We start from the raw sequence: 72,089 nt of genomic DNA, 5'->3' as shown, positions 1-72,089 counted from the left end.
TTGGCACTAAATATTTTTCAGACGACGGCACTAATTATGAAGTTGGGGCTACAAATCAGAGCTGCAGAGTTGTAGCGAAAATGACAGACTCTGGCTCCAACTCCTTTATCTAAAACATAGTTCGACTCCGATTTCAACTCGGAGTTTAAAAACCGTCGGACTCGGACTCTCAGCATCGAAATCAGTCAGGATCCGAGTCCGACTCCGCAGCCCTGCTACAAACTAGAGTTGCGGAGTCGGAAGTAAAATGACCGACTCCGAGAATTTATGAGCATTCGACTCCGACTTTTTTCTTCAAAATCAGTTCGACTCTGACTCCGCAGCCCTGCTGACTCCGCAGCCCTGCTACAAATTAGGGTTGCAGAGTCAGATGAAAAATGACCGACTCTAACTTCGAGAATTTTAGATCCTTTGACTCCAACTCCTTTACCCATAAACGCAGTCCGACTCTTGCAGTTTAAAAGGACTTAGACTCCTGATGCCGACTCTTTTACGCCAAAATCAGTCCAACTTCAACTCCGCAAGCCTGCTAGGTTTGCGAAGTCGGAAGAAAAATGACCGACTCTAAAACGGGGAATTTTAGAGCCTTCGACTCCGACTCATTTACCCCAAAATTAGTCGGACTCCGATTTCGTCTCAGAGTTTCAAAACCTACGACCTCCGACTAGTTTACTTAAAAATCAGTCCGACTCCGACTCTGCAGCCCTGCCACAAATTAGGGTTGTGGAGTCGGAAGAAACTAGCCGACTCCGACCCAGGGAATTTTAGAGCCTTCGACTCCGACTCCGACTCCTTTATCCCTAAAGCAGTCCGAGTCAGATTTTGACGGAATTTCAAAAACTTTGAACTTTGACTCCAACTCTTGAACTTCAAAATCAGTTCGGCTCCAACTCCCCAGCACTGCAATAAATTTGGGTTGCGGAGTCGGAAGAAAAAGAACCGACTCCAACTCACAGGGAATTTTAGAGCCTTTGACTCCTACTCCGACTTTTTTTTACCCCAAAAGCAGTCAGACTCCGATTTTGACTCGGAGTTTCAAAACCTTCGAACTCCGACTCTGACCATTTTGCTTCAAAATCAGTCCTACTCCAACTCCGGCTCTGCAACCTTGCAACAATTTAGGGTTGCAAAGTCGGGAGAAAAAAAGCAGACTCCGACTCCAGGAATTTTAGAGCCTAAGACTCTGATTCCGAACTCACAAGACTAGCAATCAGTAATTATACACCAAGCTTACAAAAGTAGGACATAACATACAGTACAAATCTTTTAATAAGGATTGATTTCAGATGAATTAGATTTTGAATTGTTTTAGCACATAATGTAAATATTTATTTGATTTGTTGATATTATTATTTTGAATTTCAACTCTTAAACATTGATTGTTTACCAGAAGGTTTTTAGAATGAAGGTCTTTCTTCATGTTTTAACTATCTACGTAAATAACTATTCGACAGTTATTAACATTACTAATTTATGTATAAGTTTTGCACACATTTCTGGTAGATCGAGACAATTTGTGAAAATTAAAAGCATCCCTTTTTTTTGGTAAAGTCTGCCCATCTCTGTTCAATTCAAATGAATATGTATTCTGAAAAAGTATCGTCTGCTTTCGAAAAACAATATTATTAAAACAGAAGATTAAAGCCAAGCCAAGTAAGAAGAAAACAAAGTAGAATAATTCAACCGCCCTATTTTTTAATTTATCGTCTGCGTAAATTTATTTTTATGATATTTTGGAAACAATTAAGAGTTGTTATTTTTTCTGAGAATATTAGATCGACCAAGTGTGTTGTGAGTAAGCGAAAGTTTTCAGCCTGAATTAGTGTGATAAGTTTTTATGTTGTGCATCGGTGTAGTTAAATTGAGCGCGTGTGTGTGTGCTTTTTGAAAAATAGTATTGAAACTTTCTCTATGATTGTTATTAGAAGATTAACAGAGTTTTGAGCAATGTTGAAAGATCAGTTCTAAAAGGTATCGTTACTGATTATTGTTACTAGCAAAGGCAACGCTGCTAACCTTTTGCCAGTTTTAAATAAATAACGGATACCAGGCCTGTCATTCCAACTCCCCCTCCCCACTTCTTCCCGGATTTTAAAATATGATGTAACTGCATTTTTCATGTATTTTGATTTTTATTCCTTGTAATGACGGTCATGTACAAATATATGTTTAAAGAGTTCGCTCTTTGACTGAAAATTTATGGATTCTTGTGTCTTGTAATCAATGTTTTGAAATTATTTCATACGCAGACACACTAGTATATAAATTAAAGCATAAAAGTAACAAATATTTATTTTCAAATCTAAAACTTGTTCTAAACGCATCTGCTGTTCACAGGAGCTTGGCGAGAAGCTACTCGCCAACAAAGCAAACGTACACAAATTACTCGAGAGTCGTTAAAATAATTACTAGTTAAGTAAAAAGTGTTTTATGGAACTAAAATGTTATTTGCACTCATGATATACAATGTTTTATTATATTAAAGGTAAAATCAGTACAAAAATTTAAAAATTATAGGCAACTGTGGGAAATGTACTCGTTGCATGCACATATATGTTATATTTTTCTTTATTTAGAAGTAAAAAGCATTTGTACATACCTAAGAAAAGTTACTGGAATTCCTGGTATGGCTTTTTCTTCACAGTTTAAAATGCTACAATACTGCTTTATTGCTATAAATCTAATTTTTCCCTTCTATAGTTAAATGTTTTTTTCATTCCTGGCTTCAGCTAATGAAAACTTCTTCAGCGGTTACGGTCAACTAGAAATTGCTCCCCAGGTCACATGGTATGGTTGCCGTTTCGCGATAGTAGGGTTGCACTCTCTCCATCTATTCCTTCTCAATGGTTTAGCCTCTTTAAAAATTTGAGAGCTCCGACATTTCACGCGCTTGAATAAAATCCAAGACTTCCAGAACTTCCGTTTAACTACCATATACAAGCAGATCATATACATTTGCTATTTATAAAAAAATAGATACCTAGTTTTATTCTTTATTACTAACGAAGCGCATTCAAAAATGTCAATTTTATTCACATGTGTTTCCATTATTTTGATACTTAATTTGAAGCCGTTGATTATGTTGATTTAGTTGATTGGGCAAACTGTGTTGTAACAGAGCCACCTCTTACAATGCATCTAAAAGACCAACAATTAAAAGAAATGTGCAAAGAACAGCCTACAGAGTTCACTTTCGAGAAATTTCCCTGTCACACGCAAGCTGTGGAAAGTTGTGTGAAACTAATAACCGATGCTGCAATAAAAGTTCGTGGTGAAACTGCACGAGATGGATACATTCGCGCCAAACTTCAAGCTAGGTAAGAACTTCCATCATTTGATAACAAGGGACAATATTTTTCCAAAAAATAATATTCATTATGCATGAGGTATTATGAATCAAATTTGAAGATTTCTTTTTCAAAATTTTATTATCTCTATATGTAATTCTAGAAAATGTATGATACTATTACGTGATAATAATTACTATGATTAGTACTGCTATTTAATTAATTAGTCTATGATTTAATTTTGAAAAATAATTTTCACATTGGTTTTTAAAGAAATTAAATATTTTTTCATTTTTCTTCAATTTTTGATGTCGGAAAGGAGCGGTTAAATGCTCATTAAAATCAATGAAACACTTTATGGGCTCGAACTGGCTCATTATATAACATTTTCGGTGCATTCCAGCAATATATATGGAATATAGTTTTTTAAAACAAATTTCGACAAAAATTCATTTTTCTCCTTTTTTCCGGTTTTTAAGTGTCAAATAGCGTCGGCTAGATATTTTTTAATATCCAAGAAAATTTTTGTGAGTGCTAACTAGCTCACTACGCAATTTTACGGCCCACCCTACGTGAATAATAGGGTGAGCCGAAGCTTAGTTTAGGGTTTAGCTTAGTTATCTAGTCGCATTTCTATTTTCAGTTCCTGCTTTAATCAAGATTTGTACATTCGTGAAAAACAGTAGGCGATCTTAGGGTACTACTTAAAAACGTAGTGTGTGTAGGAATGGACTGGTATATGAGTATAGTTGTTGTATGTATATTTGTACATTAGGGTGGGCCGAAAAAAGCCGAAATATTTTTTTTTTTTTTTTTTGAAATAAAGTTTCAGATAGCGCGCAAAAGTTGCGCAGTGAGCTAGTTAGCACTCACAAAAAATTTCTTGGATGTTAAAAAATATCTAGCCGGCCCTATTTGACACTAAAAAACCGAAAAAAGAGTGAAAAATGAATTTTTGTCAAACCATTTTTTTAAAATAAATTCCAAATATTTTGCTGGAATGCACCAAAAATGTTATATAATGAGCCGGTTTGAGCCCATAAAGTGTTTCATTGATTTTAATGAGCATTTAACCGCTCCTTTCCGACATCAAAAATTGAAGAAAAATGAAAAAATATTTAATTTCTTTAAAAACCAATGTGAAAATTATTTTTCAAAATTAAATCATAGACTAATTACTTAAATAGCACTACTAATCATAGTAATTATTATCACGCAATAGTATCATACATTTTCTAGAATTACATATAGAGATAATAAAATTTTGAAAAAGAAATCTTCAAATATGATTCATAATACTTCATGCATAATGAATATTATTTTTTGGAATAATATTGTCCCTTGTTATCAAATGATGGAAGTTCTTACCTAGCTTGAAGTTTGGCACGAATGTATCCATCTCGTGCAGTTTCACCACGAACTTTTATTGCAGCATCGGTTATTAGTTTCACACAACTTTCCACAGCTTGCGTGTGACAGGGAAATTTCTCGAAAGTGAACTCTGTAGGCTGTTCTTTACACATTTCTTTTAATTGTTGGTCTTTTAGATGCATTGTAAGAGGTGGCTCTGTTACAACACAGTTTGCCCAATCAACTAAATCAACATAATCAACGGCTTCAAAATTGAGTTTAGGACGCTTAAAAAATCGTACACCATCCGAGCTCTTCGTCTTCTTATTTCTAGAGTTCAGAATGCACCTAACAGCTAATTCCCCAATGTATTTTCTTGAGTCAAACAACGTTGTCAACAGTAGCTGTTCAGGATGAGCGAAATATGCATTTTTTGAGAGAACTTTGAAAATTATCTCCTTAACGTTGTCTGGAAACTGCCTAGCAAGGGAAATCATTTTCTAAAAATGTTAGGCAACATACTGGCAGTTCGGTTTCATTTTTATTTCAAACAAAATTGGAGCATAAACTAACATTACATACTTTACAAGCTTTGTAAGGTTTCCTGATGAGTTGGAGTGCCTATATACAAGCGTAACAAACGGTTTGCAGTTGTCAGCCATTGCGCATGACTGAGTTTGCATGAGCTACTCTCAGCCACGCTAGAAGGGCAACTACCATCTTTTACGGCAAGACAGATTCGATACAAATATTGTTGTTCAGTACTTAAATTTTTTATATCTTCCATTTTCAAAACCAGAAGATTGCAGTCAATTTTATCAAATTTGACCACCGGATTTTTTTCACAATCTCTAAAAAGCTGTCCGATAGCTCCAGATTATGAATGTGGCCCCTTTGTGCAACCGTCCAATTCCAGAATAAGATGCCTCATTGGCAACTCATTAGTATGCAGCAGACATATGTTCCACTGTAAAGGTCTTTTGAGATATGTCTCAAGTAAACGAATTACTCCACCTTTCCATCCCGTATTCCGTCACATCCAATAACCGATAAGTTAAGCAAGCTCGTATTATACTTTTTTGCAAAGCCTATAATACCTTGCGAAATTTCTTTTGCACTTTCACCAACTGTTAGTGATAAATGACCGATGTACTTGCTACCTGGTTCTTCTATCAGTGCTACAAGTGCTTTAAATGCTAATTTTTGATGGCCAGATGTCTTTTGAAGGGTGTCATCTTTGCGGTCGTCAAAATACAAACTCTTTATAGCTGTCCCTTTAACTGCTCTTAAATCCCTTTGTCTTAGCTCGCTCCTTTTTTTATTGACTTCCCTCCTTACTTTGTTTTTATCGACTATTTATTTTTGTTTTGTTTAGGAGAAACTAAGTCGAAATTAGCGAGAACTGCTGTAACAATTTTAGCCACTGCTCTATTTGAAGCGCCAGTTAGATCTACTGCTAAAGCTGTATGAGGCATAGAAAGTCTCATTTGACTTGTCGTTGTTGATGGTGCGTCAGTTCGCTTACGTTTTCTTGAAAGCGGATACTTGAATTTAAAATCGTCATCTGTATTTTCTTTGCTTTCTCCTGATTCAAGCTCTGTTTCAGGTTCATTCAATGTAATATGACTTTCCTTAACCCTCAATCCACTTGTGTTGGGTACTGTTATGTCTTTCTCATCCAAAGCAACATTTGTTTCAATCTTCTGTCATCTTTTTTCTCTTTTTCGTAGTTTCTGAGTTGTTACCTTATCCACTTTTCCAATAGCCATTCTTCTTACTGTGCTTTGATTAATTAGAAATTGTTTTTCTCTATCAGGGACTTTTGCTTTTTTTCTGCAATTACATGAATATAAACCTGCGCATTTGCAGGCACAAATATCAAACAAAGTCGTAGCCTAGATTGATTGTAAAAGTTGCGTCTTTATATTCTTAGCATTTTTAGTTGCGCTATTACATTCAGAATAATAAGATAAAATCATGGTAATCACTCTCCTTATCGAAACAACGGGAAGGGAAGAACGCTTTGAAATATCAATAACTTTTTTTGCAACTACAACGGCCACACTTACAGAAGATGGTTGCTTACTTCTTTCTCCCTTTATTTGCAGTCTAGTGATTTGATAACATCTGATAATGTCCTCACATGTTGGAAGAAATATAGCATCGAAAGGACACAAATCTTTTCCATGTCCAAATAGAAGACTACTTGTGCTTGCTTGCATTACTTTCTTTTTCGCACGTTTCTCCATAACAGTCGTGTTGTATACCAAAACAAAGATAGTAATGCAATGACATTCGAAATTTCTCTTTAACACGTTCTGCAGTGAACAATCGAATACAGATTTTTTTTTAATAATCAAGGGCTCTATTTGTCAAACAGATATAAAATAGTTATAAAATAATCTTAGGAATAATAGAAGCAGTTGAGCGCCGTTTATTATCCAGGAGAAACAATTGGAACCGAAGATTTAAAAATTAGCATCTTATGTAACTATTTTTAATTTGAGTGTGTGCATATTTTAAAATTGGCGTACAAATGTCGCATAAAATTGATTGAATTTTCACTGTTTTTTCTAAGTAACGTATTGCGTAACATTTCAGTATTTACTGATTTCGCAATTATTTATTTTATTATTATTCTTTTTTTCATTTCTCCCATGTTTTGGTCTTAAAGGAGGGTAGCTAAATATTCTACGAAATGAATAAAAGTCTTTGAGGATTTCAACTAATTCACTGACAGATACTTCTAATGTTTGCTGAAACTTGCTTCAAACTTTTATTTTTTAACCCCCCCCCCCTTTTTTTTTTTTTTTTTTTTGAAAAAAATGCATTTTTGCCCTTTGTTTTCAGTTTTTCAAGGTCCAATACCGCCGGCGAAATATTAAACAAATTTAGCGAAATTTTTTATGGGTAATAACGGGCCCATATAGCAACTTTTCCGCACTATCCAAAAACAGATTTCCAAAAAAAGTTTTTTCAGCCCACCCTACGTGTATATGTCAAATTCAGCTCCTTGCTACATCCTGGACCAAAAAATTTAAAAATCATGGTTCTCATGTTTCTGAAACATATTAAAAAAATTTGTGACTCACATGTTTCATATCTTGCTATTTATATGATTCCGAATGCAGTATTTTAGAAATTACTTTGTTATTGCTTGCTTTTAGCTTACTTCTTCTGCATATTGTCGATCTGCTAAGCACGGAAAAAAATAAACTTCCTCTATTCCTTTTCGGGGTCTGCTTCAATTACAACTGAAGCAAAGTTGTTGTCATGAGAAATCTATAGTTCATTTTTTCTTTTAAATTTAAAATAGCTGTTTCTTAGGAAGTTAGAACAAGACAGTAAAAAATTAAAAATCAAGTACTAAAATATCAGAGACTGGAAAGTACAAAGGAAGTGCGTTAAATAATTTTAATTGTTCTAGAGTCCTTGAAAATAATTAGATAAGTCATTGAAAATCCTAAGCAAAGTGGGCTCTGATTATATTTCTTATCAAGTGCATAACTTACGAATTGTTCAAATGGGCAGTATGTAACTCTCTTGCTAAGTATTTTCTAAAACTGTACACCATTTCTATTAAAACATTTATTGCTATTGATCATTTTATATTTAACTCCTTGTTGTATTTGTCGATGAGTTGGAGGAGTGATTAAAAATTAATTGTACCGAAAACCAATGTTGAGCAAGTAACAATGCATTGTCTTTTTTCTTCCCGCACTCTTTCTCTCTGTCAACTGCTGTCATTGATTTGTCGAACAAAAAACTATTTTTACTGTGTGTTATCTTAATTTGTGAAAGAGTATATAGCTTTAAAAAAAGTTTTGTTTGCCTATTTCTGTCCTGATAGTTTTGTAGTTCCAACTAGATCTCATAACGCTTTCAAAATGCGGAATTTTATATCTATTTTTCAAAATTTCTTTCGGGCCCCGGGATATTCTATTCCCCAATTAAAGGGGAAGTCCTGGGTCACTCTCTTGTACCATTCCTCCTCTTAAGGTCAATCCAAAAAGGACCTCTATCAGGGGAAACACATTAAACCACAATAAAGAAAAATATTGCTGTATGTATCAGAGGAAGGAGACTAACACAGTAAAGGGGGGGGGGGGGAGAAATAAAAATTGCCTCTTACACCACCGAGAGAAATGTTGTTTAAACTACAAAAGGGGCCCATACCTAAAATAGCTTAGGGCCCCGTTAAGTCTAAATCCGGCCCTGGTCATGCTGGCCCATCATCTGATGTGATGGCAAGGGGCGCAACTGGACGCATGTCTAGCTCATCTCTTGTTCGCATCAACGGCACTTTAAACGATGGCATTATTGCAGGGTTATGGACCATCGATCTACATGTTTTTTGAGCCTTATAACGCACTACATTTCAGCAGAAAAGTGAAAGGCCGCATATTGCTGGTATTGTGCAGACATTCTTAAATACAATTAGTGTATGGATGCTGCATTGAGCATCACGTTCTCCAGATATCTTAACTATTGAGAACGTCCGCTGAATAGTCGACTCTTTACTGTGGAATCTAAATGAAGCTGCGTGGATACTGTCCGTTCTCGAAAGCGAAGACTACCACTCAGGACAGATTCCATTTCAAAAAGGGGCGATAGGTTGAGGATAAGCACTCACCGCTCGCACTTGCTGCCTTTGAACACGTTATTTTGCACCTTTTACTTCCGGGTTCCCCTCGCTATTTTGATAAAATCACAGCAGACTTAACACATGCGCAAATTGGCGCTAAGTCTCGGCTTAGGAAAACGAACAATAGCTGTACCTGTTGCTGTCACTCAATCTCTGTTTGTCTCAATAGCGCATGCGTATAGGTGCTGTTTTTGCTGCCAAAGGCGATTGTTTTGGGTACTAATTGTGACAGCACCTATGCATCCGAATTTCTTAATTGTTCCATCCCTTGTAATTTCTAGTGTAATATGTACATTTGTACAATCAATATCATTTTGTTACATGCATTTCTTCTTGGCGTATCATTTTCAATGACCAATATATCTCACAACTGCCGCAATGAATGCCATTAACAGATACTGTCTTTAATGTATCTAAGAAAAACTGTACTTAATATATATGCATTCGTTGCATTTAATATGAAAGCAATTACTGTATTTAATATCCCTAACAATTTTTATCAGCATTAAACTACGACTTTTATCACATACAACTTACTTCTTGTATTTTAATAATAAATCAATGTTTTCCTTCAATTTTCTTTTTTGCATAAGAGAAAGAAATTCATACAATATGATCTTGTTTTCTTAATAAATCTTTCCACACTTCGTTTGACATTTGAAACTGATAGCAAGAAACGTAATTAGATTTCTTTCTTTTTGCAAAATCAAGCGAAGTTATGGTAGATAAAACCATTTCTCACGGTGCATTAAACTAAAATGATTCATAAAATACTTAGAGTAAATATTTAATAAAGGAAAACACCGAGACTATTATCTTTGCTTATCTTGCTCTTAGAAGTATATTGTGTTTGGATGATATATTTTTAATATTTTGCTTTAGGTAATCTAATAAAACGGATTTTTATTAAAAGTTTTTGCCGTGGTTGAACTTGTTACTTTATAGAAAATGAAATACTTTAAATAAATGAAGAATGTTTAAGGCAAAACTGTCCCACTAAACAAATTTTCTGGAATATAAAAGGATTAAGGCACTAGAATATTTTCTTTAAAATGGTTTTAGTTTTTTTTTTTTTTTTTTTTCAGTTCTTTAGGGGCAATTGTTTTTAAAACAGTCGAAACTTAGTACTAGAATATGGCTAGTTGAATGAGAAAACTTAAATAAAAATGTGGATAATAGTGATGATAAAATATTTATCTGAACACAAGCTGTTTAACATATAAAATATGACAGAGGATAGTAAAATAATAAAACTTGACATGAAAGAAGGTGTATATATTTATGTAAGAAAAGTGCGGATTGCAGTCGGAAAAATAAATTAATCAAAACAGCTAAAAAGACACAAAGAGAGCTGCAATCAGGAAATGCGTCGCACACAAACAAAATTAATGTTTCAGCAAGAAATTGGAATCGCAAAAAATTTAATTGCAACAAATTATATAGGTGATAGGTTTCACCAAATGATTAGTGCATTGACAAATACCTTGATGGTAATGAAATTTTGAACTAATATCATGGGGCAGAGTTGTCCCACGTTTTTCTCGGCAAAATACACTTTAAGAAATTGCTGCTTCCAACGGATATGAAAATAAATTTTCCAAATACTATGTCAATACGCTATCTACTATACCATATATCGTCTATAGTGTATTGTCATTTTATCTACTATGTTTCTGAAAGGAAAACTGTGGCTACGAATCTAATCGTGTGCAGAATTGAGAAAAAAATTGAATGCTTAAAATAAAGGTGTTTTTCAAAATATATTAGCAATTCTAGGTTACCAAATTTGATAAATAATAAGCACTAAATTTGTTTGTAGTATAAGAATGTGCTTCTCAAAGGGTTTTTTTTTTTTTTTTAACAGTGTTAATTATTTTTTTTACTTCCAATTTTCCTCATAAATTTTTCCCTAATATTAACAGAAAAAAGAAAGTCTTTCGAGTTTTAAATGCTACTTTACTACTTCTTGCAAGAGGATCCTCAGCAAAAAATATTTTTAACGTAACTAGAAGCATCGCATATTGCAAGAAAATACAAAGCTTTTCTTCTTGGTTTCCAAAATGAAGGGGAAAAGGGGGCTCATGTGAACACGGTGCACATGTGAACATGATATGTTTTACTAAGATTGCTTCAAGCAAAAAATCTGGAAAAATTCTCAATTAAGGATAGTATGAGTTGTACCTCTTGGACAAACATTTAGAGCTATGAGCAACTTTATGTTTCTGTGGTGGTAACTTCTTTGTTTTCGCAGGTGTGGAAAAAAAATTATCACTGTCTTCTGCAAGTGATAACTTTATAAAACTAACTGCTAATCTAAATCTAACTATTACGAACCAGTGTATGAACATTCAAGTAAATTTATGACAATGTTTAAATTTTTTATTAAATTAAAAATTCTTCATTTTTGCGGATTACCTCTAAAGTAGACGATGGGGCACTTATGAACACAGCATTTAGGGGCACAAATAAACAGTTCCCATAGCCGCTCTCTTCAGTATTATTATTAGTTTAGGATATTGTAAGTGTTGAAAAATGTGTAAATATTTATTATTATTATTTTCCAGTAATGAGTTTGTAAATTTACTGTCAATTGTTATTAATATTAATAAACATGAATAAATAAATATTTGATATTTTTATTTTTAAATTTTTTTGTTACCAAAGATTTGATCCATAACCTAGTGTCATATGATGCTTACAGGAAATAAAAAGGCACAAAATATTTTCATTTAATTAAAAACTGAAGTTCAAACTCATTTTGAAATACATTATCAAACAATGTATGAAGCTTAAAAGCAAAATATATATACAGTAATCTTTACATAAAAAAATTCTTTGTATTATGTAGTCATATAAGTTTTTGTCTAGTCTACTCAGTGATCAGAACAGGCTACAAGACTTCATAATTTGACAGTGCGCAGTTATATATTCGGGAAAAATATTTTCTTAGTGAAACAATAACTGTGCAATAGAAACTGACGCAGTATAGATTAAAAGCCCTTCAACGTAGTTGCTATTTAGGTATATGTTTCATATTGAAGAATTTTCCTTTAAAATATGATGCTTCTTATGCATTTCTTACCCGTGTTCATATGTGCCTCAGGCCTGTTCACATGTGCCCTCCTCTAGGGGCAAATGTGAACAACTGCAGACGTTTTTTAAAATACGATAAAGTAAAGAAATATTTTTTTAATAAATCCCAGAAAATCCATGGCATAAAGAAAAGTGTATTCAATCATGGGGACACTTTTGCGTTGATAAATTGATGATATTTTTTGAAAAATAAGGAAATGAAAAAAATTATTCACATGTGCCCCTTTCTCCCCTACTTATATTAGCAATAACAGCACGTACATTGTCCTGATTTTTATTCATTGTCTTTAGATTCGATTATTAGTTTTTAAGAGACTGTTAAACATATTTCTTACAATTGTGTGCATGTAAATACCCATAGTTATGTTTTAAATGTCGAAATACTGCAAATAACTGTTTTTAACGGAAATTAAGAAATTATGCACAAGTTTTTTTTTTTTTTTTTTTTTTTTTTTTTATAATCAATTAACATTTTTATAAACTAGGTTTCCAATTTAGAAAATGAAATTATGTGTGAAAGATACAAGAGATTATTTACTAGTTAATTTACACGATAAGATATAGTGATTACACTAAATAAGATATCATATTTAAAAGAAAAATTCCGCGTTAATAATATTTGATAAGCATTACCCATTAAAATATATTTTAAAAGTAGTGAATCAATCTGTGTTACGTTAGTGTTACGCATTTCTTATAGGAACAAAAATATTAACAGGTACATTTTTATCATACTCTTTTTAGTACACGTATTAGCATTCGTAATTGTCATGTGCTTTGTTTAAATTGAATAACTAAATTTTACAAGCCACGTGAACCATCTGTTAAATTAGACACTAATATTACACATTTACTCGGCACACTGTCTGTCACAGCATTCTAATTAGGTCAGAATGAATACGCCACTTTATGAATGAGAATGAAGTAGCTTTGAACTGTTTCCGGATACATGATAGCATCGGATTCAATAAAGGCGATTGATGTTCAGAGCATTTACCAATCCGTTTTAATAATGTTTTCAGTTAGGTTGTATTATAAGCAGTTGGTTAATATGAGTGCTAATGTTGAATGGACGTAAATGTAATCACATTTCCTCTTAGCAACACCCATACCATAAGTCTTACCAACGTACCATTTACAGTATAAAGCATTGCATTGTTTATCTAACAACATGCATGAGTTTAAAATACATGACCAATCTGTAAATTATTTATGTTTCAATTCATTCACCAATTTTGACCAACTTTTAATCAGATAAGAAACAAAAATTAATAAATAAAAAATGTCTGAAAATAATTATCCCACCAACATTATTCAATTTTGTTTCAGTAACTACTAACACCAGCCGATGATATAAATTATTGTTTTCAATAATTTCACGTTTTGAACCCCATTATTTCCAGCAATCACATAAATATACACGGTTAGCATAAAATAAAAATCCAGGTTTTTAAAGTTTATATTTCTTAAACTATTACACTTACAGTGCTGGTAAAAAAAAATTGCATCACCCTCGCATTTTCACAACAATGGGAATATGTGAGAAGTTTTGGTCGATCAATTAACGATGAATGTATGTGAAATTCTGAAAAACTTGTGAAATAAACATTTAGCAGCAGAAATCCGATAACTGTTTACGTAGATCGGGGCTGTTTCCGGGCCAAGGCAAACTGCTGACCCCATGCTCATTTTTTCATTTTTGAACCTGCGTGTGAGTTTAGCGAAAAAAAATTACTTAATCCCATGTCAATTTAAGTCTAATGGCGGGATAAAGGTTTTTAAATTGTTACTTACCAGTTTTGCCCTATTGCACGGAACAGAATCATCCCGGAAAATGACATTTGGAACTGAAGTATAGTGATCCCGGGGAGTAGGAAGCAATTTCTCCTCCAAAATGCCAATACACACTAAGCGTTTACTGTTCCTTGCACAAAATGAAGCCCACCAACTCCTTGATCAGAAACAAACCCCCAAATCATCAGGGATACGGGATGCTTGACTGTGTGTTGAATGCAGTTGGGATGATATTCCTCTCCTTTGCGGCATGGGTGATGCATTTTTTTTACTACCACTGTAGCACAGTAAAGCATACATAAAAATAAAGATATACATTTCAAATATATTTTTACTAACAAATGTAAGATGTGTGAGCCTTTCGTAACGCCACACACACCTCAATTTTAGTTCGTTCCATACATTTTGGAGTGTTTCGCTGTCATTTTTTTCATTATGCTACACATATGCGATCTTTCAGTTCTTGCTATGTTGAAGGCCAGCGTTTCTTAAATTGTGTTCCGCGGAACTCCAGGGTTCCACGAAGCTTTCTCAGGGGTTCCATGAGACTTGTATGTTTGAATTCCACATAATTCAAATTTGTCTCTTAAAAAATCGATAAAAACGCTTTCCCAAAATTAAAAATAAATTTACTTTTACTTTCGTATACTCATCTGAGCTTTATCACCCATCAGGGTTAGCCACTATAGGAATAATTTTATCTATCACCTGAAAATGTGCATTAAAGATTCAACTTCGAAATTCTTCCATCAAGATCAGTCATAAGGCACCTCTTTCTCACTTTTACGTCAATTTCGAAAAAAATCTGGAAGAAGCTACTGACCCCCTAATATCACCAAAGATAGTTTAAAGGTGACTTCAATGTTGAAAAACTTATGGAAGGGCACCCCAAATTCCCTTTCCCGTATTATTACCAAATATTGCCTAAATTTATGGTTTTTGATGTACATTTCAAATTAAATTCTAGCCACTCTCCCAGTATCTATGGCAGCAGTTGAAAGCACAATTTTAACATTTAACGAGTGAGGACCCATTTAAGTCAATATAACATACAGTGATATCAAAGTCTTTGATTTTTAAATAACTTTAAAAAGTGTTGTAAAATAAGAGACATTATAATTTTTAAGTTTGAAAAAGCTTTTCTTTATAAATTTAAGTGAATTATTAACGCTATTGTAGGTAAAACACATCATTACTTATTTTCTTAACTAAGAAAATATTTTAATCATAAAACTCATGAATGAATTCTGAAGTTATTTATCCCGTTTAAAAATACTCAGAATCACAAATAGGCATAGGCGGCTCATACGAGGGGGCAAGGGGGGCAATTGCCACCTCACTTTCAACAGTAAAGGGACTTATCCCCTCCAGTTTTATAAGTTTAAAACTAAGGATTGAATGAAAAATGATAGTGATGACCTATTCACGTGTTTAAGGAAAGAACTAACTTAATAAGAGTGTTTGTTTTATGCTTTTTTCACGTTATTATTCCGTAAAAATTAAAATGGAATTTTGATTTTGTAGGAGGGAATCTTCTGCGGCCATTCGGTCCTGCTTTTTGAGTCTGTTTCTCGACTATTTGGAAGAAAGTCAATTCCTTAAAATTGACGTAAAAATTCAATTGTCCAATTTTTGAAGAAAAATTTAGCTTTAAGAGTGTGTCGCCCACCAAACCTGTCCCCCTGCACCTCCTTTGACCCCCACTTTTTTTGTGCACCAGCCTCTTATTCGTATAAGAGTATTTTAGTGTTTTATAATAATAAATAACAATTAGCAGTTAGCAATTATTATCATGTTCTATAATGAAATCTATTTAATTATCAATTTAACAACAAAAGTGAATGTGACAGTCTCTTTGAGATAAGAACCTGAGCTCTCTTTCAACAAGAACCTTGGCTACGCCACTGCAAACTATTGACAAAAAACTGAGGGTTCCACGAAAAAAATGAGCATTTAAAAGGATTCCACGGATCAAAGAAATTAAGAAACGCTGTTGTAGGCAATGGTGGTGTATAAACAGTCTTTGACAAAAGCCAATAAAAAAAATCAAGTGGGGTTAGTTCTGGGGATCTGGCTGGCTTACGCATAAAGGGTAAATCATCATCACCAGCACGGCCAATCCAGCGTTGCGGAACATACTCGTTTTAGTAATCACGTACATTCAAAAAATTTGGAGTGTTTATCTTTTTTTATGTATAATTTATAGCGGTAAGTGTAAAAATTTATGAACTATAAATTTTTTAAACCGGGGTACTCTTTTATGCTAATCCTGTATATCATGCGTCAAGCTACATACAATCCATGTTCTTTTGCGAAAATAATTTAGGCGTATAGAACCAATACTAACTTTAAAAAATTGCGTAACCGTACTCCGTAAATACGGCGGCAGCATTCTGCATTTTGTGTAACCTTATTCCGGTGGCTAGCTTCCTCCACAGCAATGGGGTAACTTAACCGATAAAACTGGTGTTAATGGTATAAGCGATGCGTAACGTTACACCAGTTTTATGTGTTAAGTTACTTCATTGTTATAGAGACAGAAAAATGTCACCGTTTTTAAGGAGTAAGGTTACACACATTTTTTACAGTACTTGTTCAACCTATAAATGTTCAAATGTAACTTTTTTAAATTAATATCACACTTTTGAGCGATGATATCATGCTGCTAAGCATTTTCAACTCCAGTCGGTCGAAGATCTTCCTTGTTCGATATTGGTGACTGGTACACGTTAAATCGGTCGTGATCAGGGGCGGACTGACCCGCCGGCCCATAGGCCTGCAGGCAGATGCGCCGTTCCGACTGTGTGCCCGCGAACACCGTCTGTGCCTTCTTTTTTTTTTTTTTTTTCACTCTCAAACCTGTGCGACCTTTTTTCCCCGTTTTTTTTCGCATTCGTTTTTTCCCTTCTTTTCCTCTCCCCCCCCCCCCTTATTTTGCGTCCTTGAACCTTAGCGTCTTTGTTTGTTTTTTTTTTTTCTTAAACCCTTAAACTTGAGTTCCTTCGGTTTTTCGTTTGCGCCGTCAAGCGTGAGCGCCTTGTTTTTATGCCCCCTGTGCGCTTTGATATTTAAAAAAAAATTGCGCCCTCAACTTTGTGCGTCTTCGTGGGTGTTTTTATCCGCCCTCACACCTGTGCGTTTTTTTTTTTTTTTTTTTTTTTGCGCCCTTTGGGAGTCAAGGTTGGCTCTCTCTTGGGGGATCTTGGAGGACCCAGTCTACCCCATCATAATTACAAAGTTCTACTAGTTCACGTTCTGAAAATGCTGGAATAGGGGTCACTTAATACCTGATATAGGATTTATAAAGTAGAGCCCATTAAACCCGTAAAACCACTGGTAGTTGTTGGTATGGGAGATCCTTGAGTGTAGTGTGATGAAGTGCAAATTGAAATAGAATGCGTCCAGCTCAATTCGGGCAAAGACCAATGCACCTGCTTTCTTTGAAAAACCACTTAATCTAGTAATGTATTTAGTCTCGCCTTTAAGATTTTAAAAATACACTACTGGCCATCAGTATTGTAACGTATTGCAAGTTGTAATGTAACATACAGCAAATTGGAAGATCTTGAAACAAGCTCGGAAAAAATGCTAGAATTCTTCAAACTTGCAATACCTTTGTACTGTAGAGCTGGTTTTAATACTAAACGCCTTATCTTGTAAGTTGTATTTTTTTGCACAACCCTTTAAAAAAAAAAAAAAAAAAAGATAAGTCAACTTACTCAGCCATTACTAGGATGACAAATAAGGGGTTCATTTACACCTCGTCACATCTGTTTTTGAAATAATACAATAGTTTTAAAAAACGACATGCTTGTGAGAAGAAATACCAGATTTTAAAACCCAAATAGAGTGCCCAATACTCGACAGCAGAAATGAATGCCTAAATTAGCCTTAATACTAAAGTATTTATATATGCATATTTGATGTGCTAAAAGAAAGTCACCAACCTACTAGCATTACAAATAATATATTTTGTTTGCAACCTATTCTTGGATAACTAAACAAGGAGGTGAGCATTTTTAATAGTGTTTAATATTCTTAACACAGTACTAAATATTTCAATATGATTCTCATCCAGAATGACTTATTCTGCCATTTTAATTATTGTTTTTAACGAATTAGCTAAGATCTTCTCAGTAGTTATACATAAGATATTATCGTATTATTAGTAACCTTTCAACGAAACGAACTACTACATTGAAACTGAGCGCTTGAGAACGGTTTATTACCCTACCTTCTGGCGATTAAAGACAGCTTTGGTTCTCTTGGTAGCCCATAGTTCTAGAAAAATGTTTTGTAATTTAAAAAAATCACCTTTTACTTAAATTAAAGTGTTTGGGTAATGGATGTGGTTATATGTGTTTCATTACTGTTCTTTGCGTTATCAACATATTTGTTTTTATTAGTGAAATTGCTTTTACTTTGAACGCCATACTTCCAACCCAGTTTTTGTATGTGAGACGTCATTTTTGCTTAATATTTTCTTTTAATCTACAAGGAAAGAGCCTACATACAAATGACAAGAATTTTAAACCAATTTTCAGTTTAAATATTCATTAAAAAAAACTAATTTCCACAATTTTCACAAATTAGACATAGTGGATATTATCATTTCTGTCTGCGAAAGCCTAACTCTAAAACTTAAAGAAGCTATTTGAATCTACATTATTACATTAAAAAAAGGTTTTTTTTTTTTTTAAAGTATTTCTTAGAATACTGAATATTGTAGATAGCAGAGAAATGAACAGGGCAAAAAACCAAGAATCCAGACTAGATACTCAGAACTAGTTAAAAAGCTTCATTTTCCCACACAGAATACATTTTAACAAAGAAATTCAACACTAAGAAAACATAGCTTGAAATAATTGAAATTATAATCGAAAAGATAAACTAGACATTTTCTGCGAACGATATTGGAATTTGAAACATAATAATAGCATGTCCCCTTTTTCATTAAACTTTTAAAATATACGATTCTATCAACTTATTTTAAGTTACATGTATTTTTGAAAACTTATTGAAATATTTATCTTCGCAACGGATATTTTACTTTGTTATGCAAAATCAAATTCAATTTGAGCCGCTTGACTCAGCTTGACACAAAAAATAAAGTTTTTCCAACTTTTTTCGCCTAGAGCTAGTTTTGTTTGACTTATTCAGGCCACCGCAACATCCGGATATCCCCTAGGATTTACTTTTTCAGACACAGATCAAAAAACATCTCTAGTAGTTTTCAAAGAAACACAATGTGGTTAAATAGGGCTAAAGGAGAAAAGAAAATAAAACAATTCGGTCACCTTTCTTACCTTTTTTTAAAGGTAAGAATGGTTCAGTTTTACCAGAACTCTATCATCTAAAAAATCAGTATAGAACAATGGCTATTTCTTATTTATTTTATTTTTGACGTTTGCATAAATGCATACAATTTTCTTTTACTTATTCTTCTTTACGATACTGCCAGGGGCAGGTAACTATAAATATGATTTTACGAGATGTTTGAAAAAACGCGAGTTAGATTCAATACCAACAATGGGGAAATGTTGGAACGATACTTTTTTTTTCGAGCTTTTTTTTTCAGCGGAAAAAAATAAGCAAGTTTGTACATGTACAGTAACTCTAACGTACAATAGATGACAAAGATGCAAAAAAAAAAAAAAAAAAGAAAGAAAAAGAAAAATGAAAAAAAATGCAGTTACTGCTCTTTGTCTGCTCACGGTAGCATATAATAATGACCTGATAAGAAAAAAAAAACAGTTATTTTTAAAAAACTTGATTTAGTTATTTCCTTGCTGTACTATATTGGTCGAAAAAGAACTACAGAAAATATATGATATGCAATGAAATACATTAAAATATATGATGAAACCTATGATTTCTTGTTAAAATGATAAAAACTAATCAATTACTTGAACTCTTTATCATTTTCTGAATTTATCTTATTAAGTTACCACTACTGTTAAAGGTTTGGTAACATGGTAGTTGCTTAAAAACACTTAAGTTTCCTGAAAAAATTGGCTGACCTTCAACATTAGTTAAATTAATGACACTTTAATGTACGGTGAACAGATTTTTGGAAAATATCCAGAAACGAGATTGTGCCAGAGAAAAAATGTCGAAATAATTTCTCTTGTATTTCAGCTGAAAGAAAGTGAAAAATAACATCTTAATTTCATTTGTTATTATTAGATTTGGCTGCTTCACTTATGTTTGCTTTTTCGGATGATCATGAAGTACATATAATGATCTATAACACTACCTGATGCATAGTATCACATTTTTTCTCAGTTTGAGAAAGTGATTACGTGGTTTAACTCCTAGCTAAGAACAAAAATAAGAAGTAAAACTACAGAGTATAGATTCGACATCTGTGTCAATGCTTTCGAAACACACCAGATTTTTTCCCATCGATACATAAGAGTAGGTGTTTTTGTTACATCAATGATTTATGCTCGATATTTTCACGTTGCCACTCTTTTATTTAGCCCTTAACAGGGAAGGTGCGATCTCACAGACCGCTCAAAAGTTCATCTAATCACCCCTATTTTATTTTCAGCCCGATTGAATGGTTTTTCCCAATAGCTTTTTATTTTGTGACCTGGAACACCTCCCTTGCTTATCAGGATGTTTCGGCAAGTGCACTTGGTTCAAATTTCATTGTATTCTTTAGAAGCGGTCTGTGAGACCGCTCCTCCCCTTCAGTGTTACTATTTTCGGCAGTAGTAGACATGGGTCTTAACGTTACAACCACGGATATAGGTTCATTTATCTTATCCGCGTTATGCGGAAGAAATGCAAAATATTCTAGATGAGGTTGAGAATTGTTTGAAATGTTTACAAAAGTCACGCAATCATTTTCTAAGGACAATAAAGGCTGAATTATTCCCGGAAATACGACGTGAAATACCAATAGGCTGTCAAAATTTCCCCGTAATGTCATATAATCAATTTTCTGGTATTAAAATGTTCTGTATATATTAAACAACTAAAATAAAATCATTAATTGATAATAGATTTATTTTTATTACGAATAATAAATTATTTACTGCAGCATATGATTTATCTCGAAAAATCTTTAGGCATTTGTTAAATTGCCTCGGAAAGGGGTATATTTCTGTTCAAAATTTAAAAACATTTTTCCCCGTGCTAACAAAAGTGCAAAGAATATTTTAAAAAATTTGCAGGAATGTATCTTAATTACACAATTTTTAAAAAAAATGGAAGTAGAGCGGTCTCTGAGATCTGACGTCCCCTGTTACGTCCTACTTTTTCACCTCCCCTGTTACGGGTTAAAAAATATATACATATATGATAAAAGGTACAGCATTAATTAGGCATTGCAACCCCTATTCCATTGAAATAATTTCTGTTTTTGGTTATGCAAATAAATAGATTTCATTGACAAAAAGTAGAAACTAATCTAAAACGTCTTAAGTAATAAATATATATTTTAGAATTATAAAGTTAAAGGGCCATTCCACGGAAAACGGTCATTTGTCCCGCACGTGACGCCTAATATTAATGAACATATTAATGAACAATGTTTTTCTGCTTTGCAAATTACAAACTTATGACTGATTTTTTTTAACCAAAACATTTCTTCATAACAATTTAAAATTATTACTTTTTAATGAAATATATGAATCGACAAGGGCAGGGAAAATGGTTGACATTTTCGTGGAATGGCCCTAAATGGTAGTGACTCGAAACTTTTAATCGTTGCAGCTGCAGCACAAGTAGGGCTCTAGAGCTAAGAAACTACACAAATGTTTTTTAAAAAAATATTGGTTAAAAATATTTATTAGATTTTTTCGAAATTTTATGCATTGCTCATTTGTTTTAAAAAACGCCAGGTAAAATCTTATGCACATTTATGATACTTATTTTCCTTTTTTTTTCTTCTTCGTACAAAACGAACTTTTAAAAAAGCAAATTTGAAAGTAATTTTTTTACAAAAGCGATTTTAATTAAAATATTTAAAAAAAACCTATGATCGATTAAATATGAAATAAATACATACAGAACTGGTAGTGTTTTTGCAACTAATAATTATGACTGCTTACTCAAATTACAAACTCCATAACTGGAAAATAGCAAAAATAGATGAAGTTTAATTGCCTTAATTTTCTTAGCAACTGGAGGTAGTTCAAGTAGTAATTGGAACTAAAATATTATAGTCCTTTATTTTACTTGTCTAAAATGGTACCAGGGGCAATTCCACGGGTAACTGACTGACATTTTTGAAACAAAACACCTATTTTGTAATATTCAACCCAAATATACATTGTAAAAAAAATCTTTTTCAGTAAAATATTGTATTTTTTCGGCTGAATTCAATAGTATAATTAAATTCTGAAAATACATTCTAGACGATTAAAAAGAAAATGTTAAAAGCATTGTAACTGACTGACGTACTTGTTTTTAAAATGTCAGTCAGTTTCCATATTTTTAATAAATATTCAAAAATCATTCAAAATGTATTTCGGGAATTCAATTATACCTTTAAATTCAGCTTAAAAAATACAATTTTCCAGGGCAATAGATCATTTGCACAGCATATATTTTGCGTTGAAAGTTACCAAATACGTCAATCATTATCCGTGGAATTAATTGCCCACATATTTAAAACACTTACATCCGATATAAACTTATAACCGCCTACTTTTTGAAGTTATTTAAAAATAAGCAGTGACTACATAATATTATAGCAAACAATAATGACATTCAACATCGGGAAAACGTAAGTTTTTAAAAAACTAGATTTCAAAATAGTAGGTAAAGTATTTTAATCCCTCTTCTAAAAATTGTTTAGAATGTTTTACATCCGATTGTCTTTCACTGAAATTCTGAAATGGTGTTAATGAATTTATCTTAAGAAAAAATCTATAAATGCAAAAATACATTTAATTAGGCAACGACTTGCAATACTATTAATATACTTGCTGCTTGCGATACATCTTTCCGCCTTCTAAGGTGACTTGGCGGCTACAGAGTGTCGCATTCTAAAGACGTCATATCTGTGAAGAGGTTATGGGTTTGACGCTAAATTGTGAAGTAATTACCAAGTTGGGATCATTTTTAGCAACATATATTCGGCGCCAAGTTTGGCTACTTATAGGTAATTACTTGGACTTTATATAGGTACTTTAAGACCTTATAGGCAATTACTTGATGATGGTCCCGTAACACACAACAGTCAATAAATAGTGACTTTTAGTCGGACATATATACAAAATTATGGTTATATTTCAAAGGCGTAGATTACAAAAAAAATGCGTATATATTTATGTTTCTATAAGAGGTGCGATTTCTACCTCGAAGAGAATAAGTGTACTAATTAATAACTTGTTGAGAAACAGTCACGTAGGACAAAAGAAGTTATAAGATATCTAGTAATATTTCCTGTTGTTTAGAAAAAAATAAGTGAGTATTAACTCAGAAATAAATCGAAAAGTATTTGCAATTAAATGTTTTTAATAGTATTTTATTGGATTAATGCATCCTAAACGCTTTCCAAAAAGCCAACTATCAAGCGAACTACAGTGTGAATAACTTTTGCCGAATTTCTTTTCATCTATAAACTCATTTCTTTTGCATTGAAAAGGGCAATTTTTGTAACACCGAAACACGTATCTGCAGAATTGACGTTGTTTTTCCCTATTTTACTACAGCGCGATTTTTTTTAAACCGAAAGCAAACAGGAATGCTAGTAAGTATTTGAATGCAATTAAAGAATCTTTATAGTAAGGTGTTACACGTCTCAGAAGATGGATCTGCAGTTCAATAAGAAGACGAATAGTTGCAAACTATGTATCTTTGATCCTGCGATTCGGATAGCTTGCGTAGAATGAAACTATCACTTTACAATGTTATCGTTCTACCTCTCGTGACAAATAAGAACAATAAAGTCTTATTTCACTCAATATAATGTAAGCCATATAGTATTTTAGTTTATTTGTTCAAGCAAAACTCTGAGCAGGGCGCCTCGAGCTTATTTTTTTTAAAATTATGTTAAATATCTCAATTTACAGAATAAAAGGTCGAATTTAACCGAATGATAAAATAAGAGCATGCACACATTCTTTACCTACAATACACCTACCTACAATAAACTACCTCTAAAGGGAAGGAACATTAGGCATTATTTAAAAACAATTTGAAAATTTTGAAAAATAAAAAAAAAACAATGTTGCAACACGTCTCTAAATTTAAAGAATCGCCAGCAAAATTTGCCAAATAAGGAAGTTTTTTGGGTGGTTACAATGACCTCTCGTGACCTTCTTTTTGGACGCCGCTAACTTTGAGTTTCCTCTCTTCAATACTTGAACTGTCCTTGAGTGTCACCCTATATTTTTTTTCAATACTTTTATTTCAGTAACGCTCTACCCATAGTAAATTTCAAAAAATCTTCCGTTCACTTCCTGTCCAACAGCGGTCACTATTTAAAGAAATAACATAAATTTCAAGCGAGATTTTTCTTAAGACACCGATATTTATTATAATTAAAGTAACAAAGATAATTTCGAAAAAAAATAATATTGAAAGACTTGGATATGTTGTTTAAAAAAACGTTTTCCTCTCGAATAAAGCCACCTTAAACCTTTTTATGCAATATTTTAAATAACAGTATCACTCCCCTTTTTTCTTTCATGTATCGCAGTAACTTCAGCTAGAAATATCCACTTCCTGTTAGTATTTTATCATAAATCCTTAAAAAGTTTCCTTTCTTAAGGACAGAAGGGGAAAGATAAGACCCAAAACTTTTTTTTTTTTTTTTGAGTAGCATAACTCTTTTAACAAAGAGTAATACTTAATACCTCTTTTTTGCTCAGTTTTCCTGCCATCAGTCCGTTGAGTTTATGCTCTTATTTCCTTTGTTCAAGATTTTCAAATGTAACCCAAAATACTTGAAAAAATAATTTATCTCGTTATAACTCGACTCGTACAATAAACTACAATTTGCGTAGGACCGTTTATAATGTTATAAATTGTTATAGATGGTACACGTAGCGATGGCAATAGAAATAGAATAAGACATAGTTGTTAAACCAGGTATAGTGAGTTATGTCGTCCTTTTAGAGTTGTTGAAAACAATTTATGAGATAAGGTACCGAACCGTTACTTGGGAATTCTAAAAGTTATGTTACTACCAAAAAAAAACCGTTTAAAAGAACTGTTAAAGTCATGTTAGTGAAGTATCTATCCTCCGAGTTCAGTTTTTAACAAAAATAATTTTCCTTTCGGTTGATTGGTTATTTTTTTACTATCGAAAAACTATTTAAATGATTTTGAAAGACAATCAGCATAAATCATTGAAAGTTTAAATGTGTAACAACAATACTTGCAAAAGTGAAAATCTCAAAATTAATACATAAAGCAAACTATATTAAAGTGAAGAACAATATACGCAAAGAAGCAGAGAAGTTTAAAAAATTCGAATTTACGTGGTTCGAGGGTGAGTGACAGAAGTTTCATTGCTCATTAGACGATATTATTAGTGAAATAATATCTGAAAAAAATGTTCGACTGAAAATTGATAACATGAAAACTGTATACAAACCAGCAATTCGAAACATGCACTATCATTTCTTAGCGATATTTAGTTATTTCATTGGAGCCGGAAGCAAACTTTAGTGTTAAGTTGGAGATCTTAGTCCCTATTTTTAGTAGGTTACAACGTTCATTAAATCAAAAAATATATAGCTCAAAAGTTGAAATATTAAGGACAGTTACTCTCTGAAGAAGCTTAATAAGGGTTTAGTTTTGAATGTACTCTTCACATAACCTAATGGTAACTTAGTAACGAAATAATAGTTCGCTTAGCGCATATATATATATATATATATATATATATATATATATATATATATATATATATATATATATATATATATATATATATATATATATATATATATATATATATATATATATATATATACACATAGCTGGTGAATTCTATGCTTAGTATATAGCATGAGAAATAGTTAGATATATAACTCAGCAAATGGATTAAAAATAATGTAAGCTTGAAGATCTTTAAAAGAATTACATATTTCATTTTAGTTAAAAGAAAAAAATGGTGATGTCTTTGCTGAATAAAATTTTTCATTTTTTTCAATAATTATCATTACATAATTTGAGTGTATTGTCTCTAAAATTAGTCCATATGTAGGCAAATAGCAATCAGTATGTTATTTTACAAAAAGAAAAAAAAATGATATTTGCTTTCAAAATATAACGTAACCTACTTCTATTAGAGTTGTTTCAACGTATGATCTTTTTATAGTAGGTGCCCCTCTACTCCCTCTGCTATTAACCATATTAAAGTACTACAAGGTTTTAAATATTTGACTCTGTGTCACGTAGTGTTAAATTAATATTTTTGCTCTTGTCGAAGGGATTCACTTGAAATATGAAGTAGCTTCACCCACTTAGTTTTAATGAAGAAGTAGCAGTAGTACATTTTTTTACTTAGAAAAGACAAATTGGACATGGTCTATTAATAACTATTAGTGATGTACACTTTAATTGGCTAAATGTACTAAACTTCAAATCCAAGTGTAGGGAAAAACATATGAAAAGCGAAGAACTTTATGCATACAACAGAGACAATTTTTATGGTACGAACAGTTGTTGCGCTTTCCATGTTTGTTTAATTCCCACACATAAGCTGGCAGCATATGCATGCATGTAGTTATACGTGATAGCAGGAAGAGCACGTCGCTCCAACGTAGGTTATAGATTCTTGAAGAAGTTTGCAGACTATTTCTTAGTTAGTGCAAAAAAGAAATAAAAGTTGAATGAAAAAAAATATTTAAATTTTATCAACAGAAGATTTGCACCATATTATCTTGTATACAACTTACAGGCAGCATGTAGGGGAATGTGGGGCATAATGATATAGCGGTGCAAAGTGAAATGGTCAAATATTTACTCTGCTTTTACGCCAACTATCAAGTAATATTTTAAATATGTAGTAATGCATGCAGTCTCTTCCAGTCAAGAAAAAATACCTCTGAAAACCAAAGAATGTAATAACATAAGCAAATTTCAAATATTGATGCTCATATTGTAATATTTTGTCCTGAATAAAAAATTATTTTTTTATTATTATATTACAAACTTCTTGTTATTAACATTTTAAATATTAATTGACACCTACTAATATTCAGTTCAGTATTTTTTTGATTAATGTATGTCTTATTTGTATTTTAAATTCCTTGTACAGTTAGTCAAGTGCATGCGGTGCAAAATGGATGGCGCAAAGTAAAATAGTTCATTTCATTTACTTATTCAGTGTTTTATCAAATCACTTGCGTATTCATTTAATAATTATTTCATTTTCAATCTTTCATTAATAATTTTCTTATTTATTCATTCATTCACTTATTTTCTTATTCATTCACAATTTTATGAACTGATTTATTTTCTCATTTATTACCTTAATCACATTTATTTATTTATTTGTGTATTGTTCAAGTTCCTTTTCATTTATTTATTCATTCTCTTATTGACTCATTTATTTAATCAAAAATATCTTTAATAACAGAATAGAAAATTTTGCATTAGAAAAAATTTTATTTTTCACTTTGCCCCATGAAAAAAAGAAGTGCAAAATTTCCACCCTTTTTTGGAGGTACGAATTTACTGCCAAAAATTAAAAAATATGTTTCAATGCAAGTTTTATTTTTAAAAAAATATTGTTCTTTCTTACTATACTGTAATTTTCAGGACAAACTTCCAACTTGTTCGTTTTGAAAAAAGTAAGTTATCTTAACCATTTCACTTTGCCCCACATTCCCCTACTTGTAGTTTTTAAGGGGTCACAGTATCTACAAGACTTTTTTTTTTAATTTAGGGAAATTTAGTTTTTCTTTAAAATTATAACATGCACATTTACTTCGAAATCAATAATTTACTTTCAAAATTTAAAAAAAAAGGTCAACTCTTTTTAAAAATTCAAAAAATTTAGGAAAATTTCAATTTTTTAAAATCTTTAGAGGGTTTTTTTTTGTTTTTGTTTTTATACTTTTTTTTAAAACAGTTTTTTGCTAATCGATAACAATGACCATCCCTATAAACCTGTGCATTTATTTGCTCATATATTTATTAGAAAACTTTCTGTGATTAATTATGTAAAACATCGTATTTGTTTTTAATTGTTTTAATAGGTATAATATGTTATAAACATTTGAGCTTTTTATAAAATGCTTATCTAATGGACAGTTTTGTTAAATATATTATCCTGACTGCAAAATGTGTTACTTTCAAGCTGTATCTTTTTTGAAAAAAAATCCTAAGGGATTCTAATGACATGAAATCGCAAAAAAAAAACGATCATCGAGAAAAAGTAATTTAAAGTTTTTCTTTTGCATAAGAGCACGTAGCGAGCATGACCTAAAACCACTCATAACTTTTTAAATATTTGAGCTGAAGCAATGAAACTTTTTCCCTGTGTTTGAAATAATTTTTAGTATTGAAATAAGCAATAATTTTTTTTTGATCGTTTGATAATTTTCGATTTACTGCAACCCCTTAAGTTTAGCATCGTACTTTTATGCATTTCTCGCTGCCGATTAAAATCTTACAATAATTCAAATGTCGTTTTATCTTATGAACTGTTTTCGGGATTTTTTAATCTGCGTAGCAGACTGCTGTAAAGAGGTTTGCTGCTGTTAAGCCAGACTCGAACAAGCATTTTAAGGCAACAGTTAATGATTTTTAATCTGTTATTCTGCCAACAAGTTCAAGGAAAATAATTAATCATTCACGCAAATGTGAGCAACTGATACAAATTCGAGTGTATTAATTTGTGTAATACAAAAAAATTAATACAAAATAGAGTGAAAGAAAAAAAAGCGATAGACTCGCCTTGTTTGTCGACTGTAAAATCCACAGTAACTAAGCACGGGAGTATATTACTTAGGCTTCTTAAAACAATTCCAGATTCAATGCAATTGTTTATTTTACTTTGAAAATGGCTGTAAAAATGGACAATGCGAAATATCGATGACGTTAGTACATCAAAAAAAAATCAGATTTACTCTGTACTCTTACTTTATTTTTATGTAAAATAGCTAATTTAACTGGTAATTTGTATTGTGTTGCTGTAAGTGCAATCCTAAATTACGTTTTAACTCCTCATGATTTGAAGTTGGGACATGTAAGCTCTTTCTCTAAAGCAAAATTATTAACCCAATATAAATTAGTTATCGACAATCAATCATAACTTTATTACTTACAATTGAATGAAGAATTAATAAAGCAAATGATACAATGACGGTAATTATGAAAATTGACTTTTAAAAAAATCCGATGTCTCGGACATTATTTGTACGAATTTCGCAGGAATGACCCTTGTATGAACACCGTTTATGATCATTCTTGCTGTGAATTTTCCAATATTCATTATAAACATTTTGCTAGTATTTTTCTTTTTTTTTGAATAAAACTCTTTTAGGTAATTTTTAGATTTTAAAGCCAAAAGTATTTTTATTTTGTATTGAAATTTTATAGATTTTTTTTTTCAAATTTATTTCTTACTCATTGTCTTTCTCTTTATATTATCTGTAAACCGTTCCAAGTCAAACACTTTGTTTCCAGAATATTCCGTTTATTTCGATTCTGTATCACGTTCGCGGAAATTTTTACTTCCTAAAAATATTTTTCTTAGAAAATCAGTAGCTCAATTTTCTTGATTGACAATATTTTCATCCTATTCAACATCTGCAAGAAGTGTATTAAAAAGGCTCAATTTTTCCAATGTGGAACGGACATTCTAATTCATTAGCGAAAACTCGGTGCAAAGTGAAAAGCAACGAAGTAACTGTTATAAAGAAGCGAATCAGTTATTCTGTAATACTAACGGGAAAACGAACTGGGTATTTCTGTGAGATAGCTACTAACTAAACATATAGTAGTGGATATGGAGAGCAAATACCTCAAGAACTTCTAAACTTGGAACCAAAAGAGGAGGGGGGCTCATAATCAGCAATTGGTAAGAGAAGTATTGATTGGTGGGGAATTTTCAAAAATAATAATTTGCGTAGCTTAGGTCATAAAAGGATTGCCGCACGTCCTCCCTGATTAAGAAAAAAAGGAGTAAGAATATTTGAAGAGGTGCTATGCAAAATCAAACAGGTACAGTTAAAAAAAAACTATCAGGAAAACACGAAAAACTATTATTTATTTAATGTTCGACTTTGCACGAACAAAAAGTTGTTAATATAGTTCAGTTGGTACTTTCTGTTAATATTTTACAGCATGATTTAATAGAACTATGTTAATTATTTAATTATTTAACGTTAAATATTGGATGTGTTCCTGTTTGATTAAGCTAGGTGGATATGTGTTTTTTTTTACATGTTTGTTAATATATTTCAGTTTGCACCTATAGTTAACATTTTACATCGTGTTTTAAAAGAAATATGCTAAGTTTAACTCAAAGATTAAAGGCAAAGCTAAGTATTTTGTAGTAAGTTACCGCCCTAAGCCAAGGCTAAGGCAGAAAAACATAAAATACAATTGAGTTGAACCGCACCATTGCTGCGGTCACTCGTCTGGTGTGCTAATTCAATATTTAGCTACCAGTTGGTTTGGCTCTCTTGGCTCCTTAAAGAGGTTTTCCGCATCCAGCTCAGTTACTTCCTTTTTCGGGCTCTGCTAAAAAGCACGAAACTGCAGTTCTTGGATTGAACAACTGAGCTGGCGGTGTATTTTAGGTATTTCTGCCTTAGGGGCCCTGGCTTAGGGCGGTAACTTACTGCAAAATATGCTAATTATTTAATTGTTTAACATTAAATATTGGATATGTTCTTTTTTTTTTCTCTTGAACTAGGTGGATATGGCTTTTTTTTTTTTTTTTTTTTTTTGTATGAACTACGTTGGGATATGTTCTCTTTTGCCAGGACAATTTGTTTTCTGATTTTTTTTTAAATGAAACCACTCAAAAAATTTAACAAAATAATGTTCAGTCTGGTAGTTTCAATTTCAAATCTAATCTCTTGCAATAGCTACAGTACAAATAATATCACTTGCTTGTGATTTAAAGCCGCAAAATAATGTACGAAACATAGACTTCTTTACATGCAATGTTACATCAACAGAGTTGTTGTATAACTTGCAAAGTTTTGTAATATTAAAATCAGAATGCAAATAAATTGTCTTCGACTTTTTGCGATTATAATAAATTTCTCGTCTTTTTAGCTTTTTTTAAAAACTTCCAAACAAAATATATCACCTTCAGATTTTCTACTAATTCAATCACCACCACTATCCTCTTTTGGACTTTGATTGAAATCGACTTTTTTTTGCTATATTACTTAAATTTGTTGGTTTCTATTGAGTAATGTGCTTAAAAAACTTTTTTCACACTGGAATTACTTTTCCGTTACTGTTGAAAATGCTATAGTTAACATTGAACCCACGCGTGCATTGCGGGAGTCACATGACCACGTTACAACGTCCCATTGGCTGAAATGGATTCGTTCGTGTTTGCTTGGGACACAGGTTTGGATATGTTCTTTTATACGCAGAACGTCAATTTTCAAAGCTCTAAAATAAAAGAATATGATTTTTCGGGGTGAAACAAACTACACTACCGTATAGAAATATGGATGAGAAATACAAATCAGTCACCACTTCAATTTTATATTTTTGTGGATGTGTTGACTTCTGCATGGCACCTTCTCATTCAACGGCTCAATTAAGTCGAACTACCTAACAGGTAACCAAATATCAAGGTACCTTTTTGGTTTCGCTCATTTGGTATGATTTCCCGTCTTACTGGTTTTTCCAAACCACAACCAAAGAAAAATTAATTTTACTGATTGAATTAAGGAGCATGTTCAAGTTATCATGTTAAAAAATTTCAAAACAGAAACATTTTCAGTAATGCAAATAACTAGAATATTTAATCATATTACTTAAGGGAGTTATCCAAGTTCAAACAGCACCCCCCCCCCTCCACTTCCTTTTTTTTTTGAAAACTAAAAACAACAGTTTTTAAGTATTTTCTTTGACTTGTCGGATTGTAAAATGTTATCTGTTATGCAGACAAAGAAGAAAATCAGCAATCTAAGGAGTCTACACTTCAAATGTTTCATTGACTTGACAGAATAATAACTGAGAATAGAAAATCTGAAAAGCCCTTCATCAATTTCGCCTTAGGGAAAAAATATTTTACGCACTTAAGCATTTTAATTTTTCCCTTTGTTCTTTTGGAACCCCAATTCAAAATTCCTTATAATTAGTTTTTCATTTTGTAATGCTTAATACATAGAAACAATTTCCCTAGAGAAAGCAGTTCACTTAAGCAGCTCCTAACTCTCATAAATTTCTAAGCGTAAACTACATTTCAGAAGCATTTCCTTGTCATCCTTAAGACTTACATATTTCTAAGCTTTTTCTTTGAGTTTTGATTTTTCTAAAATTGTCCTAAATGTCAAAAATAGCTTGAAAAATTGCCTTAAGAGTTTTTATAGATAGCTTAAATACTTTTATTACCATAAATACTTTTTTTTAAAAACATTTTTCCTTGTAAAGGAATATTTAGTTCAAAAAGAACTTAAAGCATTTTATGTAGTACTTGTTAAAAGTAAAAGTAAATTTCTTCTCAAACATGAAATATTATTTATATAAATACAGCACCAGATCATATGTGCTACATAATTATCCGTTGTCCGGAAGGTTAAATAGGACACCAGAGTCTCTTTATACTTAGGCTTTAAGAACAATAAAAACATTTTTATACTAGTAAACAACAATGCAAAATAAGGATTCAAAACTTACTGAGAATGAGATCAGGTAATCTTGACGTTATTTTGTATGTGCACTGTTCTCTAGTGATAACATACTGCTAGTTGATAAAGCTTTATCAGGAGTTAGGTTTTGGGCTGACAATGAAATCAGGATTAAGGGAATGCTTGTAGTACTACATGAAAAACTGGGGGATAGCTTTACTGGTCTAATGGCTTTATTTGGCGCATCCATCTTATTAATACCACAGTTTTCTATTTTCGCCACCCTTATTTTTGCTTTTACATATTTATGACAAATATACAAGTAGTAACTAGAAACGTAAACATTTCTTTTAACAAAAACACACCAACTGCACTTAAACCTAAAATAATTTATGGTTTAGAGTGTTTTAGTTGGTAAAGATACGGGAAAGGTACACCCAAACCTGTTTTTGCGCTGTAGAAAGGGACTGCTTAAAAAAATCGCACAAAAAAAATGCCCAAAACTTCACTTGAATTGCTTCTTAAAATAAAATACAAATAAGCCAAGTCATGATAATTTTGCCGCATTGTAAGAAAAAGTTTCTCGAATAATGAAATTTTTGAGAGGTCACAGTGACATTCCACCGGCATGCGCCTGTCCTCAAAATAATTTCGTCATTTGAGTCCCAATATGATTGAAAATTTCATATACCGCACAAAAAACAATAAATAAAATAAAATTATTTTGAACTTTGACATCTTGAATTCAAATTATGTTTTTCGCAATCACGAGTGTGTGTGTGTGTATGTAGGCGTGTGTGCATGTGGGGGGGGGGTATGTTTGTTTGTGTGGGGGGTATGTGTATGTGTGTAGGCATGTTTGTTTGTGTGTGTGTATGTGTGGGTAGTGGTGTGTATGTGTGTGTAGGTGTCTGTATGTATGCGTGTGTGTATGTGTTTGTGTGTGTAGGTGTATGTGTGTGTATGTGTGTGTAGGTGTCTGTATGTATGCGTGTGTGTATGTGTTTGTGTGTGTAGGTGTATGTGTGTGTATTTGTAAGTGTAAGTAAGTAAGTGACGCAACCTGGAGACGGTTTTCGCTATGGGAACAGCATTGTGAGGCGGCCGGTCGACGGTGGTGGTGCAGAGGGAGGGCGGGGGAAAATAAAATCAAAGGACATCAAAACAGTCAAGTGAGAACAATAAGCAATCGTGATTGCTCAAAAAAAATGGAAAAATAATCGCCCAAAAATAGGTTTGAGTGTATTCTTATATTGATATGTTCCTAGAAACAGTAATATAATTATTTGTTGTTGTACGTATCGTATTTTTCAGCTACATAAAAACCACTATACTGTGAACGTATAAAACGCTTCCGAAATGCATTCAGGTAAGTTTTATTTATTTTTTTTAAATAGAATCCTCCAGATGAATGAAAATGAGGAACTTTTAATTTGGTAAGACATTCAACTTAATCTTTAGAGAAGTTCAACTCCATATGACTCGTAATGTACTAAACACGACAAAAACTGTGTCTGGACTTTGTCGCCAATACCATTCTAGTTACAGATAGACTTTTTACTATAACCTATTGCTATAGTAAACCGGAGATTGGGAAAAAGCAATATCAATGTTACAAAACAGAGTAAAAACCGTACTGTAGGAATTTATATCTATCTGTGTTCATTTTATTTCATGTGTCTGTATACTGTTAAAGTATATAAAAAATACTGACGATATTAATAAATTGGAAAAATTACCAGGATTTCTTATTCAAATTTGCTTTTTATTTTAAAGGTGTGTCAGTCTGCGTTGGAGTATGGACTTTGGTTTCTATATCTCTGGAGCGATACTTTGCCATCTGCAGACCACTACATTCTCGACAATGGCAGACAATATCGCATGCTTACAAAGTCATACTTTTAGTCTGGATAGGATCACTTTCAACCATGGTTCCTTCCGTGCTTCTCAGTCAGCTCATTCCCACAAAAAGTCCAGGTAAAGTGTCCGTAAATTTTAGCCGACATTTAGTTTCTGTTCTTAACTCACAAGGTGTCTGAAAGTCCTTGACATATTTCAAAAATTCGTGGAAGAGCAACAAGTTGTCGTGTGAATATGCTGTTGGCACAAGAACGTTTCAGAGGTTCAAAAATTTCGTAATATATCGTAAAAAAAGAAAAAAGAAAAAAACCTTTCAAATTGTATTTAAAGGTGGTGCTGTATTGTCACTGTAAGAAAAATAAACGTCATGTGAGCTGTTAAATCATTTATTAAACAATACCTTTCATTACATGAGTTGAACGTGCGCACCGTTTGTTACCCATACTAATCTAAATGATACTCAAATTCATCCTATGTTTTAGCCAGCATGAACTGCGAACACACTTAACCCTACTTGGGAAATTTGCAATTTTAGATCTTTCACGCCAGCAGTGCTACACAATTTGACACAAATGAACATTAAAAAAAAGAAAAATTATGAACCTGTGAAATATTGTGGCCCAAACCGAACATTCATACTACATTAGATGCTTCTTTGCAAATTTTTAAAATGTGTCAAGAACTTTTCATTTTTTTAACTTAAATGCTTTTTGCCACTTAGTTTTTGTTGTAAACGAAAATATATTTCACAAAATTTTAAGAATCATTACTTCACTTTTATTGATGATACCTTTCGAAACATTGCATATTTATTTTCTCGTTGATCAGTTTTAGATGTTAAAGTATTTCATGAAGATAACTGTTTTTAATGTTTTAATTTGCAGAAAATCATATCGTGCAATCAGTTTTTTTTACGTGTTAATCCTTCTAAATTTTAGTGATGACCAAAGAAGGGTGTGGGGGCGATCATTAACTTAACTTAAAGTAGTTCGCAAATAGGGATGCGCCGATAAGCGGTTATCGACCAAATTGGTCGATAACCGATCAAATGGCCGTCGATAATCCATCGATTAACGATCATAATGATTATTTTTATACTACTAATTTATCCATCCCTTTTTTCCCTTTTGAAACAGATAGTTAATAATTTCTTTCTTAGAGTCGATTTATTTTTCACCATTTTCCAGATTTTCATACCATAATTTCAAAATTTGTTAAATTTCTTTGAGCTAATTTTCATATTTTTGTTAATAAAGTTATTTTATGTTAACTAATGAAGTTTATATTTTAAAGAAATGTTGGGTTGCGTGTGTTTCGACAGTTACTTTTGAAACTTATTGAGGCTACTTTTAAAATTTATGAAGTTCAAGGTCAATATAACATAGTATTTTTTAAAATAGATTAACCGTCTTTAATTAAAACAGCAATAAGAATTCAACATTAGTATGCAATTATTTTGAACTAGCGGTACCTGCACGGCTTTGCCCGTAGTTGAGTATTAAAAGGACATTTGTTTCGCCTGTATACTTACAGTTATAAATATACAGTACACATGAGTTGTAAATATATATATTTTTTTAATTCAAGATCTCTTCATACTTTTGGAAGGTTTGAAAACTTAGTATGCAGCTTAACAGAAACCAGCAGAAGCCTTAGACATACATAAAAAGAAGAAAGGAGTTTTACTTCTTTGCTTAAAACGCAAAAGAACACATTTTTCCAAAATTGAACTTTACAGCAAGAACTTTGTAATAACAATATTTTTTAACAATTTACTCTGAACATAATTCCATAAAAAATTAAGGGAATAAAAGCAGACTACTTTTTCTCAACAGTTAAAATATTTTAAATTAAATCCTTTTCAATAAAAGTAAAGGATTGATCGCAAAAATAAGTACGTTTTTAAAAATGTTTAAAACAAAAAATCAATAATAATAACGAAACAATCAAAAGGAGTTAAAGACGTAACCATGGTAACATACAAATCTAATTTTCCGATTCGAAAATTATTTTTATTTAAGTCTATTTGTTTTTATTCTTAAGCGTAATCATTTTGAATCGTTTGGCTTGCTGAAGGTAAGCCTTGGTCTTTGGTTTTCTTTAAACGATTCCTGCAGCTCTCCTAATATTACCAAACATGTGTAACATGAAATAAATGCATAATATATATACATTTCAAATATTATTTTAATTGTCGAGATTCAAGAGAAAAAAAAAAGATTTTACATTACTTGGGGTAGGTAGGTAGGTTGGTCCGGTCCAACGTTTCCCGCAAGAAGTGGACCAACATACCCTACCTTCTTGGTCTAAAAAAATATTTTTTCACATCATTTTTATTTCTTTGAGACAAAAAAATTGAAAAAAAAATACAAATAATTTTGAGCTAAACAAACTTACTAAAAAAAGGAGTTTTTCTGCAATCATAAAAAAAACCATTAAAAAAATCGCAGAAAAAAGTTGCAGTTTTCTGAAAACTACTCAGTACTACTGAAATAACTTTCTGGGAAAAAAAATGTTCAATAGTAACTCCGTCATGTGATTTCATTACAGGATTTGTAGGACCATGTATGATGTTTGTTAGTTGTAAATTGAAATAAAAAAATAATAGTAAAATAATTGAGAATGGTGAAACGCGTGCACCATGGTCCAGCGTGACCCATCTTCCTCTACTGTATTTGAAAAATAGTTTTCTCTTTACAACTATTGTTATGATGTGTTAATATTTTTTTTAACGTACTGGGAGTCGATATTTTATATATTTTTGTATAAGCTCTGAAAATGTGAAGCTCATTCAAAATATGAAGCTTCATACATAGAACGCATATCAGAACACTTTTCTGGAACACTGACACATATCTCTTTTCAGAAAATATCATAGCACACTTATTGAGATAATTTTTAGAAGATATATGGAACACTCTTCCTTTTTCCTGAGTCTCTGATTTTTCCAGCAGTTTTGGTGTCCAGTCAGATGCAATTTACGGAGTTGATAGTTGTCAGCCAAGGGGCTGCCTTCTACCGGGAAAGTCATTCGCGACGCCATCTAATGATGATGATTCGAAGATCAATTTATTTTAATATCACATTGAAGACATCACACTATTGACCGACTGTCAAAAAAGCTGTGTTTATCAATTGTTCAAGATCATTACTTATTGTTTTTCTTTTCTACGAATATTATTAAAAAATGTAAAGACAAAAAACAATCTCCAGTTTTTCAATAAAAATGTATCTATGAGACGACTTCTATTTCTAACTTTTGCAATTCTTGATTCAATTAAACTTTCTTTTTGATCAGTATTTTAATGTGGAATAAATATTTTTCATCCTGAGGATTTTTTGATACTTTCTTTCAAACGGATTAGACTCAGAACTTAATTTAGTATCTTTTTGTAACAAAGCACCTTAGCAACACATTTGAGTACACATTCTGTCTACTATAGCCTTGTTTTCTTAATAAAGTGCTTCAAACGCGTGTCCATTCTGTGCTGGGAATTAGCAGTGAATTTTTTATTCAAAATATGACATCCGTTTTGATATTTAGTTTACTGAGCTCTGTTCTCAGAACCTTTTGCAAATATTAGTTTTTACACCTAAAATTCCTCAAAATAAGACCCTTGGCCTAGCACACACTCATCGCAGCTAGTCTTCTGAGCTTCGAAGGCTGCTTTGTAGTCTGCTTCCAAAATGTCCTTTAAAAGTCTTGTACTAGCCCTTTCACGGCATCCAGAGTTCTATGGTGATGCCCTTTTAGTAATGTTTTCATCTTCGGGAATAGAAAGAGTCTGCTGGGCTAAGTAGTTGCTGTAGGTGGGCTATTGAAACGTAGATATACCATCATTGACCAAGAAGTCTTGGTGGATGAAGCAAGTGTTCCCAGCATGTCTCAAGCTTTCAACGATGATGCTATGAACTGCCATTTTATGAAGTCCAACTTCATCTGCAATCATTCTCCAACTAACCGGCGGTCCGAATTTAGCACAACACGCACACGTTCCACATTTGCGTCCATTCTGATGGTTGACGGACACCCTCTTTGAGATTTATCCTCGACGCTCTCCCAGCCATCTTTGAAACACATACGCCTCTAACAGACAATTATCTCCGAACATTTGCTTACACATCTTCAAAATCTCTGAGGCCGATTTACCAAGTCCCACAAGAAACTTAATCGCGTAACACTGTTCAAATGTTCTCTGCATTTTACAGCTGGAACCGACGTTAGCAACAGTGGTACACTATAACCTCGATGCTGCCCAAACAAAGACTCCCAGGTGACTGCGGACCGGAGTGATCCCCACCAGTAACCCCCACCACCGAGCTAAACGTTTTGTGCGCACTAGGGAGGTACCGTCGCATCAGGAAAGAATGAGTCTCATTACTTATCATACAGACCCTGTATGTTACTTCACATAAAAAGGGTTCATCAAAACTTATCCCTAAAAAATAACTGTTCTATAATTGTTCATTTGAAATTTTCTTTTTGTAGTAGTTTTAATTTATCAGAATAACTATAGCATTGATTGTGATTGTATGACGTTTTATTCATCAAAAGCTTTCTTCATATTCCTATTTAGGAAACATTTTTTCAAACTTCGACAGTAGGAGAAAGTGAGAGAATGAGGGTAATACAGTGCGCTTTTGTTCACATGTTCATACCATACACACAACCATTTACAGAATGTACATGTGTACGTCACTGCCTGTGTGTGCTGTGACGTGTGTACGTCACTGCCATTTACAGAATAAGTTAAAAAGTTATTGCGAAGAAGACGACATTATGCTTGCTTGTTTTGTTTGTGTGTACTATGTGCTATACTATTTTGGTCTGTCAGTTTATTAGTACCACTGAGCACTACGTTCCCTGAAAAGGAGAGCTTCCACTTTTTCGTTTAACAGATTTTAGAGGCATTTGAAAAATAAGCGTTTTTAAGAAACTCTTTACGTAATTGCAGACCTGAAAATTCAAAAAAAAAAAAATGTTTCGCAACAAATGGCCAGGAAACACTTTTAATTAAGTTATATAGCGAAATTTTCATTTTGAGACTCTACTTTATCCTGGAGTTTTATTTTTTATGAAAACAGGAACGCAGCCTCTAGCCAATTCGCTGCATTTCTCCACGCAACCTTTCAGCGTAGTGCCGAAAAAATCGTTAAGCGCAATGCCAACTTGTTCTCATTAAATTTAGTATCCTGAGTAAAATGGCGACTCAAAATGAAATTTTCGCTGAATAACTAAATTAAAAGTGTTTTCTGGTCACTTGCTGTGAAAAAAAAAAAAATTGAATTTTCGAGTCTGTGTGCCGTATAATCTTCGTGAATAATGAACGTATAAGTTCATTAAAAACCCTCATTTTTTTCAATGTCTCTAAAATCTGTTAAAAGAAAAACTTGACGCTCTCCTTTTCAGGGAATGTAGTGCTCAGTGTTACCAATAAACTGTAAAAAGTGAAAATTTTTGAAACTGACATATTTGAGAAAAATAAAAATAAAAAATTATTTTTTAACTTTTTTTCCAAAAGACTGGAAAAAAACTAATGCACACATTTCAAAATGTTGAATATGTTTTTAAACAAGAAAAAATATCCTTTTAAATAAAACAAATCGCAACAAAATATGTTCTACCGTCCTTAAGATAATGTACTTTAAAGATTTTGACGAAAATCCCAAGTGAGAAATCATGACAGGACCGCCATCTTTGGCGGCCTGTATCTGGGCCCAGGAATTTTTTTGGGCAAAACAAAAAAAAAAGGTATTTCTTAATTTTTTATGAATTTTAACATATGTTAAATTTAAAAAAATATGAGACCATCATGTTACAGCCCTTGTTGAACTGACATGGATTCTACCAACTACAAAAATTTAATATTTATTTATTTTATTTCAGTTATTTTTGACGTTGGTTGTTTAGTTTTGCATACTAATAGCAAATTTACTCGAAACAAATAGGTTTTCTTAAGCCACATAATGGCATAGAAAACTGCTTGTTTTTGAGGATAATTCTGAGCAGTCCTCGTTATGTATTTCTGCTCATTAACAGTTTGCAAGATATTAGCAGTTTACAAGATATAAGAAAACCGCTTGTCTTTGCGGATAATTCTACGCAATCTCTATTATGTATTTCAGCTCAGTAACAGTTTGCAAGATATTAGCAGTTTGCAAGATATAAGGAAACCGCTTGTCATTGCGGATAATTCTGCGCAATCCTTGTTATGTATTTCTGCTCAGTAACAGTTTGAAATATATTTAAATGTTACTTGCACTAATAATTTAATGTCGGATTTTATGCTTTTATGATCAAACCAATAATTTATGTACAGCACACAGTTCTCTCCTCCTAAGTTCACATCTCCGAACTTGAGACTATGTCTGCAGCTTCTACATGAAGGCCAAATAGAAGCAGTTTGTATCTGTTTTACCATTAGATGAATAAGTAAGAGTCATTTTATAATTGACTTCATTAATTTGACGACAAATACTGAGTCAAAGATAGCAGATCCTATTTTACCAATCTTAGGCGATCATTCCACCCCCTTTTTTGTGAAAACCTGGTAGTAAATAAATAGAATAACCCTGTTATATCTACTACCTCACATAAGCAACTAGATTTGAATTTTTTAGGTTTGAAAGCTTTTTTCACAAGTGAAGTAAATATAATCACTCAAAAAGAACTAGCCAAAAAAGTACAAAAGTGTTTAAAAGACACTTTCTTTGTATGAAAAGGATTACCAAGTAGAGTATGACATTTTTTGGTTAATTGCATTTTTTTTTTTTTTTTTCAGTTTCGTACCTTTCTTTGATATAAGATTTCTCCGATTGTATAGGGTAATTCTGCGTGATGCAAGTTAGCTGTTTTCATGGATGTAGGAATAACTGGATGGAGCACTGGGGGAATTTCTCGATGCGATAACCGTAACCGGCCGCCATCTTGGGATCTATTTTATTTTTATCCTCATGTTGGCGATTTTATCAAAATTTAGTCTTTCCTTCATGTTAGTCTTATCTTTGTTGATTTCTAGCTGCTTTTTTCCATTGTGCTGTATTCTAATTTCGTAATCTGGACTGGAGGATGCAAAGTTTTGATAATTTAAATAACTTTGTTATCTTATCTATGGGAAAATCATTGTATTTTTAAAAATATTTTAAAACCAGTGGAGCATTCATTTGTCACTAAATTAATTTTAATTAACTAAAGACATTAATTATACAATTAGCTGAAAATCGATGTGTACTGTTTCTCGTTGTTTATCTATAAATATGAACTCTTTATTTTAGTGAAGTTTTAAAATTTTAAATGATAGCCTTAAAACAGAATCAAATTGTTACTTTGAGCTGAAATTTGGAATTTTAGGTCCGGGTAAGAAAAAAATTTCATTCAAATATACATTGAAGAATAAATTTTTCAAAATGTTTATGTTGTTTTTAGATTTAGACTTTCATATTAAGTCTTTGAAAAATGGTTTGTCAATATTTATTCATGTAATACGTTTTACGTTGTTTAAAACTTGACTTGTATAAGGACCTAGCTTCATAATTTCTTCGATATGATATTGAATTAAAATCATGAGCTTCTACAATGAGTTTTTTTTAATGAGTTTCCTATTACCTTAAGATTTTATACCAACCAATATTTTTCTTTTAGAGACTTAACAGGTAATTTTTTTTTAAACTAACGGAACGGTCTATGTGTTGTAAAGATGTACCATCATACCTTTAAACAGAAACATTTCTGTTTATTCATTGGAAATTTAAAGCTTAAAATATAATTGTGTTGGGCATTTTTTTTTCCAATTTCCTAGGTAGGCAGTAAATACTTTCATTATCAATTTAAGCTAGAAAAGTAAAGCACTCGAAATTTTCGCTCGCGTAATACGAGTCATTTTTCCCCTTTCTTACCACCCAACATGGCCGCCGCTCTCTCTCAGTTACCTCAAACGCGACAATGGGAGTAGATACGGCATGTTCCCTCCTGTACTCCTACCTCCATGTCTGTTTTCTTCTTCTGCATTATTGTTAAACAACGCAATTACCCTGAGACTTTATGTAATAGATTTTGAATGTCATATACTTCACATGCTCAGACAAGCCATGGTTAAGGTGTAGTTCTGTTAAGTGCGCAGAAATCGGTCACTTCCCCCTATTCCTTTTTTCTTCTATCGAAAGTTAGCTCTTCAAACAAAATCGGTGATTTAATTAATCACTAATAAACTAAAACCGAAATTTTAAGAATGAAAATCAATAAAAAAAAATAGTTTTACGAAGTTCTTATGCCTAGACCTTAACACGAGGTTCACCAGATTTTGAAAAGAAAGAAAATTTTTGAAAAACTTTACTTTTCAGATAACTTTATTTTAATAACCAAATGTCATTTTGCATTATAAATGTCAAGATTTTATTTAAAATCGTAGATACACATTTAAACTAATTTGAAAACGTACAATATCCAAGTAGTGAAAATAAAAAAAGTCTTTCAATTGCCAACATTACAGCTAAACTTCTATAAATTACCAAAATCATTCCTCTTTGTTCAAAATAATTGATACATTTATTGATTGCTATTTTAACATGCAACATTTTTTCCTAAAGCATCTAAAAATTAAACACCACAAGCTTTAATTAAGTCATTATGTAATCAGAATCCTGCTATGTCCATAAAAAGAGTAACTTTACGCAATTTAATTAAAACATGTTTTAAATTTTTCAGGGAAATACAAATGTCGTGAAGAATGGCCAGATGCTCAATCTGAAAGAATTTTTAATATCTACTTAGATGTTGTTCTGCTCGTCATACCTCTACTGATAATGATAATTTTCTACTCCCTTATTGCTCGGAAGCTTTGCATTGGTTCGAAACTGAATTTTAACAAGGGAAAAAGAACAGGTAAAAATGTTTTGAATCTTTCGCAATAATTTTTTTTAAACAATTGATCTTGACGAGGGAGATAGTGAGAATAAATTATATTTTGGCTAGTGAAATATTTGGATTATTTAGTGCTGCCAGTATCATTAAAATAATGTGTTTTTTATGTAATGTTATTCATTTTTTTTAAATAAAATAAAGCTAAAAAGGACTCAAGATGTCTTGTTACGCTTTTTTTTTTTTTTTTTTTTTTTTGAAGGCTAATATATTTTTTCTTTAAAAGCAGAAAAATTACTTTGAAATATGTGCTTCATTTTTTTCCGCTATATATATATATATATATATATATATATATATATGTGTGTGTGTGTGTGTGTGTGTGAATTTAATTTGAAAAAAGGTCGGTTCACTGACATTATTATTACTTAAATGTTTTTGGTACTGCTGAGTAATATCTTTCCTGAAAAGGGAGTTTCCACTATTGAGTTAGCCAGGTTTTAAAAATATTTGGAAAAATGAGTTTTACAAGAACTGTATATGAATGGGCCACTAGAAAATTAGCAGCAAGGGACAAGTAAAACACGTTTAGCTTAGTTATCCAGCCGCATTTCAAATTTCAGTTCCTGCTTTGTTCAAGATCTTTACATTTGAACAAAGCGTGTGTGCTGAAAAACAGTAGGCAATCTTAGGGCACTACTTAAAAAAGTAGTGTGTGGAGGAATGGACTGGTATATGAGTATAGTTGTTGTATGCATATATGTACAGTTAGGTAGGCCGAAATAAGCCACAAAATGTTTTTTTTTCAAAATGAATTTTTGGATAAAGCGTAAAAAAGCTGCGTAGTGAGCTAGTTAGCACTCAGAAAAAAATTCTTGGATATTAAAATATATCTAGCCGGCCCTATTTGACATTGAAAAACCGAAAAAAAGAAAGAAAAATGAATTTTGGGTCTTTTTTTTAAAAATAAATTCCGAATATTTTGCTGGAATGCACCGAAAATGATATAAAATGAGCCATTTCGAGCCTATAAAATGTTTTATTGAGTTTAATGAGCATTTAACCGCACCTTTCTGACATCAAAAATTGTAGGAAAATGAAAAAATATTGAATTTCTTTAAAAACCAATGTGAAAATTTTTTTCAAAATTAAATCATAGACTAATTAATTAAATAACACTGTTAATCATAGTAATTATTATCACGCAATAGTATCATACATTTTCTAAAATTACATATGGAGATAATAAAATTTTGAAAAAAAAAATCTACAAATTTGATTTATAATACCTCATGCACATAATGAATATTATTTTTTGGAATAATATTGTCCCTTGTTATCAAATGATGAAATTTCTTTCATAGCTTGAAGTTTGGCACGAATATATCCATCTCGTGCAGTTGCACCATGAACTTTTATTGCAGCTTCGGTTATTAGTTTCACAGAACGTTTCACAGCTTGCGTGTGACAGGGAAATTTCTCGAAAGTTAATTCTGTAGGCTGCTCTTTGCACATTTCTTTCAAGTCTTGGTCTTTTAGATGCATTGTAAGAGGTGGCTCTGTTACAACACAATTTGCCCAATCAACTAAATCAACATAACCAACGACTTTGAGTTTAGGACGCTTAAAAAATCGTACACCATCCGAGCTCTTCGTCTTCTTATTTCTAGAGTTCAGAATGCGCCTAACAGCTAATTTCCGAATGTATTTTCTTGAGTCAAACAACATTGTCAACAGTAGCTGTTCAGGATGAGCGAAATATGCATTATTTGAGAGAACTTTGAAAATTATCTGCTTAACGCTGTCTGGAAACTGCATTGCAAGAGAAATCATTTTCCAAAAATGTTGGGCACCATACTGGCAGTTCGGTTTCATTTTTATTCCAGACCACATTGGAGCATAAAACTAGCATTACATGCTTTACAAGCAGTGTAAGATTTCTGATGGAGTTGGAGTGCCTATATACAATCGTAACAAACGGTTTGCAGTTGTCAGCCATCGCGCATGACTGAGTTTGCCTGGGCTACTGTCAGCCACGCTAGAAGGGCCGCTACCATCTTTTACGGCACGACAGATTCGATACAAATATTGTTGTTCAGTACTTTTTTATATCTTCCATTTCCAAAGTCAGAAGATTGCAGTCAATTTTATCAAATTTGACCATCGGATTTTTTTCACAATCTCTAAGAAGTTGTCCGATAGCTCCAGAGTATGAATGTTGTCCCTTTGTGCAACCGTCCAATTCCAGAATAAGATGCCTCAGTGGCAACTCATTAGTATGCAGCAGACATATGTTCCACTGTAAAGGTCTTTTGAGATTGGTCTCGAGTAAACGAATTATTCCACCTTTCTATCCCGTATTTACATTTGTTCCGTCGCATCCAATAAACGATAAGTTAAGCAAGCTCATGTTATACTTTTTTCAAAGCCTATAATACCTTGCGAAATTTCTTTTGCACTTTCACCAGTTGTTAGTCATAAATGACCGATGTACTTACTACTTGGTTCTTCTATCAGTGCTACATGTGCTTCAGATGCTAATTTTTGATGGCCAGATGTCTTTTGAAGGGTGTCATCTTTGCGGCCGTTAACAGAATTTCGTTCTGACTGGAGCGCAGCCGGCCGGGAAACTTGTCTTTCCCCCAAGATGGACACTGGGCACAAGAGAGGACTCCTTTAATTGCTTATACTCCCAGCTGTGGGGGTTAAGAAAAGGAAGAATATTTGCGTTCAATTCATTGGTCAGTTTAAAGGACTTCAGGGGATTCACATTTTTTAATACTCAAGGGCTCTATTTGTCAAACATATATAAAATAGTTATAAAATAATCTTAGGAATAATAAAAGCAGTTGAGCGATGTTTATTAACCAGGAGAAACATTTTGAACCGAAGATTAAAAAATTAGCATCTTATATAACTATTTTTAATTTGAGTGTATGCATTTCTTAAAATTGGCGTACAAATGTCGCATAAAATTGATTGAATTTTCAATGTTTTTTCTAAGTAATGTATTGCGTAACATTTCAGTATTTACTTATTTTGAAACTACTTTAAAATAATAATAATAATAATAATAATATTTTTCATTTTTGCCATGTTTCAGTCTTAAAGGAGCTTAGATAAATATTCTACGGAAATGTATGAAAGTCTTTGAGGGTTTCAACTAATTCACTGACAGATACTTCTAATGTTTGCTAAAACTAGTTTTAAACTTTTATTTTTGACCCTCCCTCCTTTTTTTTTTTTTTTTTTTTTTTTTTTTTTGAAAAAAAATTCATTTTTGCCCTTTTTTTCAGTTTTTCAAGGTGAAATAGAGCAGGCTAAATATAAAAAAACAAATTTAGTGAAATTTTTTGAGGATAATAACAGGCCCATATAGGAAATTTCCGCGCTACTAAAAAACAGATTTCCACAAAAAAAGTTTTTTTGGCCCACCCTAATGTACAGGGTGGTCAAAGAATAAGTTGGCGGTTTATCCGTAGGACCCTTCAAACAAAATTTTAGACAATTTTTTGAAGGTATTTGATAGAGATTGTGATGATTTGAAACAGCGCAGTGTTCACGGTTACGGTTATAGCGAACGGATTTCAAAACTTTCGAATAGAAATAAAACTTTTTTCTTACGCAAACTAATCAGCGAATTGAAAACCACAAATGGCGTTTGAACGTTTGGAATGAAGTGAAAATTGCCAGTTGGCAACTTTGATCACTCGACTGAAATAAAATTATTTCCACACTTCTTATAAAAAGATTTTGCACAAGAAGAGCATTCCACGTAATGTTCTGTGATTGTTGCTTTTTCTACTGTTTATTCCTTAGAATTATTCAAAGCTAGTAAGAGTTCTTCCATTCCCGTATTAGTATTAGTCCTTTGTAATCATCTTGTTAGCAAATTTCTTCTCACCAGCAATTTTCGTCTCCTGTCTACCGTTCCAAAGACATTTGAGGCAGTGCGAAGCAAAGGGATGTTAAGTAAAACACGTTTTAAGATAAGGTCCTAGGTAGGCTTTCGTTGAAATTTTTGTCTAAATCGTGCTGTATAGCAGCTCCTACCACAGCTACTAACACTATCTCTTGCCCCAAGACAGAAGAGAGGTTCACCTACCATTTGTACTGGTTATCTCTACATTTTTAATTTTGTCAGTTACATCCCCTTGCTTCTCACTGCCTCATTTGTTGTTTTTCGATACGATTTTCGGACAGAAAAAGAGGGTGTTGCCAATTAAAATTTTAAAATTCTCACACTGTACAAGTAAGCTTGAGCAGTGAGTTGTTCAAAAGTGTCATAATCTTGAGCGCATACCTTCGAACAACTATATCTAAAATTTGGTCTGATTAGTTCAACATATAGGCTTCTAGGGCTTCGGATGAACCAGGACGTTATGTTTGCACCACTTTGTAGAACACATTAGGAGGATGATTTCACGGATTACATTTTAATGCTGATTATTTACGCTGATCTTGTAAAAGTGTCAGTTTCGTATGTTTTGTTAAGATTCTTTTTTTCTTTTTCTTTCTTTTTTAAGGTATTCACTGCGTTAAAATCGACACTTTCAATGAAATATTCGTTATTTTGTTTTATGATTCCGTTATGTAGTTTGATAGATTAGCTTTCCAAAAATGTCTTATTTTTTACTATACAAGAACTACAACTGGAGTTATAGCTGTATTATTACAGAGTCGTACACTAAACTCCAGAGCGGAAGCTGCGTTTAAATACATTTTCTGAAGAATGATATTTTTGAAGAAAGCTTCCTACTGTAACAATGATGTCTCAAAAAGTTATTCAAGTACTGATGCGAAATTTTCTGAGATAGTTCTCTGTAATATTCTTGATGTTTTCCGCTAAAGCTAAGCTGAATTTTAAAATTAAGTAATATTTTTATGTGGATAAGTTTAAATAAAAGCATTTGTTTTCAAAAAAATACCAGTGTAGGAACTTTGTTCAGCTATATTTCAGAACTATTTTGAAAAATTAGAAATCTTTTAGAGCAAAACACACATAAGTGTCATACAAATGTATTACTACAAAGATTTATGTGTGATTAGAACGAATTTTGTCCATAGCTGTTAGCGTAAGACAGATTTTTTTTTTTGCTATTTTTCTTCAAATTTTTCAATTTTTTTAAAAAATAATTTTTTGAAAACTTGTTTTGAAATGGTTTTCAAAGTTTTGAAACATATGTAGTTAAAAAATAACATTTTAAAAAATGTCCCAGTTATTTTTCAAGAAAAATGTCTTCAAATGCAGTCGGATACCTTAATGAAGTTAACTTATCCCATGTTTATATCTTTTAGAACATCAGCGAATGTGATCTTAATTAATATAGCGGTATACCCCTCGAATCTGTTGCAAATTTATTAGGTGTATACCTTCTTTTCTTACTAATTATTTTTTAGCGTTTGTTTCAAAAAAAAAAGCACACAGTGGGCCATTACACAGGATATCAGACATTTTATCCCTAACTTGACAGCTTTATATTTTGCTTTAAAAGTCCTTCCGAAAGTGTTATTCTGTCAACAGTGGAAACTATATTCGCTGTAAAATCTAGTTTAGTACCTAGAAACAAAAACAAGCAAGAAAAAACTTTTTTTAAAAATAATTCATTGCTCTCTCAGATTAAAAAAAAGAGCAAAGAAATGGCACCGCCAAAAAATAAGTGCACTAATAAAAAGCTGGTGTAAATTAACTGTTTGATTTTGCTTCGCAAAAATACTGTCTTTAAAGAAGAATAGATACAGCTGCAATAGTGCTGAATTCGGATGGGAAACATCTGCATGAGTTCAATGTTAAGAAATATTCATGTTTATTTTGTCATGTTGTAGCGATAATTTTACACGTTTTTGATCTAAAGCATAGAATTCTATACATACGGAGATTATTTTTTTTACATTGAATTAATATTTTTAAGGACAAAATGTGTTTTTTTTTTTTTTTTTTTTGAATCTAAAGTGTCTAACATGGGATATAATGACAATGAGAAATATGGCACAATGATGCTTTGGAATTTCATAAATGATATTTCACAGGAAATTTCTATCATTTAGGTTTGATAAACCCAGTGGTCGGATTTTTTTTTTTTTTTTTTTTTAATTTTTTTATAAGGCGAACTGCAACTATTTTAGAACAAATGTAGTTAACTAACACTACTATTTTTAAAACGTAGGAACTGAAAACTACTTTTGAAAAGTAGTCGCTACTTCGCTACTTCTTAAAATATAAATAAATAAAAAGCATACACATACACACCGTTTGAGGATTGAACGAAAAAAAATCAAAAAGTGGTTTATATTAATACATAGCAAGTTCCATGCGTGACTTACTCTACTAGTGAGCTAAACCTGAAAACCTTTATCTGACCATGAAAATACTATTGTGACAAAAAATTGAGTTTTTCAAGTTGTATTACCTTGTTTGCTTCTTCATTTATATATCCTAGCCATTGAAATTCACCCATTTCGTTGCATATTCTGTGTACATGGATAAAGCTCAGTTGTGACTCACACTACATGAAAAGGAAGTGATTCATTGTATTAAGAACAAAACTCTTTTTTTTACTCTGTTGAGTACAAAAAAAAAAATTTTAGTTGGTTGTAACTTGTAATGATATTACTTTAATTTTATATTGCTACTAGATTAATAAAATATACTAGACGACCCGTGCGGAACTCCGCACTGTGCTTCGAATCGTTTCATAAGGTATTTCGCTCTTTAAGAATTTCAAAGGAAGAACATTATGAAGAAGAACCGAAAAAAAAGTAAGCGCAGAAGAAAAGGCATGTAATTTAAAGACATCAGTAACAAAACCTCGTTAAATACAACGTTGTGATAATTTGATCATCGCTCACCTTTTGGTCGTACATATTTTCAATTCAAACATAAATATCATTAAAAGTGTGGCTGAGTAGTGACTCGTGAAAAAGCAATAATTGTGCATGTAAAAAAACAGGTTGTGGCAAATACAGTCCTGCCCATGTGAGCATCTGACGGGGAAAAAAAGAAATATTAAAGAGATATTTATTGGCACGGATTCGAATTGGCGGCATTCTGATTAACAGCCCGACACCCCAACAAACCTAGCAATTGCGGCTTCCTTTTCGAAAGCTATTCATTGAAGGAATGCGTAGTACAAAACAGCAAAAAAGCTTTTTGCCAAAAAAAAAAAAAAAAATAATAATAATAATAATAATAATAATAATAATAAGATCATGCTTCTATGTTTTATCATTAACCAGCATGACACGATTTAAAATTATTCGAAAAGCATGGAATTTGATTAAAGAATGACGAAGATCTCACGTAGCGATTGAAATGAACATTCTAGAGAAGTAATAAATTAGATTGAAAATAAGTGTTTTTATCTTTGAATATTGAACTATTTCACATAGAAGGTTGCTTTATGAGTTATGTCTTAAATGCCCGCACATGTTTCTCTTTTAATCGAACACTTAAAATTCAAAACCATAACCAGTTGAACTGAGTCCGTTTTTTAAGTGTAATTTTCCGAACGTAGACAAAATGTTTTTTTTTTTTCAGCAGAAAGCAGAGGAGTAGAAAATGATTTATTGCTAATGAAGTTGATAATAATTTTAATGCTTTATATCGTATTCGCGCGAATAAGAAATTAAAGGTTTACTGGGTGAAACTCGTAGTTTTAATTTGGCGTAGTATTTTTTAATTTGTACAAAAGGTCGAACACTGCTATTAGAAACAATCATTTCAGCATACAATGAAAATGTTTTTCTGCAGAAAAAGAATTTCCTTTAGGTAAATCTAATAACTTTTTTATGCTTACATTATGCTGAGTGGTCTGGATGTAGTCAAAGCTTAAAAAAAAGGAAGAACACTCTTCGATTAACAGTCAACTTATCCGAATGACAACTGTAGCCTGCATAAAGGAGTCGAAACACCAAGTAGCATTCCCACTGCATTTATTTTATTACGTTTGTATGTCATGAGTACATGTAATGCGTAATACTAATATAAATTTGATATTCTTTCGGACAGCCCAAACTTGCCCGAAGTTCAGATAGTTTATAGCCGAACGCTCTACCGAAAAAAACTTATCAATTTAACCGAACAACTAAGTCCAGTGCTTTTAAGCTTTATTAAAATATGAACACACACACACACACAGGCTATTTTTTTTTCTTTTTTTCTTTTTTTTTTGCCGAAAGCGACGTAAAAAATGGAAAACTGCATTAGAACTTTGCTTTTAAAAAATGCATAAGAACTACAGGCAGCATCAAGATTTTGAAACAGCAAGGGGCGTTTTCGAAAACTTGATTATTCGACCGTAAGTCTATTTTTCTTCATTAGCCAGCCTGATAAGTTTTAAAATGAGAAGGGAATAATATGTAACATAAGATATTGAAGAAACATTTTTTTATTCTTGAAAATTTTTACAATTTGTTACCGCAGGCTGCTTGAACCGTTATGACTTAGATGGCAGCACGTGTTCATCATTTAACAGCACGGTTAAAATACAAAATAAATTGAACTATGCTCTTTTTTAAGCGTAGCTTTTCGAATGTAGTAAAAATGTGATAAGCTTTTTTTTTTTTTTTTGCAAAAAGAAGAAAAAATATATATTTAACCCTTCAAATTGAGGTAGTAATTTTTTTATTTGTACAAAGAGTCAAAAACTCATTACAAGAATATATATTTCAATATACGATTTATTATTTTTTTTCTGAACAAAAAAACAATTCTATTGTAGTCTGAAATCTTAAACCTGTTACTTATATTTTCGCTTACATTATGCTTTAATTTTCTTACCAGAGCCAACTTAGCTCTAAAAAAAAGCTTAAAAAAAGAGCTTAAAAAAAAAAAAACCGTACAATTCCGAAGTAATTTAGCACAAAGTCACTTCAAGTTTTTCATATCAGCAAGGAGCGTTTCCTTCTCATTTATTCTAATCCTTCATAGTTGTTATTCACTTAATGTTCATGCAATGCGCGACATTTCTCTAATTTTTTGTTGCAGATTGTCCGGACGTGGGCCCGAACACGCACTTTCCTGGTTACGAAGAGAACGCTCTGCCGATCAAACTATTCAGCTCTGTCGGTCATAGCGCAAATTAAAGTTATAAGTTTAACCGAAAAACCTCATTCTGGTTCTTTTAAAACAGGTTTTTCGGCCGAAAAAAACAATTTTTAGACCGTGGGTCTATTTTTCGTCAGTAGCCTGCACGATAAGCTTTAAAATAAGGTGTAAATCAAAGAAATCGATCAAGAATTGAGGAAAATCTGGCGTAGAAACCAAAAACAGGCTACAGAAATAATATATAAGGATAATTAGTTTATAACATGACATTTTACATGTTACTCACACAAAAATTCCCCTAAATAATTTTATTGACGATAAAAATAGATATAAAAATACATAAAAAAACAAATTGTTCTTCATTTTAAATAAATATTTAAGTGGAATCTATTATGTATAAAATTCTTTTTTAAAAAAAATGAATAGAAAACTAAATCCATAATTCTGTGTTATGGTGTACTTAGGCATGGAATTAGCCAAATTGGCACATTTGAACATGGGATATTACTCAGAATTATTTATTATTTCTGCCCTTTACTGAGCCAATTTGTCATTCCAAAACATTTTTTTTTTTTTTTTTCGATTTTTACGATGCAAGAAAGAATTTTAAAAGTTAAAGGAATTCAACCTTCAAATTTTTAATCCTTACCTGACAGTTAATATTTCATTCAGGAAGTGCAACTTGGCAACTTGGAAATGTAATCAGATACAATCATAATTTGATTTAAATTTTATATAGACATACATATACGTAAAATTGATTTGGATGATTAAAAACATCTTTTAAACAAAGGAGAAAAACTTTAATTTTCATTATAGGAGTTAATTTTATAGAAACTTATACTTTGTAAGAACTTAATTATTGATTTTCAGTTTCAAGCTAGGGGATCCGGACATGGACACCATCTCCTTTCTTATGCTACTGATAAAATAAAAATAAAATCATTTTTCAATTTTACCAAATTATCTGAAAAACTTACAATATTTAATAATAGACTTTCATTTTTTAATATATCAATACTCAATCAGTAAAAAAGAAAAAATAACGAAATAGGAAAAATATCTCAAACGGTACTAGTATGTTTTATTAAATATTAATAAATGTCCGAAATATGAAATATGACTAAGAATGCTTACCTTACTTCAATGTGCAGGTTTAAACTATAGTAAACTCGCGCTACAACGTGATTCAACTTACGCGAAATGGCTTAATAGCGACCTTTCTCGAGTAATGAATTTTGGAGCTATCGCGAATTCTTCACCAAGCAACACGAAATTTTTCGGAAGGGAATCGCAAGACTTAGGTATCTTCTTTTTTGGGTACTAAACATTAGTTTCGTGAATGGACTATCCTCTTCGCATCGTTGAAAATGGAAGTTTCCCGCACTGTACTAGTCGAGTCGAAACATCGTTTAGTTAATTTACAAATCGCCACTCCGCATCTTTTTCATCCTAAATATGAAGTTGATGAAACATAATTTCACATAAGCTGCACTGTAAAAAAAATTCGGAAACGTTTCTGAGTATATCGTGCAGCTGCGGTTCATGAAATTTTCGAAAACGTTTCTGAGTATTTCGGAATTCTCTTTCTGAAATGTCCGGAAACGTGTCTGAGTATTTCGGAATCCTCTTTCCGTAATTTTCAGAAACGTTTCTGAGTATTTCGGAATCCTCTTTCCGTAATTTCCAGAAATGTTTCTGAGTATTCTGTGCAGCTGTGGTTCATGAAAGTTTCGAAAACGTTTCCGAGTATTTCGGAATTCTCCAAACAATTTTCAAAAACATTTCCGAGAATTTCGGAATCCTTTTTCCGTGATTTTTTCTAAAATATAATTCTTTATTATAGTATTGCATACCATATCAGTTTCAATTCTTTCATATCTAAGAGCAATAATACAAGCAATTTTAGAATCATTCGTCGGATTTTTTTTTTTTTTTTTTTTGGAATTTCTAATGACAAATAGCATGGTTAACAGCATAACATATGCACAGTTTATAAATTTTTGAAAAATTATGAAATAATCTACTAGTTTCATTCCTAATCACAAAATCGTCGGGGAATTGGAGTGGGGGGTACCTTCTGAAAAGTGGGGATTGTTTGTTAAACAATCTTAAACTTCAGTTTTTCTCTCAATATTTTCAAGACAAAACTATCAACATATTGTATTTTTAATGCAGAATTTAAAAACATATCTTGTATCAAACTTGATAGTTTTTATCTTTGGATAAAATTTGACAGGACTTACCTACCCTTCGCGTTCCGGAATTCGTTCACCTCAAGTCAATTTCTCTGACGAACAAAGTGTACCGAAAAGTACCAACAGAGAAATTGATGAATTTAAATATGACACCAAGTCCCTCTGCTGGAACCATTCGGGTTGATTCTTCTGTTCTTGCCCTTTTCCAGCTCATCACAAATATAAATACTTACTCAAAATAGGTTACTGATTTTATTTTTATAGTGTGCGCAAAATGCATTATATATTTTATTTATTGAAACATTGAACTCTATTACATGATTTTTCCATTTCATATATACGAGAATACCCCCCCCCTACCATAAGGGTGATGGTGCACCCATAAAATGCTATGAAGCGCCCCCCCCCCCCTGAAAAAGCAACATCATATACATTATAAATCAAAGTATCATATACATTATAAATCAAAGTATCATATAAATTATAAGTCAAATACTTTAATATGGTGTAAAAATACAAAATTATTTTATTAAGTCTTTTTTTTTTTTGCTTTTGGTAAAATTGAGGCTCGTAAAACGAAAAAAATGAAGACACTTTTAAATACATATATGTATTTATTTGTTAAATAAATTAATACACATTTAACTAATTTAAAGCGTTTCGCTAATGCAAATATTTAAAGAGATATCGTCATTTAGATAATACTGAAGCACTATGTTCCTAATTACAAGAGATAGTTTTTTTTTTTTTTTACTTCATACAATCTAGCTACACTGTTTACAAGAGAATGAAAACATGCAACCTTAAAGACGAACTATCAAACCTGACAATTTGCATATTATAACATTTAATTCATAATGCTTGATACATAAATGTTCAGCCAAATATTAACTGAGATTTCCACATAAAAACAAAGTACACAATAACACTTATTTAAATTTTTTTTATAATCTTCAATTCATAAATTTTATAGAATAAAACTAGACACACTTGCACTTTAAATATGTGTTCTATGTAATGTAAAATATTTTCAAATTGCAATAGTTCACAACGAAAAAATTATACTGAAGAAAATAGTTTTTTTTAACGAGATTTATATGAACTAAATCTCTTTAAAGTAATAGAGTTGCAAAGCGACTTACCTATTCGTCGGTGGTGGTCTTTTGCAGGCTTTGGTCACCAAAAAGGTGATTTTTATGACAGAATAAAATTCTGCCAACAAAAATTACCCATTTGGTAGAAAGAAGAAAAGTATCCAAGAAAAATTACCTACACAAGTTATGCGACGCAATGAAGTTACATGGCGTCCTCTCGGCAATTATTTGGTTTTTAATTTCAGTTTGTATTCCTTCCGCGAGCATGCGTCGAGAATTTGCACTTCGTACTTAAAAATAAGTGACATAGCTTCAAATTCAATCTCATGACGATACATAAGCAAGAAAATATAAGACTTGAACATTATCTTCAGTGAATTCATGCGAGGAACAAAACTTCTACTAATCCCCTTGATGAGCGTTACTTCGCATACATGAGTCAGCAGTTGTTTTCATTGCGTGCTTTCGAAAGTTTCAGTTTAGATTTGCTGCTGAACTATAAAATTGCCGTGTCACCTGCGCATGCGTCGACTCTTACTTTCTTGCTAAACGGGAAACGTTTTTGATTATAGCAGAAAACTGCGGAGGGCGTACGAATCTGTGTATTACGGAAAACTTTTTTGTATATTCAGAGAGTTTTCCGAGATTTTTTACAGTGTGGCTGTTTATCTAAAGTTTTAGAATAGAAAGGAAAAATAAAACGTTTCTGACAACTAATGAAATTTAAAGATTTTTGATATACTTGAACAACTAAAAAGTGCGTCAAATGTAATTACTGTATATACTTTGTACAGTATTGTTATAAAGCTTCATTTTATTATTGCTACATACTATATGTACCGTACTGTTTCATTTTATGCCATTCTCTCCCTTTGATTTTGTGCATCCTTACAGTATTTTTATTCAACAACAGCTTTTTTTTTTAAATACAGTAAAATTTCAGTTCTCTGTTTATATTCGGTAACGTTCATAAAATATCGTATAGATACCCTTTTTTTTACAACTCGAAATTTCAACCTACGTGAGGAGTATAGGAATGTATCTTTCGCGTAAGTTGAGATTCGACTGTATATGCGGATGACATTGAAATCGAAAACTTTTTGCTTTACTGGTAAAGTTTGCATGAAACGGAAAAATGTTCCTTACCGTACATTTCCATAACACTAATATTCGTTCAAAAAATCAATAATCCAACGTCATAAAGCACAAAAATTGCAGAAAATTGCAGACACGTGTTTCGGTGTTACAAGGAACACATTTTCAATGCAAAGAGGTGTGAGCTTCTGGATGAAAAGTCATCCGAGAAAAGCAACACGGTGGAACAGGAGATAGTATAAATATCAAAAAATCGAAATTAAACAAAACAAAAAAGATAAAATGACACCTGGAGGCAAAATTTATTATATAACTAGCCGCCAGCGGCGACCAGCTGGTTCGCCTTCTTACGCCATTCGCCTTTCTATGCAAGCAGCCACCTACGGCGGCTGTTTGGCTAACTTGTCATTTACCTTTTACTTCATGTTTGCCGCCTTCGGAGGCTGTTTAAATAAATTTGGCAGCAGTATTAATCAATCCATCTCTATCTTTTTTTGTGCCATTCACATTATTTACGCCAAGATTGCCGCCTTCGGCGGCTATCTACCTTTACGATCTATCTCTTAATTTTCTTATCCATCTCTATTTATTTTAACCTCCCCGCCCGTTTCCTAATAAAAACAAAGATCACTCAAAAAACCGCTTTTTTTTATTTAAGTAGAACCAAAAAAAAAAAGTTATCTCCAAAATTCCCCGTAGTGTGCAAAAAGTAGCGTTTGACAAAGAAAAAAATTCTCGCTGTTTTTATTGAACTATATGCGCACAACTATGAAATGTAACCTAATATTGATACAGCAAAACGTCCAACTTGGGGGGGGGGGGAGAAATGGAAAAAGAAATAAATGCAATCCCTAAATAAAACAAAAAAAGGAAAGAAAAAAAGCAAGCGCTAACGGAAAAACACGTGGTCATCACGTCATAAAGTGTAGAAGTAAGCTATATAGTAAAAAAAGAAACATTTGTAAAAAGATTAACAATTGTTTGCGATTAAGATTCCATCGTAAATATCGAATCGAAATCCAAGTAGTGACGTCAGAAGCATAAAAGATTGAAGAACGCTTTTTTTTTCGACCGATGCGTGGAAAGACATAATGTGTTTCAGCATTAAAAAAGTTGTAAAAAAAAACTATTACGTATTTTTAAGAACTTTTTTCTTCTGAAGAGGGCGAAATATTTTCACTATTACAACTTAAATTTTAGAAATGAGGCTTTGATTTTTCTCGCAGGATGACATTAGAAAAAAATAAAACCCAGAAAAAAATGCAAATTAAAGGTTTTTTCAAAAAATTCATAAAAAATACAAAAATTGCTCTATCTTCAAAAGTTTTTCATTCATCATATTTAAAATTAAATTTTCAACACTATAGTACAAAAAATATTTGTGTGGTGCGTATGGTTCGGGGTTTGTGAGGTAAAAAGTACTAAAAAGTGCAAAAAAACACATAAAACATTAAATAACTTTTTTCTAATTAAAATATCAAAAAATCGAAGCCCGAGGTGCACATCTTCGGCAAAAACTGTATCTGTATACCAAATTTCATCTTTCTAGGCCTTACCGTTTTCCCAGGAAGCGCGACACACACACGCACAGCACACAAACATCTTATTTTATTACTAGCCGCCTTCGGCGACCACCTGGTCCGCCTTTTTACGCAATTCGATTTTTTTGCGCCAGGGTTGCCGCCTTCGGCGGCTGCTTAGACAATTTAGCGACGACATTAATCAATGTTTTTGTCTATATAACAATATTATCATTCGCCTTTAACGCCAATGTTGACTTCTTCGGCGGCTGCTTAAAAAAAATTGTCGATGGTATTAATCAATCTTTTTCTCTATACATCAATATTAACATTCGCCTTTTTACGCCAAGGTTGCCGTCATCGGCTGCTGCTTAAAAAAATTTTGTGTTGAATAAAGTATTTTCTAGATCTATCTCCCGTTATGTCCTTCGGAATATTTTTCAGGGAGGGGGAGGGGAGGCACAAAATGCATACTCTTCATGCAAATTTTGTCGGAAAGTAACAAAAAAGCATTTCCACTTTTATGTGAAAGCATTGTTTTTTTAAAGTCATGGTGTGTGTGGGGGAGGGGCTATTGATCCCCCGTTGAAGTTCCTCTATTTCTTACTGTTCATCTACTGTATTCACCTCTATATTTGTCCACCTTTCTTTCTCTCTATCTATCTATCTATACGATCCACGCATATCTACCTCTGATAGTAATTAACAATCCTTTTTATGTAAAAAAAAAAAAAAATCATTTTTTGCCCATTTAATATCATCTCTCTATCTACCAAACATAACCACCAATCCCTACAAAAATCATGCAAAAAAAAAAACGCAGGCTTTATTTATTTACTTAAAATTACACGCAAAAGAAGGCTCTATGTTCCCTGTAGTGTCCAAAAAGCAGCGCTTGCAAAAGCTTAAAAAAATCACCGCTTTTTATTGAATTAAAATGCCCCCCAAAAATATTTGACCAAAAATAAATATAAGAAACAGTCCAGGAAAAAAAAAAAAAAGTTGGAAAAATAAAGATTTGAGAAATCTCTGAACGTTAAAAAAAAGTGAAGAGAAAGCAAACGATTTCAGTTAGGTCACGTGATGAGGAAGTGCGGAACTCAGCCGGCAATGCTTACAGGTCGCGTCGTGTTCTGCATTTAAAAAATTGTAAAAAAAACTTTTGCGTATTTTTAAAAACTTTTTCTTCTGAAGGGGGCGGAATGTTTTTACTATTACCAACTAAAATTTTGGAATTGAGGGCTCAATACTTTTTGCAGGATGGGTTTCGAAAAAAACTAAACCCAGAAAAAAATGCAAAATAAAGGTTTTTGCGAAAATTTATAAAAAATACAAAAATTGCTCTATCTTCAAAATTTTTTCATTCATCATATTTAAAATTAAATTTCCTATACTATAGTACAAAAAATATTTGTGTGGTGCGATTGGTTCGGGATCTGTGAGGTAAAAAGTACTAAAAAGTACAAAAAAACGCATAAAACATTAAATAACTTTTTTTTCTATTAAATATATCAAAAATCGAAGCCCGAGGTGCACATTTTCAGCAAAAACTGCACCAGTATACCAAATTTCATCTTTCTAGACCTTACCGTTTTCCCGGGATGCGCGCCACACACACACACATACACACACACAAACATCTTATTTTATTATATGTATAGATATGTATAGATTCTATCAGGAAAAAACCGTTAAGTAATAAATTTTCCAAGAAAACCCATAAACAATGCGAAAAGTCCAAAAATGAAAATTAGTAATAAATTTACCAGCGGGAAAAACTATGTATGGAAGCAATGTATAAAATGGAGAAATGTAGGAAAAAACGAAGTGAAGGATAAACGTATTGGAATTAGTTAATCACAAAAACGAAATAAGAAAGCAAAAAATGAAAAACAATAAAAGTAAGAAATGTACGACGTTTACATAAAAATAATAGAAAACTAAACCAATTTTAACAAAGAAGTCCACACAGAAGAAAAATAGGGAATTGCAGTAAGATCGTTAACTAAATTAGAACGGTTCCTCAGGATGTAGAAAGATTCCCAAAAATCAAGATCTAACGAATTGGGACGTTTTTGGATGATTTGATAAGAGTTAAAATCAAAAGAGTGATTCGATTCCCAACAGTGTTGGGTAATACTGGATTTATTCAGCTGTTGTTTTCTCACATAGCTTTGATGTTCTTTTAACCGAAATTTCAAAGAACGGTGGGTCTGTCCGATGTATCCGAGTCCGCAATTGCAAACAATTTTATAGATCCCACAACAATTAAGAGGATGAATAGAATCTTTAAGAGAAGAGAAAGAAAGTTTATTAATAGGAGAAAATACCACTTGGAATTGGAATCGCTTCAGAATCTTAGCAACCTGAAAACTAATACCTGGGAAGAAAGGCAGAACAACTAAATTATTAGTGTTAAAAGTTCTATTAAGAACAATATTTTGAGATTTTTTGCAAAGTTTTTTATGAATGGAATCAACTAAGGTGGGCGGATAGTCTCTATCTACAGCCACAGCTCTTAAATAGTTAAGTTCCCGCATTAAGAAGCTCAGGTGAAGAACAAATATTCATTGCACGATAAACAAATGCGTTGAAAGCTGAATATATTAATATTGTTCTTAATGCGGAATTTAACTATTTAAGAGCTGTGGCTGTTGATAGAGACTATCCGCCCACCTTAGTTGATTCCAGTCATAAAAAACTTTGCAAAAAATCTCAAAATATTGTTCTTAATAGAACTTTTAACACTAATAATTTAGTTGTTCTGCCTTTCTTCCCTGGTATTAGTTTTCAGGTTGCTAAGATTCTGAAGAGATTCCAATTCCAAGTGGTATTTTCTCCTATTAATAAACTTTCTTTCTCTTCTCTTAAAGAGTCTATCCATCCTCTTAATTGTTGTGGGATCTATAAAATTGTTTGCAATTGCGGACTCGGATACATCGGACAGACCCGCCGTTCTTTGAAATTTCGGTTAAAAGAACATCAAAGCTATGTGAGAAAACAACAGCTGAATAAATCCAGTATTGCCCAACACTGTTGGGAATCGAATCACTCTTTTGATTTTATCAAATCATCCAAAAAATTTCCCAATTCGTTAGATCTTGATTTTTGGGAATCTTTCTACATCCTGAGGAACCGTTCTAATTTAGTTAACGATCTTACTGCAATTCCCTATTTTTCTTCTGTGTGGACTTCTTTGTTAAAATTGGTTTAGTTTTTCTATTATTTTTATGTAAACGTCGTACATTTCTTACTTTTATTGTTTTCATTTTTTGCTTTCTTATTTCGTTTTTGTGATTAACTAATTCCAATATGTTTATCCTTCACTTTGTTTTTTCCTACATTTCTCCATTTTATACATTGCTTCCATACATAGTTTTTCCCGCTATTAAATTTATTACTAATTTATTCAGAATGGTTTCATTTTTGGACTTTTCGCATTGTTTATGGGTTTTCTTGGAAAATGTATTACTTAACGGTTTTTTCCTGATGGAATTATATAATAAATTTTGCCTCCAGGTGTCATTTTATCTTTTTTGTTTTGTTTAATTTCGATTTTTTGATATTTATACTATCTCCTGTTCCACCGTGTTGCTTTTCTCGGACGACTTTTCATCCAGAAGCTCACACCTCTTTGCATTGAAAAAGGTGTTCCTTGTAACACCGAAACACGTGTCTGCAATTTTCTGCAATTTTTGTGCTTTATGACGTTGGATTATTGATTTTTTGAATCTTTAGCACAAAGGTATTTATTCGTTAACTAATATTCGTTGTTAGCCGGCAAAGGCAGTTCAATATCATCCTCTTCTATAACATTTACAGTAGCTTCCAAATTAGTAGGATATTGGCACAATAATATCATTGAAATCTAAAATGTTAGCCCACTAAACATTTTCTGATGCCACAAAAAAAAAAAAAAAAAAAAAGAGCTGATGTTGCATCACATGACTTCCTTTTACGCCAATTTAACGATAATAGTATTGGCTTTGAGTAAGGAAAGAAACATTTTAAAAATTTTTTTGCCCCAAGGCGAAAAAACTTGGCGACTAAAAGCTTGGCGATATGTCGCTTTTTTTTTCTTCAAATTATAACACCATTTGCGTTTGCATTGATATTAACAATGATTTCCACCCAAAAAGGTGTAAAAAGACCCTTAAGAAAATCCGAATGCAACCAAAAAGGGAGGTGCACAACTGAATCCCACTAGGAGTCTGCGCACCAAATTTCAACTTTCTAGGACATACCGTTTTTGAGTTATGCGAGATACATACGCATATACGTGCATACGAACATACGTACATACAGACGTCACGAGAAAACTCGTCGTAATTAGTTCGGGGATCGTCAAAATGGATACTTCGGGTGTCTATACGTTCTTAGGCATATGTCCACGGGTAGTTGGGTTGAAAAAAAAACTCAACATTCATTCGGGGGCAAGCAAAATGGAAAGTAAGGCCTATTTTTGGGTCAAATTTTTTTCGCGAACACAATACTTCCTTTACGCTTTAAAAGGACGTAAAAAACACAAACGTGGTACTAAATTGGCAGTTATCGCTTATTCTTTTCTTTCTAAGCCATGCTCTAGTCAAGGCGAATTTTGGGGAAATCTGAAAATTTCGACGCCAACTAAACTAATGGAGTCAGATAGAACGAACGTATGGCGTCAAAGTAATGTGTCTGAGATCAGCTTGCATTTTTCAGACTCTGGCGAATCTTATTGGTGCACGTTTTACTCGCGTAAGACTTGCACCAGTCAGATTCATTTGAAACCTCGTTTCTTTTCTTTTTGAAACTTTATTAAAAAGTAATTTACAGAAATCGCTTCAAACTTCTATTTTTGTTCTATCGAACTACTCGCTACTCTACATTTTTTTAAAGTAGTGCGCTACACTACAAACTACTAAAAAATGTAGCTAATACAGTAGCGTCGCTACTTGTAGCGCCCCAATTTCAACCACTGGAAAATCCGAAGTTGATTGCTACTCAGAATTTCATGTAACTCATGTCTGTTTGTTCTCGCATTAGAGAAAGAGCTGTCTGTATTGGAGAACCAGTTGTCTTACAATATAAATTAATCTAATTTTACATTTATCGACGTTTTCAATCACTGATAAATAAAATAAGAAATGATCAAATACTGCTTTTGAATGTTATGTCATCAGGTAAAGATCGGATCTGGATTTTGCCGCTAATCCATCCAATTATCGGATGATTTTACATCCGAAAACTCATTTTTTTGCATTGAAAAAGGAAACTTTGAAACCTCGAAGCATGTGTCTGCAGTTTTCAAAAAATTGCGTGATTTAACGTTACTATATTTTATTTTACTCTTCAACCCTTTGTTTTCTGAATTTCAATTAAAGTTTGTAACTTAATTTTTGTTTATTATATGAAACATCTTACATTAAGTATTTTTAACTATGTGCATATTTACAGATCAAAATGGGTCCAGCAATCCCGAAAGACAATACTTGAACCCTTTAAGACCATCCCCAAGCAATGGTTTGAGCTTGCGGAAAGAGATAGCTCTAAAAATTGGTGGAAGAAATAAGACAACTAAAGGCACGCCACTGCGGGGTAGCTACGAAAAAAACCAAGCTGCAAAAACAAGAGTTGTCCGTATGCTGTTCGTCGTGGTTGTAGAATTCTTCTTATGTTGGACACCACTTTACGTGGTGAACACTTGGGCTCTTTTCGATGCAAAAACAATATATTCCTCTTTAGGATACGTTGGCATATCAGTGATACATCTTCTGGCATATGTATCTTCGTGTTGCAATCCTCTGACGTATTGTTTCATGCACAAAAAGTACAGACAAGGATTTTTAGCTGTGATAGGCTGCAAGAAAAATAAAAGATGGCATTTTGGAGGACAAAACAGTGAGCGATCTGGTACAATGGTAAGCGTATTCAGCACACGTGCAGGATCAGTGCGATCTGGTAAGTTGAAAACTTTAAAAAAATCAGTTAATGTTTATTGAAATGTAAAGTTCATTTTTTAGCTTTTATTTCACTTGTAAGAGGCATACAACGGTTTATTATGTTGCTTTTTGCGTCACCCGGCGCTGCTCGGTGTGCCCAAAAAGTTAAAGCGATGCCAAGTGACACATGTTTTCAGTAATGTGTGAAAAAATGAAAATAAATTTAGGGTAAAAATTTCACTTTACAAGAATGACAACAATTCCTTTACAATCTAGTTGCAGTGATAACATTAGTCTCTAAAAATTACCCGTCGGATAAGAGCATAGGTCCCTGTAAAAGTAAAGACAACAGTTCTGAAATAAAGTCAGCACTGCTCTCAGAAAACCCAATACCAATCAAAATGTGATCCGCACTACCCCAAAATTGTTAACACCGTTCCTTGAGGGAGAAAGGAACTGACGTGTGACGTATGCCTAAAACTTTGAGTAGCGGACCTAAAGTCCGCTACTTAAATTTTGTCAAAATCTGGTCGTAGCTTTTTACACCTCATCGGTAATACCATTTGCATTTATTTTTCAATAGCGATGAAAAATGTACGTACTCTCTTTTTCTTCGACAATTTGTCATTCTTCTAAAAGGGCAATGAGTTCCAAACCCAATTTTTGCTTGGTAACTTGAAATTTTGAACTCCAGCATCTCCTTGAGTTTTTGTCGCTTGTCTTTTAAAAATTTTATGTTGAAGTTATTTTTCAATAGAGATTATTTCCCTAAATATCAGTAGCGGACCTAGAGTCCGCTAATTAAATTTTGTCAAAAGGTAGTTGTCGATTCTTCGTTTGCAAGTCAAAAAGATAGATTTCTGAAAATTTTCGCTAATTTTCTCTTTTGCTTTAAACTTTTAAAGTTTTATATCTGCACTTTAAGTCATTTCTTGAATAAATGAAAGAGGATCATTTATTTTCAAGATAATGCTTTTGAAATCTTATCACGGGTATCGCCGTGTCGGTACTTGTGATCTTATTTTCTACTTTATTTGAATAGGCGTTGCACATAGATAATGCTCAAAATATCAGGAGAATTTCTAGAAATGATAAAAGTGAAAAGAAACTTTTGTAAGAGCGGAATGTTAATTTTCCTTTTCAACCATCGTACATAAATTTTTCTCTATCTCTCTCTCTTTTTACTGAGACAATTTAAAAAGTATTCAAGTTTATCCTCAACGAACGTATTTGATCTATGCTTCCCTACTTTTCTGCTACTTACTTTGAGATTTTTTTTAAGAAATGGAACGTTTTAGAAATATGTTTCGATATAGCTTACAACTTTCTTCAATAGATGGCAGCACAAGTCATTATTGCTACCATGCTTTCAGGAAACTGAGGGAGTCTTGTCTAAAATTTATTAAAAAATTTATTTGGACAGTTATTTCTGAACTTTTATGAGTGGAAGAAAGCAATGTAAAATACACTTTGTCAGTTGTAAATTTAATTAATAGAAAACAATAATAATAGTTAATAATGCAGTGCTGATTGCTGGATCTAGGAGGGGCAAGTCGGGACCCTGCATTGGGGGCTATTTCTGGGGGACGGCAATTCACCCTATTTCTATACGATAAATAGTGATGATGATAATGATAGCAAACTTAAGAAAACATATAAAGCATTTCTTTTAGCGGTATTTGAATGCTTGTATTTTTTTCATGTAATTACGTACTTCTGCATTCAAACATTTTATCCACCGCAGTTAAAAACAAATATAAAAGCTGAGAAGTTCAATAATGCGAACAGGAAACTTCAAATTTGTGATTTCAGGACACTTAAAACAGCAAAATGGATATAAATTATTTAGCTGCATAGAGTTTAAAATTGGTTTTACCTTTATAAAGTTATTATGCTGAGTAGAAAATAAAATTGTAAGCTATATTATATTGATTATAATGATAAAAATAATTATAAAGCTGAGTTTATTGATTAAGCTGAATTTGAGAATGTGCTACGTTTTCTGCGTAATGGACATTGGAAAAAAAAAGAAAGAAAGACAATTGAAGATTATAATTATTTTTTACTACTAGTAATCGTAATTATTCATTTTAATTCACTGCACAAAGAACAATTGCGAAAAAAAAAAAAAAAAAAACAATGAAGACTGGTCCTACAGTGTATGGAAAAAATATGTGCATGCTCCAAAGGAATGTTTACAATAATTAATTTCCTTCAAAAATTTTTAACAGTATCTGTAGCAGATTCAATTGCAGTAAAATTCAGAAAAAGTTATGTCGCGGGAGTCGATGCTGACAGAGAACTATCATAAAATGCAAAAGTACTTTGCATAAAAAATTTTAGGTAGCATTAAAAAATATAACCTTAAAAATAATGTTTTACTTATTAATATATCACTTATACTGTTTTTAACATGTATATTTCCGCCCTCTTAAGGTTGAGACTAGGCGGAATATAGGAAAGGATAAGATTGGACGGATAGCATCCCTCCGGATGCACTCTATCCAACGGTACCAGTGTTGATCTGATAGACATTTGATAATCTGGAGGAAATGGGGTCACATACACATAGACAGATGTGCACAAGTTTTAATTGTTTAATATACCGCTTATTTATTTAATTTTTTAAACCGCTATACACCCAAACCAGTTTTTATGCGATTTTTTTTTTTTTTTTTGTGCGACTTTTTGTGCGAACACTGTTTGTGCGTTATATTAAAATTTCAATCAAAAAGATTGGGATTTAATTCACGAAATTATTTTCAAAATGAGTGCGAGGTAGTATCTTCAATTGACGATATAGGCACCCCGATGGGAAGTCACTGTGACCACCCAAAAATTTCCTTATTCGGGAAATGTCCTCCGACTACTCGGCAAAAATTATCATCACTTGGTTTATTTTGATTTCTTTAAATATTACAATTTTGTAAGTTTTTGGTTTATTTTCCACGTGAGACTTTTTTTATGCGGTCCCTATCCACCCATTAAATCCTTTCTAAAGGATCTTATTAAGACTGCAGTACACGCAAGTCATAAAATACGAACTCATCATGTATTGAATATGATTGATTCAACATTTGAAAAACGTCTTCGTGATGCTGCATCATTTGCCATGTGTGACTATTGAAGTTTTATATTTGTTGCTCAAAATAACCGATATTTATGTGTTTCATTTGCTCAAGAAATCGTTTTTGGACATCTAACAAGTGGTTAAAAGTCAAAAGTACTTTTTGATGAACCTCTGACTTTTCTTTTAAAACGATAATACAAAAAATGTGTGTGGCTTCGAGATATCGATAATTAAGCATGATGGTGCAAGCGTTTTGGTAATGGTTCTTGGTGAAAATAAGTGATATCATGGATCACACACAGTATTCAGGTGTATTGGAAAACCACAACCGTAATCTAACTGAGTAATATAAGTATTAAGAGAAACGATAATGCAACTGTGAAAAATTTTCTATATTGTAAATCGTTTTCAACACGTGTGAATTGTATAGAAAGCTTTATGTGCTAAAGTTCGATCCGGCAGTGGTATATCTGCCTCAGAAACAAAACGTTATAATCAAGTCTTAAATTTGCGACAGTATACTGGAGTGAAAACATGTAATATTCCCTTCGCTTTCTGCGCTGAAACTAATCCAGTGGGTGTAATGTGTGCCTCGCAGGCTAAATGTTATAATCAAATCTAAACGTTATGCGACAAGATATTAAAGTAAAAGTATGCACCATTCTCTTTTCAATCGAATCCTGCTACAAAAAAACCTTCGTCTGACTTTTTCCCTTTTTTTTTCTTCAAGCAGCTTTTAATATTTATTGTTTAATAATGTTAGGCTTTATTAATTTAGTGTTTGACTATACAGTGTGAGTGTCCGAGTTGATTTTTGATCATAAAGAAAAATGAATACAATAATAGCATTTTTTGTTTTTAATTCCGTTATTAAACGTATTTTATCCAAACGATTGTGTAAATGATAATATGTTTTATATTTACAACTTATTATGTTTAAATATATCTATTCTCTCTCTTTCTAGAAACACTTGACAAAACTACGGCAGATTCGGCCTGTTAAGTCCATCTACATTTTTTATTGAAAATAAAGATTTTTGAGCGGTTTTACATATTTCCTTTGATGAAATTTAAATTGCTTACTCTGATAAATCATGTTTATTAACTTATTCACTATAATGTTGCACTTTTTAAACTAACAGTTAAATGGTTTTATTTCAAAAGTGGCATTCAAAAATGTTTATATTTAATTCAAAACATAATAATAATTTTTGTGAACACCATAACATTCTCATGCACGTGTGGTCAATGTTACTAAAGTCAAATCTCCCATTTTTATTTCATTCATCGCATGAAGGATGTTTTGCTGTTTATGAATATGTATATCTGTGCTTGAGTGCGTGTGCGTGCATGTAATTTTTTCCTAAAACCGTATTGTACTATCAATTGACTCTTTAATGAGTTTTTGTAAAAAATACCAAAATATGATCTTAATTTTTGGCTTACATCTTACATCTCTAAACATGACAAATTTGTGATAGTGTAAAGCATAATTTATACTCTTTTTGAGTGTGTGTAACCTATCTGTAAAAAAAAAAATAAGTTTAGGAATCTATACGTTGCGACAATTGCATGAGGACCAACCTATTTTCCAACATATTACATAAAGCGAAGAAGATAACCACAAATTTACGACAGCTGTTTTTTGCAAAATTTATTTTTGAAGACGCTCATGTTTTCTGTTGAGTTTAAATAATGTTTTTATTTAAAGAAAAAATATGTTTTCTGTTCATTATACAATTTATTACAATACACATTAACTGTGCCTTTAGTATTATATAGTTTGAGCATTCATAACTAAAGATATTTATCTAAATTTTATTTTTAAAAGAGGTTAGTGAAGCATGTCTTCTTAAATATTAGTAACAAGAGCGATATAACGGCATGTATTATTTGATTTCTTCAAATGAATTGCAGCAAGCCGGTTTATCTACTTACATTACTTCGCATGCAAAGCATTAATATTATTTTTTTTTCTCACAAAATCGTCAATTTTACTCATTTGATGCTGATTTTTGCTATGGCACCATTTAGTGGTGAAGGTTACTATAAGAGATAACAAAATCATGGCTGCTAAAAATAGATTCTTAGAAATTCGCAGTGTCCCAAGGTACAACACTCTCCCCTTCTTATAGCTCATATATGATTTGCTTCTTTTAATTTCTAAGATGAACTCAGATCAAATGTTTATTTTTTTCAAAAATGTTTAATTGTTTCAAAATTGTTTTATTTTTGAAAGATTTATTAATAAACAGAATAAGAATATTAATTCATTTCTGCACACAAGACTAAACTTTCAAGAAAGTGTCATTGAAAAAACTTATTTACTAACAAAGTCAAGCTCATGCTCGGCAATTGACTGTTAATTATCTTTGTTGAAACATCTGTTTTAAATTGTCAACTATTCTTTCTACTCGTCATAATCAATAATATTAAAGGCGAAACAGTTTTAGCAAGATGATTTGATTTGTTGAAGCATTCATTACTTTCTTCTTATTGTTCTTAATCTTTTTCTTCCCTTTACTAAAGAATTTTTTTAAAAAAATATTTTCATGAAAATTACTTTTGCTTTTAAGCACTCAAGAAGTAAATATTTATAAATTTTATTTTTTAACATATTGGATAAGCTGACACAGTTCTTGTTTAACACGACAAAATAAAAGTGGGAAAGATTAATAAAATAAAAATATTGATTGATAATGCATAAATACTTAAATTTTACTAGGATTTTGAATTTTTTTTTACGAGTTTAGTAAAACAAACGTTTCAATTTTCAAATTGTTGAAAAATCATAACAAAATATTTCATTTTTAATGCAAAGTAGATACTTTACAATACAATATCCTTTACAAAATACACTAGTGAACAAGAAAGAACTTTTTGTTTGTATCTTGGTTTTAAATAGTCAATTCCTACTAATTTTGGGTCGAGAAAAACGAATATGGTAGTGGATTTTTTTTATTAGCTCTTATTTTTAAGCTGCATAAAAACCCACTGGAGAAAGATGCACAGCAGCCACACGTTGATTTAAAGGTATTGCTAAAAAGGGGGAAAATATCCTGTGCAATGTATGAAATTAATGGTTCCTGTTTTGTTAAACAATGCTTATTTTTTTGGAAAACAGAGGTTGTTTTTGGCTTATTGCTGTAAAGACTTCATTTTCGATTGCTTTTTGTCCGTCAAAGAAAAACCATCTCTTATAATAGTTCAGCAGCATTTGGTGAGCATTAACTGAGCCCAATAAACCTGATATCTGTGTTCCATTGTAAAGATATCTTGGTAAAATCTTTCCCCATGCTCACTGCTCATAGCTTTAGTTTTTTTATAAAAATATCCTGAAAGAGTGAACAAAATAGAGTTTCAGAGACACATAATTCATCAGTGGTCACAGAACTTCCGCTGGGATTGGTTGACCAACTGTTTTTAGTTCTCGTCTTCTCTGCTGCTTAGAAATATTTGTAATAAAGCCTTAAAGGCTTCCTGTGTGTTTTTTCTCCCCTCACATTTTTTTTTAAAACACTGATTTTTATAATTGCGAGTAATTAAAGGACCGTCAAAATTTCTGTCCTGTATCTTAGCTTCAATATATCTTGGAAATTTCCCTCTAAGGTACTGGAAAATTGTCCTTGTTTACAGCTTTTACGAAGTTCTTCATTATTCCCAGCAGAATGAGCATGGGTGGAAGTAAAAATGAGTGGATCTTTCTAAAACTCCAAATTTTGGCTGATTTTAGGCATTTCTCTTCCCAGAATTTAATTTTCTTGTAGTCCATTTCGGTTTTCATTTAGTGATATTTTCTATCCCAACCTAGGATCGAAGCTTAGAGGACAGTCAGCCCTATGGAGAGTGTTTTTATCTGCCAGGAAAAAAGAGCATTGGTAAGAATTCACTACCCTAGTAGGCCCTTTATCTTGAAAACTAGAGCTAATCTCTACTTTTTATGGTGATTTTCGTGTTCAGCAAGGCAAATTGCTTCGAAAATAGATATTTTCTTTTGAGCCGGATGCATTTTGAGTGTTGACTAGTGATATCAACAATCTACGCCCTTAATCATCTACTAAACATATTTTTATTTCCCGTAGGAAAAATTATTTATATGCACTGAATGTTAAATAAATAATATATTTAGCACATATTACATGGAATTTTGTTTTTAATTACTTTTATCTTTTCAAAATAGGTTTGTGATTATATTACTTTAATATGTTTCAGTACCAACAACCTTTATGGAATTTAATGTGACTTCATAGTCAGGATGAACAGTGTATGGTTACAAATGGCATAGCATAATGGCATAAATTCTAAATTTTAAAACATTAAATACTGTTAAAGAAATCAGTATAAAATATTTTAATGTTTCTCTGCATAAAATATATTCATATTCGACGTAACAGATTAAATTATTCAAACATGTATATATGTCAGTACGTGAAGAAAATACTTCGAACTCAAGTTCGGAAGAACATATTGCGATATTACACTTTTTGCACTCAAATATTATTTCAAGAAACATTCTAAG

At 32.1% G+C, this 72,089-nt stretch overlaps 1 protein-coding gene across 1 annotated transcript; it reads left to right on the top strand.

Annotated features, from left to right (window-relative positions):
* The first annotated feature begins 34,268 nt into the window (after positions 1–34,268).
* LOC129230989 (cholecystokinin receptor-like) lies at positions 34,269–66,811 on the top strand. Its single transcript, XM_054865232.1, has 5 exons — positions 34,269–34,278; positions 34,686–34,886; positions 43,474–43,650; positions 64,016–64,519; positions 66,732–66,811. The coding sequence occupies exons 1-5, from the start codon at positions 34,269–34,271 to the stop codon at positions 66,809–66,811; spliced, it is 972 nt and encodes a 323-aa protein (XP_054721207.1).
* The last annotated feature ends 5,278 nt before the right edge of the window (positions 66,812–72,089 follow it).

Source organism: Uloborus diversus, chromosome 10 (genome assembly GCF_026930045.1).
Source record: "Uloborus diversus isolate 005 chromosome 10, Udiv.v.3.1, whole genome shotgun sequence".
Lineage (NCBI taxonomy): Eukaryota > Metazoa > Arthropoda > Arachnida > Araneae > Uloboridae > Uloborus > Uloborus diversus.
Note: the sequence above shows the minus strand (reverse complement) of the source record. Positions and strands in the feature narration are given on the sequence as shown.

What these genes read in the sequence shown, in the direction of transcription:
- LOC129230989 (XM_054865232.1), top strand. An exon ending in CATTCCCACAAAAAGTCCAG is followed by an intron (nt 34,887 to 43,473) that starts GTAAAGTGTCCG and finishes TAAATTTTTCAG; the next exon opens with GGAAATACAAATGTCGTGAA. An exon ending in TGCAGGATCAGTGCGATCTG is followed by an intron (nt 64,520 to 66,731) that starts GTAAGTTGAAAA and finishes AATTTTTAACAG; the next exon opens with TATCTGTAGCAGATTCAATT.